The sequence below is a fragment of the Xenia sp. Carnegie-2017 genome, unplaced genomic scaffold (genome assembly GCF_021976095.1).
Source record: "Xenia sp. Carnegie-2017 unplaced genomic scaffold, XeniaSp_v1 HiC_scaffold_6, whole genome shotgun sequence".
Classification (NCBI taxonomy): Eukaryota; Metazoa; Cnidaria; class Anthozoa; order Malacalcyonacea; family Xeniidae; genus Xenia; species Xenia sp. Carnegie-2017.
The window spans coordinates 8,774,371-8,846,459 of NW_025813526.1; the positions used below are offsets into that span (position 1 = coordinate 8,774,371).

The 72,089-nt window shown below is 35.5% G+C and overlaps 4 protein-coding genes and 1 pseudogene across 4 annotated transcripts; all 5 read right to left on the minus strand.

The window, feature by feature from the left end:
* Window positions 1-10,928: 10,928 nt before the first annotated feature.
* Window positions 10,929-12,590, minus strand: LOC124457072 (uncharacterized protein K02A2.6-like). The gene has a single exon (XM_047007363.1). It carries the CDS (start codon window positions 12,588-12,590, stop codon window positions 10,929-10,931), a length of 1,662 nt encoding a protein of 553 aa, XP_046863319.1.
* A 12,709-nt stretch (window positions 12,591-25,299) lies between these two features.
* Window positions 25,300-25,881, minus strand: LOC124457073 (annotated as a pseudogene).
* Window positions 25,882-35,464: 9,583 nt separating this feature from the next.
* Window positions 35,465-40,024, minus strand: LOC124458248. Its single transcript, XM_047008302.1, has 7 exons — window positions 39,516-40,024; window positions 39,285-39,432; window positions 36,588-36,665; window positions 36,480-36,512; window positions 36,328-36,398; window positions 36,179-36,245; window positions 35,465-36,108 (listed from the first exon to the last, which is right to left on the minus strand). The coding sequence occupies exons 1-7, from the start codon at window positions 39,610-39,612 to the stop codon at window positions 36,039-36,041; spliced, it is 564 nt and encodes a 187-aa protein (XP_046864258.1). The 5' UTR covers window positions 39,613-40,024; the 3' UTR covers window positions 35,465-36,038.
* Window positions 40,025-41,761: 1,737 nt separating this feature from the next.
* LOC124457074 lies at window positions 41,762-46,258 on the minus strand. Its single transcript, XM_047007365.1, has 3 exons — window positions 46,123-46,258; window positions 44,802-45,640; window positions 41,762-42,061 (listed from the first exon to the last, which is right to left on the minus strand). The coding sequence occupies exons 1-3, from the start codon at window positions 46,256-46,258 to the stop codon at window positions 41,762-41,764; spliced, it is 1,275 nt and encodes a 424-aa protein (XP_046863321.1).
* Window positions 46,259-48,631: 2,373 nt separating this feature from the next.
* Window positions 48,632-57,301, minus strand: LOC124457552. The gene is made up of 2 exons (XM_047007785.1): window positions 57,219-57,301; window positions 48,632-49,390 (listed from the first exon to the last, which is right to left on the minus strand). Exon 2 carries the CDS (start codon window positions 49,380-49,382, stop codon window positions 48,816-48,818), a length of 567 nt encoding a protein of 188 aa, XP_046863741.1. The 5' UTR covers window positions 49,383-49,390; window positions 57,219-57,301; the 3' UTR covers window positions 48,632-48,815.
* Between the last annotated feature and the right edge of the window lie 14,788 nt (window positions 57,302-72,089).

A 72,089-nucleotide genomic window follows, 5' to 3' on the forward strand; every position in this document is an offset into this window, starting at 1 on the left:
TTTTTAAAAATTTAACTAAAAGATGTTGGATATGATATTAGATTGAATCCGAACTCTTTTTATCAATGAATTTGTCCAAATTTATTAGTAAAACGGGGCAGTATTAGCAATAAAGAGACATATCGATGAAAACATTGTTTGAATTTTCTGCATACAGAAGGACAATTTTGGAGCTTTTCTGAAAATTAGGAGTTTATTAGGACCATTAATATGTTGTTTCAGATATTATTTGGGATAAATAACGTTTAGAAAACTTTCGGTTTCAATTTTTTTTGGGGTGGGGGAAATTTATAATGACCCGACATTAATCTCTTCAAGGATACTGAATTGCCATAACAATAGCCGACAGTGACGTATAGCACTGTTAATGTGAGATTGCCAGGCTTATACTAAAAACTGTTTATGTCAGGAATAACAACGTTGCTGGCAAAATGTGCTTTGTAGACTTGATGAACCCTGACATTGGGCAAAACAGGCAATTATGTAAGTATTGTTTACCATATCATGTATAAATACGATAAAAATATTATTTTTTTTCACAACCGATACCTATTGAAAAATATGACTTGCACTTTCCAAAAAGAATGCTGGAACTTAATTTCCGAGACCCTAGAAATCATTATTTTCCGAGAAAGCATATTCCTAGCCTTACTCTTATGGACAATTCATTGTAGTAAGGCGTTTCTTAGTTGCTAAAACTATCAACGGAATAAAATAATATTACTATAGTTATTTTACGATGGTTACATGGCCAAAAACAAGCATTTGACTTTGATGACTAATAATTAGTCTAAGACGCACCAACAGTCGCAAAACAGGTGGTTGTCAGGCAGTTTTATAAGAATTTTTTGTATATCTAGCATTTTTTAAAAATATGAATAAAAATATGCTGCAATTCAAATAATGCACAAATCCTGTTTTTTAAACCCAGTTCATAGCAAATGTTCCACACTTGTTTAAGAATTTTTAAACAACTTAACCTGAGAACAAGTTACTTGCGGCCTATGGATTATGTGGGTTGTTATAACAACCTTCCCGGGGGTGTTAATATAATGTGCGATGTACAGAGTGCTGGTAGACCGTGATGGAAGTCATGACCTGACATTACAACAGCAGTTGGATTGTAAAACATTAGAAATCCAGAATGCATTTTTACAAAATAAAATTAAGTTTAGCCAAGATCCTGTTGTAGTGAAAACAAGCGCAGCTATCCAATTTGTGATTCAAGAGAAAATCATCAGTGAAGAAGTAAAATGGAAGCAAACGCTTGCTTTTCAAATCACACTTGTTTCTAGTATGACTTGATAACATTAAGATCTACATTTTATGGCATAAGTCTAAAGTCTTTTTCATCCAACAGGTCAATCATTACATTGTTCACAAAATAAAAAATAATGCTGCCAAGTGAGTCAAAATTCTCTAAGTACATTAAAGGATCCAGGTTCCGGGTAGGCTACTATAAATGGAATGGTTGATTAGATTCAATCTGATTTCCACTATGGCAAAGCCACGCACAAGACTATATGCACATGAGAATGTTGACAATGTGATTTATCTCTCGGTGCACATTACAGTATCCACTAGACAAAAATGCTTTTGCATCACTTCGATATTAATAATAGTATAAACATCTAAATTTCGAGTATAGAAATCGCAGTTTGTCCTAAACAAAGAAAAAATCCAAAAAATTTCTTCTCTCCATAAAAGGCCTTATTGTTTTTGCTGGTATTTGCAACAAAATTTTTAAACGCTAAACAATTTTGTTTCCTGTGTCTCAACTTTCCTAATACGGGACTCTGGTGTAAGATACGGGCTGAAAAATGGCTGACCTAACGCTCAGGACTAAAAAATATTCAAATAAACATTGGCATCAAAATGTGACAGCCATATTAGACATATTGATAAAGTAAATTACCGGGTTGGTGTGGGGTGTCAGTTTCTTTTACCCCTAATGACTCTTTCTCCAGATTGGTGACGGTTGTCACTCGTCAGCTTCCAAAAGAAGATACTGATACAGTATGAATGACGTGTCTTCCAGCTCCAGAGTCTCTTCTTGACTGCATTGACAGCCAATGTAAGAGCACAAGTTTAAAATTATGCAGTTTAGAAATGTATAATCATGTAGGAGCGCTGTCCTAGTCAGCACATTTATGCTCTTTTGTTAACAGCAAAAGTGTAAGACGTAAAAGTGACGAAGAAAATTTAGTAGAAAATTCAGACAACGATAGTAGTCAATGTAAAAAATTATAATCATGAAATAATTTTGTGAGATGTATGACATTTTACATTTTTAAGTGTGATTTGTCTTATTTCCCTCGAAAAAACATTGAATAAAAGTTACAAAGGTAAGCCATATAGGGAACTGAAAGTAGTAAGATTACGTTAAGTGCGCATACTTAGACCTCTCTTGCCTCTAGCAGTAAGAGTACAGTTTTGTGCAACACTTGCTGGATTGTACTATGGAAGGGCAATCGTGCCAATTTCATCTATAGCTAATCTCAGTACTTTTTTGAGTTATTTGAAAAGGTTTGCTTCAAATCGTATCTTGGAAAAGTGTGCCGAGCAAATTCTAAATTTTAGCAGAATTTGGTGTTGGAGTTGGCTCGCTTACGTCACAAAAAATCGATCAATTGCTTGCCTCACTTTTTACCTTCTGGTTTTGCTTAGCTGAAAACAATATAGTGGTGAATATAATGATAAGAAATGCCCCTCTTTCTACTGAAAACATTAAAATAACCACCAACAACATATCAATTTAGTATTATTTTTATTTGCTCCAGTGTAAATTAATGTCGGCTTTAGAAAACAAATTGAAAATCAATGCACGCAATACTGTTCCATATATAATAAGTCAGACCCGTACGTACTGTGACATCACAACACCGAGTTAGCACCAGTCTTATTTGCGATGTTTTCAATGTTTTTAGGCCTGTTTTATACGTTGAATTATATATAAGTCAAATGCATTAGAGACAAAAGAAAATGATATAAAATTTTTCGTTATCTTTTGTTTTGAATGTAATCGACTCATGTAAAATGCGATGTATTAAACAGGCCTTACTTATCAAAAGGCAGACTTTAACCAGCAGTATCTTCTAACAAGAGAAGCAATTTCAATTCTATTTTTGAATATTGTACGTGCTGCTCATGTTTATTTGAAAATTATAAAGTTCCATTTCGTGTTGGGGTCACTTTAAAAACGGCAACATTAAACATTGGTATTTTAAATTTTATTCGACTTAAAAACGTTAAACGCTCATCAAACTCAGTACATTCTGAGCTTTTAACTCATATTTTAATGTATTAACATAACATTTCATTTCATAAACTCAATAAACCTTTTTTATATAAAATGTAACTTTAAATATCTGATAAAATTCAAGCGTCATGTTGCAGGTAATTTTTACTGTGCTTGATTCTCCAGCTTCGATAAACCACAAATGGTACAGACTTTTCATTTGGATCAAACGTTATCGGCAAATGTTGACAACTAACACGATTCTTTCTTCTAAAAAAATCCAATAGCACATCTACACCTGATAAAACGTTGCTGTTTGGTTTATCCAGAACTTTCGTCAAACATGTGTAATTTTTTGCACACAATTCCCATTCCGAGAAAAATGAGTTATGCATAAACATGCTAATATCAATTACGTTGACTGAACTTTGTTTAAAAGTCTGCAACTCTTTTGTACTGGCAAGTAGAAGATTTCCATTGCTCAGCGTTTGCGATAAGTCAGCAAGAAGGAATGATAGCTGTGTGTTTGGTTCTATCCAAATGGTTTCCCGGTAGACGGCAATCGTTTTTGATATAACAATTGGTTTGATATAACAAATGATAAGAAAAGCGATACAATTTTACTTTGGGCTTAAGCACCCGTTTTAAATATTCTGTTTCGCAAGAACGCAGATTTAAAGTCCTTATTATAAATTCAAAGTCAATGGAGTTCTTGCTTTGAGCGATCGACAGATCGATAAATTTTAACAGCCAGTGGAATTCGTTGGTGCTTATGGCTGCAACTAGATAAAAATTGTCTCTTCTTATCCTTTCTTGAACGATGTTGTAGTAAAATTCATTCGAAACTGCAGTGCTTTCACATTTCCATTTCAAGTGATAAACGTTTAGCATTAAAACCATTGCAAATACAAGCGCGACCTTTGACATATATAAACATTTACGTCTAAGACAAAACAAACAGGATACTTTAAAAGTAGACATTTCGTGCAAACAACCAAACGTAGGTGCCAACCGTCTCACTTGAATGCGTTTACTTACAAGAGTCTTTGAGGTACTACGCCATTACACAGCACGATAGTGGCAGCATATTTATTTAGCTTAACAAACACTTAGTTATAATTTTTCTTTTCAATTGCTAAAGTTTTAGTTTTGTGCTATGTAAGAATGAGAGGGAGTCAATAGTTTCGAAAAAGTATAGCAATAGCCGATACTTAGCAAATACTTATTGTAATATTGCTAAATAGTTTAAGGACGTAGCACTTGTAATTTTACATAAGAGTCAGCTAGAGTAAAACGATTTATTTGAGGTGTTTATATTACGAATTTTAGCCCCTCTCCACCACCTTTAATTGCGTAAATTAAAGATTTAGACTGTTTGTAGAACTAAAACATGACGATAGACTTAAACAGACAAGTACATGTTCATTAATTTTGCCTCCAAAGTTAGGTATTATTTGCAAGCTTTGTACGACGCCCTACGTTATGAAACATGTAAAGTGATCGTTTAACCACTGATCAGAAATAAATAGGATAACGCTCTAAATGCAAAGTCAAAGCCGGAAGTAAATTATCCCGAATCAAAGTCACAAAGAAGAGATCACACAGAGGTCCCACTCAGAATAACTTCATGTCCTCAAATTTTACTTGAAGTCCGGTTTCGCTGCCATATTGAAAGAAAGGCTCTGGCACACTATAGGAAATAGATTTTTTTTCGCTCGTGTAGATTCTTCACAAGATTCCGACATATTTTCTGTAAAAAAGACACATAATATAAAAATATGAGTCGTAAAATAATTTATTGAAATGACGACATTCACTTTGTCAGCCGTTTCGACGTTCAAATCGCTAGTTGGAAAATAGTATTAAGGCCCATATGTCCACTTCGTGTGCAGCTGGCTGCGGCATATTTAATTAGACTACTGGCTGCCGTTATAAATTTCATCGTTCCTGTTTGTGAAAAAATGCAATTGACTGGCTGCCACAATGGTAATCGCATGCGTAATAAGATATACATGGCATGAAAAATTTCAATATAGTGGCTCATAGAGTGGCTCTACTATACTGTGCCTCAGGGGCAATTTCAATTGGGAAACATTGCATCCAGTGCGGAGAGCGGAGGTGCATCTGTCATGCATTATGGTAAATGTAGTGGATCATAATTGATAATCAATGACAATTTTTGAAAACCCAAATTATTAAGTGCCTATGAAATGAAATTTTTCGAATTTTTTTGCTATTTCGAAAGAATTCTAAGTTCTAAGACTTAAAAAAAACAGAATTCACTTCCTATTCATAAAACTTGTTTAATAACGTCTCAAACATGGAATTCTTACTCCATTTAAAAATTTACCTGAAGAAAAGACTAGTACCAAGTTATGACGCATGCAGTGTGACATCTCACAAATTGCTCGCACAAAATATAACAACATTACTAGGTTATACACCTTGTATTTTGTTTTTAAAACGTACAAAATGTCGGATAGTGAAAGCTTCGAAACCCAAACAGAGTCTAAAGTGCAATTGATCTTGAGGACATGGCTGAACAATCGTCTGTTGTTCAGCCGTGTCAAATTGAGCCATCGGCCGACAGTGAGTACAAGGAGCAAGAAACAGACGAAGATGGCATTTGAAGAGAAAATATATTGCTGTTGCTATTAGTTCGTGAAAGGTGAAATTTTTGTCGCTGTTTTATCATTTATTAAACTGATTTTGCAGTTGTTTGTTCTGGAGACAAAATTTATAAATATGGTCACTGTACTGTTGTAAGATGCCAGGGAATTACAATGCTGCCAGGAAATATTGGCATGCCTTGGAAAGTTTACTTGTCAAGGCAGAGATGCTGATTGCATAACGCAACAATGGGATTACTTTGTGGTTACTCACAGAACTGTTTTAGACACAGCGAGGGCATTCCTGTCATATAAGTCAAAAAAATATATCGCCAAAAAGGTGGCTCACACAAGATGGAAAAAATGAGCAAGCAATAATACTTTATGAATAAATCAGTTTTATGTATGTCTATTATGGTATTTTATTGTCTTTTATAATGTATTGTCCATATTTCATTGTAAAAACCTATAAGCATTTTTTAAAATGTTAACATTTTTTGAAACATAAATGTCTGTTAAGTTATGTTCATTTGTCACTTACGCTCACTGCGCGTGCGTAGTTCGAGCACTGTCAGATTATGTAGATAGTCTCATATGGAGACGTTCACCGTGTCCGTGAAATGCAAAACTCACCTTTATAGGTTTGAGCACTGTAATGATTGTACAACACAATCCATATAAAGTGTAACCGTAGGTCTTGTGACCCAAGTGCAGGAGTCACCATTTTATTATGGTGATAGCCGGGAGGGAGGGCACATTGTATATACACTTTGCATATATGTGTAGTGGTGTTGAGAAAAAATCACAAAATTACAGATTCATCATGATAAGCCTGTTTCGCGATTGCTCACTTTTTTATGGGATTTAATGAATAATATACTTAAATGCATAAATACATATACAAGATGACGGAAGTTAGTGTATTAATCAAGGTGTATAGTTACAAGTTAGATGACAGAAGTTAGCGTATTAATAAGGTGTATGGTTACAAATTACATAGCAGTGTTTTCGATCTATGGCAACAAGAGGAAACAAGTTTGTTGCGTTTATTGAGGGATGATTTGGATGGTTGGTAAAGGATGAAGAATTTTTCTTTGAGGCAAAGGTTGCATCTTTTACTAGTGCTGTTGTATAGTTTGCTGTGTTTGATGATGTTCCATGATGAGTCGTGGTCAAAATTGCTGTCTTTAATGGTCCAAATGTGCTTACTGAACTCGGTCGAGTTTTGTAGTTTTTTGTGGCGGAAAGAGGCAGTGCGATTTCTATGTCTAGTCTTAAATTTGTTTTCAGTAAGTCCAATGTACTTCTCAGTTGTGTTATTGCCTTTGCGTTTCACAGTAGCTTGGTAAACGACGGATGACTGCAGGCAGCTTCCGTTTAGTGGGCAGTTTTCCTTTTGTATGTGTCTTTTTGTTCGCGGTGTTGTCGTTAGTTTTGTCGGATGTTCTCAGAATATATTTTTTATGGTTGTTGGTTATTTGTTCGATGTTGTTCATGCAGCTGTAGCTGAGTTTCATGGTGTTACGGTTTAATATTTTCCTGAGTTTATGGTCTATGTGGAAGTGTTTGTCGATTAGTTAAAGGAATTTGTGGCCAATGTTCGTGTAGACGTTTTTGCTAAATCGAGGGTTGTACCAAAGTATACTTTGTCGAAGTCGTAAGAAAAAAGTAGTTAGAGCACGAAGATTCTGGACAAGACCAGAACGAGCAAGAGCTTGGCGGGACAAATTTGATAGGGAAATTGTCGTAGCAGAGGAATCGAGGGAGAACTTCAGGATGAGCAGAGAATCTTTCAACTCTCTGGCGGAAGATATAAGATCATACATTAAAGGGAAAAACGCTATAATGAGGACATCAGTCGACTTTGTTAAGCAAGTAGCTGTCACAATATTTTATTTGAGCAACGAGGGCTGTATGCGTAAAACAGCTAACACTTTTAGACTTTTACGGCTATTCGTGTTTAACAATCGTCCTGAAAGTGTGTAAAGCAATAACAATTTATCTTGGTCCAAACTATATTAAGCTTCCAAGGACCGAGGAACAAGTAAATTGTCTGGTGAAAAAGTTCCATTGAGCGCTCGTTTCCCTCATTATTTGGGAGCAATTGAGGGAATCCACACAAAACTTAGGCAGCCTAATGCGAACTTAACAGATGACATCAATCGTAAATGTCGTTATAGCCTTAATGTACAAGCTTTTTGCGATTATAATTATTCTTTCTTGGATGTTGTTGTCAAATGGCCCAGTAGTGTACATGATGCTAGAGTATTTTAAACTCTAGTCTAAATTCCTTCATAAAGAGCGGAAAAATTCTTCCATGCAACGTACAATACCTTTTGATTAGGATCCTGTGCCAGTATTTATTCTGGGAGATCTTACATACCCACTTACGCCGTATGTTATGAAGGAAAATTCAAATGGTCAACTGTGAAAATTCAGTGGGTGAACTGTGCAAGAACAATAATTTGGTTTGACCTTTTGCAAGGCTTGCATGGTAACATAATGTTCCTTAGGCCATCTTAAAGCTAGATTTGGAGCTTTAAAGAGAGAAATGGATATAAATATGGATGAGCTGCCATGAGTCATTTATGCATGCTTTGTGCTTCATATTTACTCTGACAAAAACATTAAAAAGATTGGAGAAGAAGATGTTTCCTCCTACATTGATTACGATAGAGAGTTTCAACCAGCTGTTGTTGCTAAAAATTTCACCACTGATTGCAATGAAAGTGAGGAAAAGTAAACAAGAAGGATTTTGACCAAGTATTTTAATCTTTGAGAATCTGACGTGTTTGAAAAATGTAGAACAATTTGCACCAAGATTGACTTTGTTACAACATTGATATATTGATCTTAAGTTTAATTATGTAAGAAAAGTTTTATTTTAACATAACATTAATCTACTTAATTATGGGTTTATTTAATGACATACATTTTTTCAAATTGTTCTATTAATGCTGTCTTTATGAAAAATAAACTCCGCAAATATATTTTCGTTCTTTTTATGAATAATTGGCGAACACACCTCATTGTTCAGGGTATCTTGGATGTAAAGTTTATCATGACAACTTACTCTGGCTTGTGTGTATTGTACATAACTATTTGAATGTGGATGTGGAAAAGGTAAAGAATTATATTCAGGGACATGTTGTATTGGAAATAAAGTAGGCTGCATCATTGACTGCAGCATTTCAAATCCATCAGCCATAGACCCTGTCAGCTGCTCCATGCTGGCAGTTAGTCGTGCCAAGTGTCCTCCTGATCCATTTCATCAATTTTTCTAGCATTCTTTTCTTCATTTCTTCTAGCATCTTTTTCTAGCATCTCTTCTCCTGTTAATCTTATCCGTTCATTTTCTGATGGGATTTTTTTTCTTTTTAATTTTTCTTGTTTGTAGCTTCTCAAATTTGCATCAAGCAAATTTCTTCTTTATTACGTTCAGACTCCTGCACTTCTTTGGAGGTCTCCATATTGTCTGTTTCTTGTGAGATATCGCTCTTAAAGTTTGTTGATGATGCAGGACTCGAAGAAGTTGAAGATGAATTTATTGGGTCGACTGTTATGTCTACAGACTCAAATCCAGCATTTATTGTGGATGTAGTAGGGGATCCTCCACATAGAGCTTCACAAAATTTGAAGTACAAAAGAACTACACTTCAATGTCTACTTTTCTTTCCACTATCGATGGCTGCTCTGTATTTGTACAGTATTGCCTTGAATTTTGCTGGCTATTATTACTTTGGTAATATATTCTTTGTTGTAGGAGAAATCTTTTTCGATATCGTTGGCGTTTTCTGTGGATGGATATTGCCTTTTAAATAAATCAAGTATATCTAAGTACTTCCTCTGACAAGATTCCCAGTCGATGTTCTTAACGGTTTGTTCAAACTTGTACTCTTCCGTAACTTTAAGGAGAAGCTCGACCTCATCATATGTCTAAATATAACATTCGACTTTACCTTTTCCTTTGGTGGAGCCTTTATTTGACTGGCCATTCTAATTTTCATTCAAACTCCCGAAATAAAACAAACAAACTGCACCGCGATGCCAAAAGTAAAGAGATGTTGCTAAATATTGCCAAAATTTGGATGCTGCAAAAGCTTGACGAATCTCTTGTTACAAGTAAATGCGCATGCTCTGTGTTTCATTTTCTCCGTTTTTGCGTATACGTGTTGACAAGCGAAAACGATTCAAATATGTAACGTGTCGACGCAAATCTTTACTGAAACGGAAGGAAAAACTCCGTTTTCAAAAACATTCGTATACGTGTGGACGGGCAAAAGTCTATAACAATAAATTGATAAACGGATAGAACTTTTTGAAGCTTTGAAATTTCACTCAAACCACAATTACCAGGCAAAATATTGGCACTTTTGTGAAACTTCAATGCTAACATTTTTTTCCATATGTCTACCCATTTTAATTTGTTTCAAATTAGGATAAGGGTAGGCCATTCCTTTAGCTATAACTAAAGTTCATGCACAGCAAAGATTATCTCTATTTTTGATGATTACAATAGATTTTTGATCACTCATAATGTCTTTTACTTTTATTTGCGTAATCAGTAGGGATTGATCGTCTAATTTTGCACGGTATATACATTACGAAGCACAGAACTTCCGAACATATCGCAGCAAAACTTTTTCAAGCAGAAATTTCACAGATTTTCTTCCTTTTTTGTATAATTATTTATATTATTTCTTTTTCCACTAGTTGGCACTCTGCTGTATCAGCTTGGTAGCTTTTTTTGCTATTTTAAAACTTAAGATATTTTTCTGATTGCTCGAGTTTGCAAACGTTCAAGTTTTTCTTTTCACTCATGATCAAGTGACTGAAAAGAAACAGCTAGTGGAAACCAACAGGGTGATAGGATTAATCATTGTAATAAGTCTTGTATTTAATGCCGGGCTTAGATAAACACAGGTTCTTATATACATTACACATGCATATTAAATAAGGAATTAACTACGTCATTACAGCATATAAATATAATTAGGCATGCAATGTCACATCTCTTTTTCTTCGGTTTTTTTAAATAATGTCACACTATAAAAAATTTTTTGTTTAACTTATTTTTTTTTCTAATAAGAATATCTATTAGGTTTTTTAATTAGACGTCCATACCGAGTTCTTATATTACTGTTGTTAGTACTTTCATTACGATTTTTATAAGATCTATTGTTCTCAGTATAAGACTTATCTGTATCTTGACTTCTCGATTCTTCATTAATCTTTAATAGATGATTTCTATTCCTTCTATAGTAGGTACCATCAGACGTAACCAAATACGATCTTGGCTCAAGTAACGATTTTTCCACGATTCCTTTCTTTTGGAAGCCTTTTTCTGTTTTTATACGTACCTTATCTCCTTCTTTTAATGGTGGAAGTGTTTTTGCATTGCGATCATAAAACTCTTTTTGTTTCTTGTGATACATTTCCAATTTTTCTTTAACCTTCACAGGGTTTAATGGTTGAAATTCAAGAAACTTCTCTGATATTGGTAGTAATGTCCTAGTTCTTCGTCCCATTAGTCGTTGAGCTGGAGTGCCAACAATTTCATCTCTAGATGTATTTCTATAATTAAGGAGTCCTAAATAAGGATCGGTGTTATCATATTTTGCTTTCTTTACGATTGCTTTTGCTGTCTGCACAGCACGTTCTGACATGCCGTTACTTTTTGGATATCCTGGTGAACTTGTTGTATGTTTAAATCCATACTGTAACGAGAATGCACGAAATTCTTTACTCCTGAATTGTGGACCATTATCTGTTATAAGATCTTCGAAAATTCCATATCTCGCAATTTGAGATTTCATCTTTGTGATAACTGTTTTTGATGTTGTATTTAACAAGTAATTAATTTCAAAGAATCCACTGTAGTAATCTACCATAAGAAGATAGCTTCTACCATTCAATTCAAACAGGTCTGCTCCAACTTTACTCCACGGTCGATGTGGTACAGTATGTGATTGTAGAGGCTCCTTTTGTTGATGACTCTTATGGGCATTGCAGATTTCACACTTTCTAACTTCTGCTTCTATTTCTAAGCTCAACTTTGGCCAATATAAACACTCTTGAGCCCTACGTTTGCATGATTCAGATCCAAAATGTCCTTGATGTATAGCTTTCAACATATCAGTTCTTAATGACTCAGGAATTATTACTCGATCTCCTTTAAACAGTAGGTCATCTTGTACTGAAAGAGTCTCTTTAAAGTCCCAGTAATTTAAAACATCCAAATCAACTTTACTGCGTAGATCTGGCGATCCGTTTTCTAGGTACTGTCGTAGCTTTTTCATGGCTTTATCTTTCTTTGTCTCTTCCTTTAATTGGTTCATTTTCTCTTCACTTACTGGCAAGACAACATTTATCTCAAAATCTTCTAAGTGATCATCTGATTCTTCTTGGATATACGCTCGACTTAATTGATCCGCGAGATAAAGTTCTGCTCCTTTCTTAAACAAGACTTTCAAACTGTACTTTTGAAGTTTCAGCAACATTTTCTGGAGTCTCAATGGAGATTGATGAAGGGGCTTCTTGAAAATCTGCTCTAAGGGCTTATGATCTGTTTCAACATTGACATCTCTGCCATAGATGTAATCATGGAATTTTTCACATCCAAATACAATTGCAAGTAATTCTTTTTCAATTTGTGCATATTTCTTTTGGCATTCAGTTAAAGCTCTCGATGCATAAGCAACTGGTTTGCCATTTTGAAGACAAACTGCTCCTAATTCTGACATACTTGCATCTACGGACAATGTCACATCTTTTCATACATCGTAGAATTGCAATACAGGATGCTCTCCACAGGATTTCTTGATTCTGTCATACACTATTTGATGTTGATCTAATCAGCACCAATCATTTTCCTTCTTTAACATATCTCTGAGGGGACTTGCCATTTCTGAAAGATAAGGAATAAACTTGGCCAAATATTGAACAATTCCAAGAAATCTTTGAAGATCTTTCTTATCCTTAGGAATTGGCATGTTTAATATTTCTTTAATCTTTTCAGGATCGGATTGAAGACCATCTGACGTTATTTTGTGTCCCATGTAATCTACATTTGTTACTTTAACTTTTGTTTTTTCTTTCTTTAATTTGAGATTGATTTCACGAGCTCTATTTAGCACATTGATAATTCTTTCATCATGCTCTTTCTCTGTTGTTCCCCATACTAAGATATCATCCATTATAATTTCACAACCGTCTATTCTGTCAAACAGCTGGTGCATAGCTATTTGGAACACTTCAGGTGCTGAGGATATACCAAATGGGAGACGATTGAATTTGTATCTGCTAAAAGGCGTATTGAATGTTGTAAGATAACTGGAATCTTCATCTAGAGGTATCTGCCAAAATCCAGAGACTGCATCGAATACGGAGAAAATTTTAGCTTCAGGTAGTCTTGATACGACTTCTTCTATTGTTAAGAGAGGGTAATGTTCTCGCTGAATGGCTTCATTAAGATGTCTAGGATCAATACATATTCGTAACTTGTTTGGTTTTTCCACTGTTACCATTGACGAAACCCATTCCGTAGGTTTTTCTACAGGATCGATGACACCCATCTGTTGCATTCATTCTAACTCTTCTTTAATTTTCGTTCTCATAGCTACTGGAACGCGTCAAGGAGGATGAATTGTAGGTTTTACATTTGGATTGACACTGATATGATGTTTAATGGGTAAACATCCTAGTTTGCCATCGAAGAGATCTGCATATTCTTTGAGAATATCGTCGCTAGTTAAAATAGGTTTGACATCTTTAATTCTTTTCACCATACCCAAACGCTCGCAATCAGGTAAACCAAGAATAGGCTTTACATCGTGTGTCGCTATATAGAAAAGAAGATTGTATCGTTTGTCTTTGTAACAACACGTCATCACTGCTTGTCCCAAGGTTTGAACTGAATCTCCACTATACGACATTAGCTTTGTATTTGTTTTGGTAACTTGTTGCTCAGCTTCTGTGACTTTGTCGAACAATTTTTTAGAAAGCACATTATATTTTGCGCCTGTATCCACCTTCACGTTCACCAAATGTCTGCCAAACTTGAGTTCAGAATACCACTCGTCTTTGATTTTTCTACAGCTTCAATATTCATTCGATAGTCGACTTTCGAGCTTGTGCGTTGTTGCGTAGGTGTGATTGCATTAACAGCACCAATAAACAATTCTTCATCACTAACTTCATGAACTGTTCTTTGTGACTTTTGTGTAGACGTTAGACACACCCGAGCAAAGGGGTTTTTCTTATGACATTTGTGGCAAATTTTTTCAAAAGCTGGGCACTGCTTTGGAAGATGTTTTCCTCCACAGTTTCTGCAATTGTTCTTTAATACGAATCTTTGTCCTCGATGTTTATCTTCTTTTGTTGGACTTTCGTTTGTGTAACTTCCTCTTGAGGTTTTCGAATTCTTCCTAGCCTTCAGTTCATCGATATCTTGATAATTAGTAAGATCTTTTACTTGTTGTTCCGACAATTCGTTTGCACTGCATATGTTTAGAGCCTTGTCTAAAGTTAAACTTGTTTTGCGAAGGAGAATCTTTCTTACTGCATCACTGTTAATCCCACACACAATACGATCTTTAATAAGTTCGCTCTCGAGGTCACCAAACTCGCACTTTCAAGCAATGTTTTTCAAATCTGTAACAAAGGAACTAATTTACTCTGACGGACTTTGCTTCCTTGTATGAAATAAATGTCTTTCGAATGTTAAATTCTTAAGCGGCATACAAATTTCTTCAAATTTCTTCACTAGAATTTCCGGATCGTCTTTGTCTTCCTCTTCGTTGTAGGTAAAAGAATTATATCTTTCAACCGCATCTTCGCCAGCTAGATTTAAGAGGATGCATGACTTTTCTTTCTTTGATTTCCGACTATGTCCTGCAGCAACAATGTATATTTCATAGTTCTGTTTGAAGCGACGTCAATTCTCAGCAACGTTGCCTTCAAACGAGAGTCATGTTGGCCTAGAAAATCCTTCTGCCATTCGATAAGAACAAACTTTTCCTAATCGCTACCACCATGTAATAAGTCTTGTATTTAATGCCGGGCTTAGATAAACACAGGTTCTTATATTCATTACACATGCATATTAAATAAGGAATTAACTACGTCATTACAGCATATAAATATAATTAGGCATGCAATGTCACAATCATAACAAGTAATGTTCACGGGTCTTGTATATTATAAGCACACACACATATAGCAGTCCTCTACAAAACGTTTATTGTAAGCAAAATTTTGAAGGTAAGTAAAGCGACAATGCATAAATGCAATGCTATTATTATTATTATTATTGTTATTATTATTATTATTACTAGTTCAGAGTTTACTCGTCATCCTGGAATGGTTTGTTCTTTTCTCGCCTTAATAACAGTGAAAGTTTTGCACTCTTTTTCTTTTTGACTGTTTTCCACTTTTTTCACATTTCTTTTTTTCATTATAACTTCACTATACATTGTAATGTTGCCCAGTGGAAGAGATTGCACTTTTCATGGTTGAGAATTGCATCGCATCAAAAATATGGTCTTTCTGGATTAGTGGTCGATTGAGAGACCCAGAGACTGCACGGATATCCGCATTTGCAAAAATTAACCGGATGGGCTTAAACTCTTTCAGCACTTTCTTATCGTAGATGGCCATGAGAGTTGGATACCTTTCCTCTGGAGAAAACAGCGTATTACTCTGGCCTCTGCATTTTATAAGCTCTTTCAGTTTTTTTTTATACAATTCTTTGCAATCCTGCACTCGGGAAACAAGGGTATTTTTCAATTGCTACTAGATTGCAATTACTATCATGTAATATCATTTATAAACTACTATGATATCATATTATATTTTCATATTTTTATATTTTAACTTTAAAATCCATTTTGCGATGTCATTACTAATGAAGACATTATCTAGAAGCTTGCTTGCATGCGCTAGAAGCTTGCTTACATGCGTAAACATATTTTAGAACCGCAACCGCATTTGTTGTTATTGTGGTTAACTATATCTTGCTGTAACATACCGTATTGCGTATGGGATGTAGGTCACAAAACCAAAATACTTCCCTTTAGATATTATCTATATATGAGTACTTTAGACAACTGGGTACGACCTATGAGGACAACCTACGAGGAGACAAACTTAGGAGGCATAGCCTACCGAAGTTAAGTTGACAAGATACAATCTACTAGACAACTTACTTTGCTTCTGTGCCATAAATATATTTTGGCTTCTCTGCCATAACTATCTTTTGGTTTCTCTGCTATAAATATTTTTGGCTTCTTTGCCATAAATATCTTTTGGCTTCTGTGCCTTTAATCTATTTGGATAACTATTGAGTCATTGTTAGACTCACGATTGCTAAAGAATATATACTTGCGGTTGTACTCAGACAGAGGAGATAAGATTTACTCATACTTTTTGATATTATTATTAAGACACTTATCTACTTTAATATTTATGCGTTGATTAATAATTGTTTGAGAAATTTAACTGGTTCACACTATCTTTTTGCGTGTGGAAATAGAACCAAAATTAATAGTTATTCTTTCGGGACCACGCACGTAACACAATAGACACCATGATGATTATAATGATGGTTTCTCTATGCTTTTGTGCCACAGATTTACCTCGTAAGTAAAACACAGCTCAGCAGAAGTGCAGCAAGATCATTTTCACCACCTTTTTAAAATTGTTTTAGTGAACGTAAATTATAATTTACAAGCACATAGTCTTCTTTGAAAAAGAATAGATTACATTCACAATGTGAAATCTTAAGTTCACGTGTAAAACTAAAGATTGTTCAGATCAGTAATCGCCGTATTAGTTCCATTGTTAGATATCTTCGCTTAGGGTCTTTATCATTTTTTATGCATTACACTTCAATGTAAAGTAAATGGTTTGAGCCTGAGAGTATCGTTACATGTTTGTAAATGTAGATCGTCCAGGTTGGTAAAGTCCTGAGAAGGACTGTTTTTTGTTGTTGTCGACTGACGTTTCGACAACCTTAGCGGTAGTCATCTTCAGAGTCAAATAAGGAGTAAACGTAATGTTAGCTGTATTTGTTATCTGTTTCTTACGTCATTGTATTGTGCGGACAGGAAATGAGTATGGTAAGTATGAAGTAAAATATCAGTCAACAACAACAAAAACAGTCCTTCTCAGGACTTTACCAACCTGGACGATCTGCATTCACAAACATGTAACACTTCAGTGTTGTTGCAACACTTACAATGCCAACACTTGTTGGAAACGATCCTTCCAGACTTATCCACACTGCTTGTATCTTCCGAAAAGCTTTTGTCATTCCATGCATCTTGTCCTTCAGTAAGATGCCACAATTGTTAATGGGCCTTATCCCAAATGCAAATTTTCCCCATATTGAAATTAAAATCATTTTCACAATTAAACGAATACATATATTTTCCTAATATTCTTTTTATCTAATTGAATTTCTTTGTGTTTGTAAAAATATAAAATAAAATCGTTTAGTTTATCTTCATTAAAAGTTTTATCCTCATTATAACATTCTGCAGTAGTACCACTATTTTCCTTTTTCATTTTCATATAGGTAGTTACAAATTGACCAAAAATTTTAACTTTATTTTCTTAATGATAATTTTCATATATTTACTTATTCGATAACCAATTTCAATAGCTTTATTTATCTGAAAATTAGTCCATGTTCCCCTCAGTGCTTTTTTTTCATCATTACGATTGCAATTTTTATTTTTTTCCATAGCCCAATTTTAAGACAATGTAAATATTAATTTATTATTAATGCATAAGGGTAAAAAAAGGAGATATAAAAGTGTACTGCGGAGTAATTTACAGCACTTATATGTTTGTAACCATTCAAACCATTTACTTTATTACAGCACTTAATTAACCCAAAATTACTAGCAACATCAATATTAAACATTTTTCCTTTAAATCTATTTCAGATTGATTAAAAGGATATTCATATTTTTTTGAACATATGTACATAATGATGTTAGCTTAATACATTTCCTTCACTTTATAATGCAAATATGAGAGCGATGTTCTACCACCATATAATGCATTACGTGGATGTAACGGTAACACATTAAAAAATTTCTCTTATCTACTTTTTATTTCATCAACATTTTTGTCTTTTAAATATTCACATTCCCACATTTCAACCACTTTATAAATATTATTAAAAATTGTTTTGTTTGCATTGTTAACAAATACATTTTTACTTTATTTAGTGTATTATAATAATCATTATCAAAACATTTATTACAACCCTGAAAAAAAATTCGTTAAATTGATACACAGTAATGTTTTCTTTACAATATGAATTTATTATTAATGCGTAAGTTTAAAATGGGAAATAAAAGTGTAGTAGGGGGTAATATACAGCATTTAATTCATCCAAATATACTAGTAACATCTACATTTAAATATTCTTTCTCTATACATGTTTCAGTCTGATTTAGAGGATATTCATATTTTTTAAACATAGGGATATAATGACATAAATTCAATATACTTAAGCGTTATATTTTCCTTCACTTCATAATATAAACATAAAGGTGATGTTCTACCACCATATATTGCATCACGTGGATGTAACAGTAACACATTAAAAAATTCCTCTTTCCTATTTCTTATTTCACAAATATTTTTATCTTTCAAATATTCACATTCCCACATTTCGTCTACATTATAATTATTTTCAATGAATTGTTTTGAAAATTGCTTTGTTTGCATTCTTAACAAATATTTTTTTCTTTTTTCAATATAATATAATCATCATTATTAACCCATTTTTTACAACCATTACAAAAACATCATTTAGCAGACGTCATTTATTGATATACATTATTGTTTTCTTTACAATACCCAGCAACAAATCCACCTAAAATTTTTCTTTCTTCTCTAAAGGATAATTTTTATTGTATAGTGTATTCCATTTCATCTAATCCTGATTTACATTTGCTTAACCAAAATATGCTATTAAACTTTGCATGGTACTACCCCTGTATCCAAATGATGGGATTTGTGCAATTTTATCATTTTGTAAGTAATTATGTCTAAATCTTGTTAGTGTTAAACCAACAATTGTTATGCATAATGTATAGTAAAAAGTTAAAATAGTTTTGATGTTTTGGATTAAACTGGTAAATTTTACACACCCAAGTCTTGTTGTATTAAAATCATTACTACATTAAGTTTCAAATTTCATTGACAAAAATAAATAACTATCAATAATTTGTATATTAATGTCTCTTATTTTTAAAGATGAACGTTATTTCTTTTCATAATTGTTTTAGGAATTATAATTTATTGTCAAAAAAGAATATTGATAAAATTATTGTGTCAAATCTAGCTCTACTATGTGAAATTCAATCAGAATTTATTTGTTCAATTATAATCTTAACTTATCGTGATTTTACGTCATCATTATTAAAACCAAAAACAAATGGACGATAACCACAACAATCAATGGGATCAATTGATAAGTCACTACTACAATCCATATCCGGTAAAAATACTTAAAATTTTTGTCAAAGTAATTTTGTCACATTTTCTTCATATTCTCTGAATAACACAATGAATGGTATCATCAAATTTCTTTCATCATTTTGGTTTCAAAATCAAAGAAAAATATTGTTGATACATGCTTATATTTATCAAAGTCTACAGTTTCGATGTGGCATTTATGTTGCTTTTTTAAATATTTTCTACAATGAGCACAATGAATTTTTTAAAATCATGAAAAACAACTATATTTTTTTCAAAAAAAAAAATCTTAGACCACTTTTATTACATGTATTACGAAGAAATATTTGACAAGGAGTGATCTTAATACTGTTCTTATTTATAAACAATAAATTAAACAGATGTTTTTAAAAACAATCTGGGCATGTTAAAATTATGTTGCATTCTGTGCATTAAACAGAAAATTTTGTCCTTTGTTACAGTTCGAATAACATTTTAAAAATTTATGTTAATTTTTACATCTATAAGAGCCCACATACCCCTCAGGTTTAAAGCAAAACAAATCTAACCTTAACTTAGAAGTTTAGGACTTAAGATTAAGTCATACTAGAACCATTTAACCATAAATAACCCCTTACCACTTATGTGAAAGGATTCGTGATTAGACACTCTTGATTCATAATTTATTAATTCCACAGCATACAACAATTATTAATTTCACTTTTTAACTTGTCACACTTACTGTGTAAAATACAATTTCTAATTTTTCTTAGATGCTTAAATACTGGTCGATTTGCTTTACTCCACTCACCACTGCTATGATCATCAGGAATTAATTTATCAATAAGACTTTCGTTTTGTATTTCCGATTTCGACTTTTTCCTAAACAGATTTTCACATTAATTTAGAATAATCATAATAATACATACTGAATTTTTTTTATCAAATTTTTCTTCTTTTCAGCGATGTCTTTTTGCTCACCATTGTATAGTAACCAAAGCTTGTGACAATGTAAAACTTTTTTCAAAGATGTCTCGGTAAAATCAGTCAATGGCCCATTTTCACCTTTAAAATGGATTACACATCCCCGCAAGCTCGCCTTTTTGTTGTTTTGATCATTGTGCATGTTACGTACGTGGTCCCGAAAGAATAACTATTAATTTTGGTTTTATTTCTCCACATAACAAAGATAGTGTGAGCCAGTTATATTTCTCAAACAATTTATTAACCAACGCGCAAATATTAAAGTGGATAAGTGTCTTGATTATAATATCAATAAGTATGAATAAAACTTATCTCCTCTGTCTGAGTACAACCGTGAGTCTTTATTCTTGAGCTTTCGTGAGTCCAACAATAAGTCACAACAGTTTTCCAAATACATTAAAGGCACAAAAGCCAAAAGATAGTTATGGCATAAATGCCAAGATAGTTGTCTGGTGGATTGTAGCTTGTCAAACTACTTCGGTAGTCTATGCCTCCTAAGTTTATCTCCTCGTAGCTTGTGCTCGTAGGTTGTTCTCGTAGGTTGCACTCAGTGGTTTAAACTACTCATATATATATAATATCTAATGGGAAGTATTGTGGTTTTGTGACCTACATCCCATACGCAATACAGTATGTTACAGCACTAAATAGTTAACCACAATAACAATAAATGGGTTTGCGGTTTCAAAATATGTTTACGCATGTAAGCAAGCTTCTAGTGCATGCAAGCAAGCTTCTAGATTATGTCCTAATTAGTAATGACATTGCAAAATGGATTTTAAAGTTAAAATATAAAAATATGGAATGCTTAGTAATATAATATAATATAATAGTAGTTTATAAATGATATTACATGATAGTAGTTGCTATCATGTAACAGTGCACCCGCAATTTTTGCTATATTGTCATCAGTTTCACAAATAAAACAAGATGGCGACAGGTAAAGACGAATACTATGAAACTTTGGAGTACTGAAACTCCAAAGATTGCAACTTCAAGAAATGCAAACAACTTAAATCATATTCAGCCATTAAAAATAAGTAGTTTTCTGTGATTTTTATGTAGTCATGAATTTCAGCATTTAGAAATCATTTTTTAGCACATTTTCTTGATACAGAATACGGCCTATATGGACACTAAATGACAACAACATCGCTCACGATACCTCATGAAACATCATTACACACAGCAAACCGTAAAACAGCGCCAACAAAAGATGCAATCCATGCTGAAAGAAAAAGTCTTTATCACCTACCAACCACAACTATCATCTCTTAACAAACGTAACAAACTTATCTCCTCTTGTTGCCATAGACACAAGGCACTTTTATCCAATTTGTAATCGTACACTCAACATATTATGTAACTCAAAACTAAAGCGGAAATACCAGTGAGCAGAAAAAGAGAGCAGTTTCACAACTGCTGCTTTATACCCGCTTTAGAGCTGCTGACATTTTCACGAAAAATCACGCCTGTGGCTCAAATTTTTCAAGCGCTGACTTGCAGCGAAATCAACTGCAAGAAACCCAATTTATAGAGAGATATCTTGGGATATATCTTATAAAGTGCTCAAATTTCTTGTTAAGTTGGTGAGGTTTCTCTTAATTCTAGCCATCCGTCTTCCCAGCAACAAGAAAGGAGAAGCTATATCATTTAACTGAAGTAGACTAGTGGTTGAACTTCTTGTTTTGCTATCACAGCTTAGCTAGGATGAAATAGCTAGGTATTTTAAGAGGACTTTTGTTATCTGGAATAGGAAAGGTCACAAGGTATCTATAATCACAGTAAGGTCATGAGTTATGCATGAAAAAGAATTTGCTTTCATTTATAAAAAGAGACAAGGTAAACTGGTGATTTCATTTCGTTTTTGTGAATGGAACTCTTCTGGTTTTCCGCAACGCATTGAACAACATTTATTTCATCCCGGTAGCATGATTTCTTTGTTTAAACATAGCTGCTTTGCATTCCTTCGTAAAATGTTGTAATCAGAGAGTAAGACAGCTAAGCAAGAAATTCATTTACATGGAAAGAGATATATTTCTTTAAACCTTCTTGTTTACACGAATTTTAACATTCTTAGCACTACTTTCCACTGTGAATGCAAAACTTTATCTTAATGTTTGGATTTTGGTATGGTATTGCCAGTTTCATTAAATTGGAAAATGATTAGTCAATCATTTAGAGAGGTAATACAAGTTCTCGTTACAATGTATGGGATGTAAAACTTACTAATTATATTTTTAAGAACCAACACAGCTGTACTTACTCTTTGCTTATACATACCAAGGTCCATTTTAGTTATGTTATTAACTAATATATTAAGGAAAACAAAATTTATGCAATTGCATACTTGTAACTTTGCATACATAACTGAAATGAAAATTATGTATTGACATCCATATAATATACAGTATCTATAGACATGCATGTATAAACAATATTTTATGTCTTATGTACTTCTATGTCCGCAAAGTTTTCATGCTCGTGAGACATCAAATATTGCTAAGTATAATGTTTATTATTTTTCAGTTGTTACATTTGATGCCTGATGAATAATAAAACATTATAATTAATACCATACATGACATTTTAATTTATTCATATGTATTGAAATATGTTCAAATGTGATATATATTGTGTATAATTATGTTCTGTTGTATGCATGTGTATGTCTGTATAGTTTTAAATTCCCTCAGACATCAATTTTTATACAAATTTTTCCATTCCTTTCAATTTTATTTGATCCCTGAATAATAATGAAAACTTCTCATACATGCTATACATGGCATTTCGAGCATATTCATATATGTTGGCATGTAATATACGTATTGTCTTTATTGTAAATATTTATTATAACTGCTAAGTTTTCTCTTCTTCAAACCTCAAATCTTTTCTACATAATTTATTACTACTCTTTCACTTACTAATAAATTTGATGCTGTAAGAATACTTGAAACTTTTCATAGATACTATACATGACATTTTTCATTTACAGTTTTGTATGTTACAGTAAACATATTTGTATAAATTTATTATATTGAAAAGTATGGACAAAATTGAAATCACTATATTTTTCAAACTTATAAGTATTATATTGTATAATTTGTATGTATATGTAATATATGTTGTTTAATGTATCTGTATGTCTGTTAAGTTTTAAATCTTCAAATGTCAATTAATTTACTATTTAACTTTTGAGTGCTCTTACATTTCTTATATTTGATGCCTGAAGAAATAAAACTTTTTATTTATATCATACACCTAATGGCATTGTGAAGTCAATCATGTATGTGGACTTATATGTTTATGTCATTTATTATGTTATGTTATAAATACAATAGGTATACATATGGTACATAATATCACATACAAATATAATTCAAACATTGTTAATGTAAATATTCAACCGGTGTTTTTAAATGAAACAAACTAGAATAATCTTGCTTATTATGTAGATTCTTGTAATATAAATAAACAATATAAATAGACCATGCAACACAAATCAATAGCATATTTCATCTTGAAAATAAAATATAATACTATGCCATCAGACATTGCAAAAAAAATAAAGTAAAATTCAATGAACATAACAAAATTTTCAGCAATATTTTAAATGGAAGAAGCCTGTAGATATAAGTTAGCTATTGCATATTAGGGTCATTTGTGCCCATGTACCAGCAAACTAGAAGTTAAGGAAAATTTCAGTCTTATAATAGTGTCTGCTATGAGCTCTGATTGTATGGCTTGTATTCCATGAAATAAGGTAAGAGTTAATGAACCACAGGCCAACACTGTTTCATGTTTCACACCAAACTCACAATCCTTACCAGGCAAACCTTACATAACTGACAAATTTATTCCCACATTTAATGCAATGCATGCCTTAGAAAACAGGTAAACAAACAAATTAAGCTTCAATTGCCGTATTTACTGGTTTAAGCGCTGCGATGCACCTAAAAAATTTTCCAACTTTAAAAGTACTTATGTATCCCTCATGTGTAAATTGTTATAAGAACTCTTAAAAAACAAATAAACAAATTTTAAATACATCCATTTTGAATGGATAATTTTTTAATGAGAAATGGTGAATATTTGTATCCTATTAACCTCCTCAACAATTCTAATGGTTTGTCAATTAAGCACCACATTTGAAAGTAATCAAAATAGCACTTATTCTGGGCAAGCGCTCTTAAAAATGATAATCGTCACTGCGGCATTTAAACTAGTAAACACGGTGTTTGGGTTAACTACCTTAGACTTGAATAATCTTCATTGCTTCAAAACTTTTTTCAATCTTTATAAGGAGCTCGTGTCCAAAAAATCTACAAAATTCATCAAATCCATAATTTGTTAACGCCGCAATAACAGAATTCCAAGCTTTCACTATTTACTCGTTTTGGTATATAAGGTTGCACGGTGGCAGTTTTCGTCTTTGCATTGAAACCTTTTTGGCGTAACCAGATCAACGAAATGAATTCATGTCAAAACACTTGTTCCCAACGGTACAGATGTGCAGTGTTGGCAGCATATTTGGCAATTGAAGCATGCTTTGCCTCCCTTCCTTCCATTGAACTTAAACCCAACCCTAAACCATATTTGGCTTTGAACTCAGCAGTATGCTGTAGAACAAGATTACCAAGTGACTTTATAATTGGATTCACGTTAGAAAAGTATAAGCAATAAGCTCGATAAATGTGAGTTCAGAGTAACTTTAATTTACAAACCTGTTCATCTGTCACAATGAATCGACTAAATAATGAAGCAGCACCTCGCAAGCACAGGTTAAGGTAGGCATGGACATGATTTAGAAGTACTGCTTATTGGCTGTTAGCTCCACTTTCTAAAATATCAATAATCTATACAAAGTTTTGTAAAATAATCTTGAATCCTTACCACTGAAGCGATAGTCAAACTTTTTCCCATTCCCCTGCTTCATTGAACCATCTAATATTCTTCTTTGCCAGCCTTTGTAAATGACACTTTCCTATTAAAATATCAAGGAATTTGTAGTTTAGTAATAAACCATGAAAAAGGCAAGCAGTTCCCCCCGCAATTAGCATCAAACAAAAGATAGTTTTCATTGCTATTTAGAACACTTTTACCGATGTTCAAAAAACTAACAAACCATGAGCAAGCAGTGTCATGTTTTCCAAATGGAGCACCACCACCCCCCAAAGCAGTACAAAACTTGTTAAGTTTATCAAAGGTATGAAATGTGTACTGATAACTACAAAAATAGAATTCAGCTAGAGTTGATGCCAGATGCTCAATATCTCTGAAAAACCATTCACCTTCTCACACTCCTCCATAACATCATGTAACTCTTCCCGAGAGCTGTGCAACTTACCAATATCAATGGACTTAATATATGGCATTAACCTTTGGTAAGGAACAAGTTTAGGAGTGGGAAAATTAGCAACACTTACACGCACTGCTCGATTCTTCTTTGAAACCTGCATATACAAACTACCTTTGTAAACTGACCTGTAATTATCTCTACCAATTATCCCACTACTGTAATATGCTGCAATTAAACGAAGCATATTCTCATTTGAGCCATCAAACTGCACCAATCTTTTTTTATATACCCTTGGTAGCACATTGTTCTTGATCCTTTTCTCTTTTTATTGCTGTAAAAATATCCTTATCTTTGCACTTCTTTTCCAGAGTCTCAACCATACCAATTGCTGCTGGTGTCAATTCTTCTAAGCTCCCTCGATGTATTGCACAAGCTGCCCTCAATGTCTCTTGTGTACACTGCTTTGCTGATGACTCCATGCAGATGGGTTTTTAGTTGGCGATGAAAGCCGTCTATTCAGTGTTTTCCTTCTAATGGTAAAAGCTTCCTTACCTTTCCCTAACTTACTCTGTTGGACTTCATTAATAATCTCCTTTATAATAACACTTACTTCTTCTACTTCACTAACAGGTTTAGCTACCTATACCAATAACAACCATAGTGACTTTTTACAGCTATATGATTTGATAAATTGAAGGATAGACAATTTGTGTGGTCTAAGTTTTGCTGTCAGGTGGAGAAGGGCATACGCAAAGTAAAAATTAATTATAAGTGTCCGCATTTGCAATAAACTACAATAACAATAACTTAAGTGCATACAGGGGGAATTTTGATAATTTTTTACGATGAGTTTTACGTTCTAGGTTAACAGAGATGTTCATGTTTTGTACTGCTTAAGTAAAAAGTGAATATTTAGTAAAACCTTCGGCCTCATATTCGTCGATAACTTGCCTTCTTTACGTTTTACTGGCAGACATATTATTTCCAAGGGAGATTTAACTTTGTTGATATCAGCATAAATACAAGCATAAGCACAAGATTATCAAAGAGCACTTCTCTTTATGAACATACCTTGTCATCTAATCTTTTCAGCTTTTTGGTCATAGCCTGACTTTTTTTAGATATCAGCTCACTCTTAATCCATGTTGTTCGTCACTGTTTCATGTATAGGCCAACATTGAACCGCTTATATTGTGATGCTTTTGGCCACCGCATTTTAGCACTTGTATTGGCAAAATTAAAAAAAACATAAGATTTTTTACAGACAAATATACTTCAATATTGCGGTGGCAATATACACAAATCATAAGAATTATACAAAATAAAGACATTAGTACATACACAAAATACATCACATACATACAAAATAAAAATGCACACACAAAATACATTTTACACACACAAAATAAAAGTTCACACACAAAATATCATCGCGGGCGTTTACAGTGTCGACTTACTTGGAATTGTTCGGAATTGATCGCGAATGTTTTTTTAAAGTTCCAATGGTTCCAACTTCCAGAGTACATAACAAATTTCACTTATTTCACTCTGATCAATTATTTTCAAAGTTGCTTACAATATTGTTCTCCGTATTCTTGTTAAAATTTAGGCTAATATGTTGTCCTGGTTCGGTGGTTCCGGCTCAGTCTCCGAATCAAACACGCACTGCGATAATTGTTTATCAGAGCAAAAGCATAACCTGTTATCGGCGTGTTTATCATTACACGCTTGATAACAGGTTATTTCAAGCGTGGTTATCCGTATGGGCAATCTTCAGACTTTTGAAAACCTCCGATATTCTGATGCTTATACGAAAAGGCATTTGTGACAAAAAGAAACTTCGTCAAGTAATTCTGCACTAAAGTTGGCACTAAACATAAATATGCCAGGAGCGTGCGGCGCAATTAACGGTAGTTACTATTCACTATGTGAGCATTCTCGCCCGTGATTGGTCAACCACCTGCAGATAATTCTCGATATCTGTAGGTCATGACGTCAAAACCTACAGATAATAGTTTCTACAAATATGGAACCAGTAAAAGCCGGTTTTGAAAACAAATCAAACAACAGCGATATTTGGCACAGTTCCTTAAAACGATGTGAAAGCTTTTAAAGGAAAAGGCTGCGGAAAACTTTAAAAAAGCGGCGAAGCTGGCACTGAACACATTTAATATTTACAATATATTTAAGCGACACGAACTGAATAAACCGTCTGACAAAAACGAATTAGCGAAGGCTTAAAAAATGTTTTATATTGATATGTTTTGATAATACCTCTGTGAATAATAAAATAATTGTTGAATTTGTTGTTCGCATGATATCAAGAATTATTCAGACCTTGGTAAATGTTATCCGCCTCAGCTGTGCTTCGACGGATATTAATGTCATCGGTCTGAATAATTCTTGCTCAACCTCATGCAATAATTATGTCATGCTCAACCTCATCCAATAATTACTTATTGTTTCTCTTAATGATTTTTCGCTTGAGTATCGAAAAGCTTGCTTTCCATTCCTTTCCAAATGTCATTTAAAATATTTGCAGTTATAACTGTTAAATACGACCACAAGTACTATTCGATCACATGTTAAAATCACAATTACACATATCACCGTAACAGCGTAAAAGCACTATTGACATTGCGCATTTAATAAAAACGACAATTTTTTAAAATAGACATGTTTCGACATCTCATGATGCCATCTTCAGTATGAGTGGAATAATAGGTGATACAAGGTTATATAAAAGTAATATGATACATAAATTACAACAATAATAACGAAATAAGATAAACTAATGGCGAGCGTCCGAGCGTATTATAAAAAAAACATTGTATTGAATCTAAATACTTAAGCATTGAGGTCAGGGTTAGTTTTGTTGATGTGGAGTGCTTTTTTCATTTTAAGGGAAAATGAGGTGTCGGCAGTGTCGATGATTTTGAAGCGAGAGGGTGAATACTTAGTTTTACATGAGTGAGATTTAAGGTGTCGGTAGATATGAGAGTTTTTGTCTGTTGTGGTATGTTCCCTGATTCTGGTGGATAAATGGCGCAAAGTTTCGAAAATGTGTCGAGAATTATATCCCTCGAAATTGAATTCATATACCACCATTAATTGAATTGAATCAGGGATTGGGTCTTTGAATGAGAAAAGGTTTTGATTTTGAATGATGTAAAAGGTAGTCGAATGTCAGTTTCTGTACAGAAGCTTTTCATAATGTTTGTAAGTCTGCGCTGTGTGTGTCGTGAGTAATGTCAGATGTATGGTAGTTTGAAGTATAGAGTTGTTATTTTGGAATTTTCATTTGTGTTGGTCGTGTCAGGAGTTTTGGTGTCCAGTTTAAGGTTGTTGCTTTGTTTGTTGTCGAGATATCGTTTTATGATTCTATCAACAAAGTGTAGTCGGAAGAGTTTCGTAAAAGAGTGGATTCACATCCACTCGAAATTGTAATTTATGTATCATATTACTTTTATATAAACCCTGTATCACCTATTATCTTACTCATACTGAAGATGGCATCATGAGATGCCGAAACATGTCTATTTTCAAAAAAGTTGTCATTTATATTAAATGTGTATTGGCAATAGTGCTTTTGCGAAATTTTGGAGACAAAAAGACGCGTGACTATGGTCATGGAAAGAAATGATTACTTCGACAAAATGGTCACCCTTGTTAATGACAGACAAACGTACGAAGAACTCAAACAAGACCCAACACCATCACAAATACGCAAACTTAATAGCAAAATCTTCTCCATGAAAAAATGTAACATTATATCTGAACGTATTTACTATCGACTTAGTTGTTCAGTAACACGACCACTCAGACTGTACGGACTACCAAAATTTCACAAAGTACAAATACCCATGCGACCAATTGTATCATTTTGTGGTTCACCTACTTACGAACTCTCAAAGTACTTGACTGACAAACTGCAACCACTTACAAGCAAATCAAAACACAAGCTACAAACCACTCAAACTTTCATTTAAAAATGAGCACTATACAAATACTGGACAACTATGTACTAGTATCGTTTGATTTAAAATCGTTGTTCACCACTTTTTTACCTAATCTGGAATATACTTGTACAAAAACCTTCATTACAAATACCACGGACGTACTGCCATTGCCGACAGAAGACATTATGGAGTCACTGGAGCTCTGCCTCACCTCGATTTACTTCCAGTTCAAAGGTACACGCTACAAACAATTACATGGAAAAGCAATTGGCTCACCCTTTTCTGTTGTAGTTGTTTAAATTGTAATGCAATCTATAGAGGAACAGGCGCTCACGACTTACAAACATGCACTACCTGTTTGGTTGCGCCAAGTGACACAATCACAGCACTACATGCAGACAAGATTGATGGCTTTCCCTCTCACATCAACAAACAGAACAGCCACATAAAATTTACCAGAGATGTCGAAGAAAACGGAACTCTTCCTTTTCTTCATTGATTGGTGAAACAGGACAATCAAAAACTGCGAATAACAGTTTATCGCAAACCAACACATACTGACCGACCACTAAACCAGTCATATTACAACCCTACATCATACATAATAACCACAATCAGAACATTAACAAGACGTGCACAAATCATTTGTGATTCAACGAACGCTTTAGACAACGAAAACAACCATCTCAAACGTGTTTTTGACAAAAACAACTATAACTCTGACTTCTTCAAAGAAAACACTTACGAAGCCAACGACCCAACCGAACAACTCAGCGACTACAGCAATCATACCTTACATCAAAGGTACGTCTGGGACAATCTCGCGTATTTTAAGACAATACAACATACGTGTCGCACATAAATCAATCACAACGTTACGACAAGGTGCAGTTTACAAAATAAACTGCTCTGACTGCTACACCCCCTATATCGGGGAAACTGACAGGAGCTTAAACACAACACTTACTGAACACAAACAAGCTACGAAAAAAGAAGACAAAACTAATCACCTTACCGAACATCACTGACTCACAAAGCACAACATTGACTGGGACTCGGCAAAATGCATCATATACAGCACTGACTAAAGACAAGGGCTTAAATAGAAAGTTTTTATACCAACTTAGAAGAAACCCCCCTGAACAGATCACAGCAATACACCACTTTGGCGGTTTTCATATATGTGGAAACACGTGTTTGCTAAAGAGAAAAACTCGGACAAACATGGCGGAGTAATTTTATAACAATGGTTACGACGAAGAGGTGCGCTGGGGGAAGAAAGACAGTTATATTTGCAGTCTTCATTTTGTGAGAGAAAATGGTCCTACTGTAGATAACTTACTAATTCTGCCTTCTCATTGCAATCTCAAACAACCATCACACAAGAAACTGAACTTTTCATCTGTCTTGTATCCGGGGTAAGCTACAAGTAAAATGGTCTCTTCAGAGACAATAGAAATTATTCTAAGCTCATGGCGTGATGGCACGAGAATACAATACCAGTCATGAGCTAAAAAATGGTTTCAATTTTGTCGTACGAATGGTTGCAATGTCGATCCCCCCCCCATTTTCCCATGGCTCTCACTTTTCTATCAAACTTATAGAAGTCACGACTACCATATACTTTAATCAATACGCCAGAAGAACTCAAAGAACTGTCACCAAGACTTGCCTTCCTCCTGTCACTCTTAAGTGACAGAAGATGCCAAACCATTGATAAATTATTTATTGATCATATGGTAATTGAAGACTTCAAGGTTACTTTTGTTGTAACAGAAAAACTCAAACATTTGAGACATGGTACACACCAACCACCATTAACATTTTTATCCTACTCTGCCGATAGAAGATTATGTGTTGTCACTCATGTTTTGGAGTATTTAAACGTACGGCCCACTATGTGGTGCTAATAAACAACTTCTTATCAGTTTTATAAAGACACACCGACCTGAAACTACTTCACATTGGGTTAAACGTTTTAAGACTGATGCTGGTATTGACGCATCTATTAATACAAGTCAGAGTACAAGGGCGGCTTTAACTTATCATCTTGCTTCAAAAAACTTTGATATAAAAGATATAATGTGTGCTGCAGGATGGTGAAAAGAACAAACTTTTCATCAATTTTATCATTTCAATACACATAGTTTTAATTTTGGGAACTCTGTTTTAGAGACCTTGACCTGATGAGTGTCTGTATAGAGTTTTCTGATTTATTCATGTTATGATGGTTTCCTCGGTGATTTTATGATGGCTTATTTGTTTGTCATTCCAAATATTAGTACAATGTCTTCTCTAAAGTCTCCTACAACCACGTAACGACTATAGCTAATGACGTAATAGAGATGGAGATTAAACGAGATTTATCTTAAGTCGATTTTCCTTAAGATTGATGAGCATTCTATTAGTCATTAGCGAGTAGTGGAGGAGTTGTAGGCCCACCCATATCTACTTCACTCCGGCCATTGTACTAATATTCGTGCTCAAAATACTGGTTAACTCATGCGCAGTGCTCTCTCTCCTACAACTCCTCCACTCCTCGCTAATGACTAATGGAATATAATAAAATTCGACTTAAGATAAGTTTCATTTAATTTCCAATTTTGCCCGGAATTTTGAATTAAATATATCTGGAATGCTAACTCGGATGGGGATATTAACCCAAATTTGAAGCTATTTTTGTTGGTAGACCCAGTCCTTTATAGAAGCTTTTCACTAAAATTGCTTCTATTTTGACTAGATAATTTTGGCACGAAAACCACAATTATATCACCTAAAAGCAATTACTATCAGAAATATGATAATTAAATTTGATATTACCATAGTTAACAAGGCAGAAGATTCAAAAAAATGTGGAAAGACATGACAACATGCATTGACTTCCGGAAAAAGCGCGCGTTTTCTAATGCTTTTTTTGTGTTATTGAAAGTTCTGGGTAAATTCAAAATTTCAAACCTCAAGAAATAATTAAAACAATGTAAAATAATTCAGTTTGGAAAGCTTCGAAAAGATTTAACTTTCTGGGATCGAGAAAGATGAATTTAAAAATTGACGTAAATATTGTTAAAAGAAAAACAAAAAAATCCTCTCTTAGATGACGTCAACAACACTTAATATGAAGTTTTCTTTAGGATTTCTCAAAAAGTGTATTATTTTCAAATAGAAACAGTTACGTTATGAAAAATGAAGATTGTGCCTTACTTTTGTTAAGTCTATAAGCCTAGACGTTTTCATCAAAATAGATTAATTTGCCCAAGAGAAAATAAACAAACAGCTCAGTGTCAAAAAGAAAGTGAATAATCTTCGCACAAAGAGTTTTTAAAAAGCTTTTTACTGATATAAATGCATACAGATCTAGAACATATTTTAAATACGCCACGCCCCTTTCTTATTCTGTCTGTGTAAAGCAAATAATGAGAGAAAAAGAAAATGAAAACAATACTCATCACAGCGGGTCGATAGGCTTGGCAGTTGAAACGAAAACAATAATGAAAAAAACAAGGAAAAAATGTGTGTCCTCAAACAAAATACATCACTGGAGCATTATTTAAACGTAAAAAGCCGTGAATCATACACAAAAAAGTTTTAAAAAATGCTATGAATATTCCAATATGTTTTATATCGCATTCATATTTTTTAACATTCAGTTCCGTCTTGTAGACTTGTATAAGTTTGTTGATCGATCGTCGTCAATTCTTGTTGAATATGTTCTTCCGATAATAGCTTGCTGTAGCATGAACTATTCCTGTCGATGCAATTTTAAAACACAAAATATTAGAAAAAACCAACACCAAATAATTTTTTCATTTTTCTATCGCCAAGAAAGAAAAAACGTCGTCCTCCGAAAAAAACGCGCATTATCTCAGTAGGGCGTTTGACAAATTTTAAATGTATTTTGGCCTCAGCCAATCATGGGAAAAAACTATAAGAGTTAACGTTCTAGATATATTTACTTTAATAGCTCGGACAGAAATGATGTCCCCAAATATTGCCAGTTTTGATGAAATTGCAGCTCAAAAAACTTGTAAACATTACCTAGAGCCAACAGAAAAGATGTTTATTCAGGGACTATACTTCTTGTTGTTCAAAAATAAAAATTCGGGTGATATGCACTTTCCCATTTTTATGCCCGTCTTACCGAGAAGTTTATACAATGTAATGTCAATACCCTAATTATCATATTTGTGTATCCTTAATACACCACTTTGGCGGTTTTCAAAAATGTGGAAACACGTGTTTGCTAAAGAGAAAAACTCGGACAAACATGGCGGAGTAATTTTATAACAATGGTCACGACGAAGAGGTGCCCTTGGGGAACCTGCAAAAGCGATTCGCGGTATCCTGATTGTTTAAAACGAGACGCAAGTAGAAGCAAAGTATTTTTTTTACATTTTCCTGGGGAGAAATACCATAGCAACAAACGAGAGCGCTGGATTCGTGCGTGTCATCGAGGTGACAGATTTGTGTGTACGAAAGACAGTTATATTTGTAGTCTTCATTTTGTGGGAGAAAATGGTCCTACTGTAGATAACCCAGACCCTATTTCAGCGATACAAAGTATTGAGAATGTAAGTGTTGACTGCTTTTTTGTCATAAATGTGTGACTATTACGAAAGCTTGCTGAACATTTTATAAGCTTATACATTCATTTTAAATTCATATAGAGAAAAAAACTAACAGGAAAACGAAAAAAACCAATGACGAGGGTATATAATCCGCCACCAAAACGAGCGTCAATCTCCAAAAAAAGATGCTGCAGAGGCTCTTCTTTGCTTGAGCGAAAGGGAACACGCTAAAAGAGACGCAGCTGATGGCCTCCTATCCTTATGTGAAAATAGTACAGCATCCCGTGATATCCAAAATGACGAAGACGAACTTCTTCTTGTTTTAAAGAAAAAAGATGCTGCTGTTCAAACCAAGCTAACTAATGAACATCTTAAAACTTATGCGACTGATTCATTGGTTACCACCAGCATTATACAGAAATGCATGTTTTTAGAAAATGTGGTTAATGATTCAGCCCATTATACAGGTATAAAATTTCATTTTTTACTATGATTATTATAACGGGATATAATTGCTTATGTTGGAAGCTAGTGGAAATAATAAAGGACTTTATGAGCTACTCTGAGTTAATTTATCTGTAGGCCTATCAGGTGAAATGTTGAAAATACTTTTTGAGTTTGTGAAAGCAAAGGCTTCCAGGCTTATCAAATGGAAAGGGAAGAAAACAGCAAAATATAAACAAGAAAAAAAGAGCAGTGCTAGGGTACAGTAATACATAATCATACATATTGCTCAAGTAAATACTCAAGTAATTAGTTGTGTAATGCAGTCAATAGCTACCTATGTGTAATGAATGATAAGCACTTAATCATTTTTATAGATCCACAAAACTTCTACATGGGCTAAACTTTCAGTTTATGAGCAATTTATATTCACATTGGTCAGGATCAAAAGATTCCCTACTCTCAAGATGTTATGTGATTTATTTTGAGTGTCAGAAACTGTTGGTAGCAGCATATTCTTGACATGGGTGAAATTTCTTTAGAAGGCATTAAAGTTATTTATTCCATTTACAACTTTGAAAGACATGGAAGGAATAACCCGGCCTAAAGCTTACGAATCTAATCCATGTCTTCGTGCAATAATTGATTGCACGGAATTCTATATACAAAAACCTTCTCTTCCTTCAAGTCAACGTCGGACACATAGTATCTAAAAAGGTAGAAACACCTTCAAACTATTTATTTCCATGTCACCGCTTCTATATATCAACTATATCTCTACATTGTTCAGTGGTTGCATAAGCGACAAGGAAATCATCAAGAGATGTGAATAGTTTGGAAGAGTTAGCTGCAGGGGATAAAGTCATGGCTGACAAAGGATTTAATATCCAGGATTTACTTGCCCTTCAACATGTCCGTTTAATTTCACCTCCAATTATGCATAAAGGTAATGTTGGCACTGGTGCAACAATAATGACAAGGAGAGTGGCTACAAAGAGGATTCACATTGAAAGAATTATTCAACGAATGAACTCATTTAGTATATTACAAGGTGTAATCCCAATAACAATGAAACCATATATTGATTCTGTTGTGTCTATCTGTGCAGCATTGGTTAATTTGCAACCACAGATTATTGCATCACCTTAAAAACATTGTATGTAGAAGTTTTAAAAAATATACAATGAAATATTCCTTTGTGTAAGAGATAAATTTAGATCAATGTAGAGTAAACAATCTGTGCAAAGTTCTGTGCCATTTATTTCTTTCCATTGTGGCATTCTTGTTACTGAACCATTTATGTTCAATGACAATGAAATCATTGGGACATTTCTCATTTTTTTCAATATCTTAAAAAATGTTGTGAGATTGAAAAAGTAAGCACTCTTCCCTATGTTATTGCATTGAGTACATCTTTCCTATTATTAAGCTCTAACTTGAAGAAACATGTAGTTTCCATAATTACCTTCAAAAAGTAATTAATAAAAACTGATACAAAAACAGCACAGAGGTTTGAAGAAATTTCCTGCTGTGGGACCTACCAAATAATGCATATAGCAAGATTTATTTGCACAATATGTTTTATTGGTGGCATGATAAGATCTCACTTTAAACATATGAATTGAACGATGCTTTCTTTTGATGCTGTGCTTTTGAAAGGTGTAGTCCAAATATCTTCAGAATAAAAAAGTAAAAATTGTAATCCAACAGTAACATAGCAATGAGAGTAGGCATAGTGCAATGGAAAAACAATTACTGTGAAATATATTCAAATGTAGATTTCTTGTCTTTTTATCCCAAGTTAAAGAGTCCGGAACAAGGATATGCCTAAATATGAAATTGGTTAATATTGTAACCGTACATTCTTTAAAGGAACACATGCAATATAGCAAATGTTGCTTTTCCTACCATGGTGAAATGATGGCCAAAAACCAGTGTAGGCTAAAATAATGGAATAAAATTCTTTTTACAATTTTTTGTAAAAGATACGGAATTTGTTGTCTAAAGCATTTTTACCTTCTGTTGATTGGCACAAACACATAATCTTCTTCAAGTAACTTTGCACTGAAAATTGTTCTGCAGCTTGGATTCTTTCTAGTCTACAAACATTAAATACATTGTATAAAAGTAGAATATTTGAAAGATAAGTGCAATATCATTGTCAGTTACTGAAACATGCTTGATATTCTTACTTTTAGTTCTTGATCTCCTACAAGAACAGAATAGAATAAAGTGTCTACTATGGGGTATTCACCAGGGACGGATCTGAGATTTTTCAAACATCAGTCATAAAACGTCGGAGGCGCTCCGCACCTGGAGGGGTCTGAGGCATTCTCCCCTCAGAAATTTCGTGTTTCGGAGCCGTGAAAATGCCATTTTCAGCGTTTTTTAGAGCAATACAAAATGTATTTTGTGGGCATCTTTTGTTGCGTAAAAACAACACATTTTGCTTACGTTTTTTTCAAATAAAAATGAGGTCAACAATACTTGAATGTTTTGCCAAACATATGGCTCATTAGCATGTCTAGGAACGTAAAATTTCTTTTACAATTATGCTATTCAAAAATAGATATAGTCTTTAAAAATTTCTACCAAGTTGTCAGGCATAGACCCTCCTAGAGACCCCCATTCAAACCTCTATGTAATGAGTTAAGTTAGAAATTTGGTACTACAAGTTCATATATATAGAAAAGCTCAGACTTCAAACCATGCAAGTTTATTGTAACCCTTTACCCATCTCCACATCAGTGCCAGCAAATTAACCTTTTCAGAAAAAACTCAAAATTTTTTTTCTGCCAAAGTTTAAGCAAAAATTATCAGAGTGAAAATTTGCAGTTAAAGACAGCTTAATGCCAAAAATGTTTATTAGGCATTTCACTAGACTATTAGCTTCTGTAAGTATACGCAAGGTGTGCTATATAGAAATGACTAGTAGCATTGTATTTGCAAATACAAACAGAATGTAACCAACATGTCTTTAATTATATAATTACATGAATGTTAAAATTGGTTCATGTGTCATGCTTACTGGTTATGATAAACATCGTTTTATATGATCAAAGCTCGTTTAAATATAAATCTGAAATAATTTAGTTTAGAAATTATAATGATCATCAGAAAAATGACCTAGTGATCATGAAAAATACTTTACACTTTTGCCAAACTTCAAGGTTTATCTGCATACATAGAAAGACATTTTTACTTTATAGAAAATGCTTTTCATACATCAATAGCCCTTTGGAATTTATGGCAAACAATCTGGTATGAGGCGTAGATTAACACACCTTTACATCTCTACATGAGGTGTTCAGTTAGAAAAGGGGACAATATGTGACATGGGACAACATTTCATGTATGTGAAATACTAAGGTTTAATACCATTTCAGTCAAATTGTCAAAATAAAAAGCTTCATGGATCAGAAGACTCAAAATCACAGGTTATAGTAAACAGCTTCTCATGTAATCAATGTTAGTTTTCTCAAATCTCAAACAATATGTAGTATAACTGTCCAATGATTAAATGATCAATGATCATAAACTGAAAAGCCCCAAAAATTTGTTTATGAAAAAGTAAATAATAGTATGGTGCTTATGGCTACAGATTTTTTGTCCATTGAAATATATTTGCAACAATGTAGGATTTCACTGCCCTATAACGGCCACGATTCCCCAAGCACTAAAGAAATCATAGCTAAAAGTCCTTCGGCAACAACAATTTTAGAAGCATCAATGTGCTTACCATACGCCATATTGACATAAATCGCATCACACACTCCCATAATTTGACTTATCTATATAACATTCATGCATTTCACTTGCCCTTTATTTACGATTTTGGATGTAAATTTCTGCTGATAAAACTTAAAACAATGTTGGCTTTCTTTTGAACATCAATGACTGAAATGTCGCTCGCGAGATCGTCTTTGCCAAGCATTTACAATTTATCCATAAATTTTTCACCTTCTTGAATAAATTCACTGTTTGGACTGCAGCATTCATGTCAATACATGAATTTGTATGAATTTGTAAAAGATTTCCATAAATTCCATCTAATTGTAGTTTAGTTTCTATCACGCTTATAAAAATTTCTATGAAACGATCAAACATTCAATTCAGACAGTGAGCTTGACAATGTTAGTTCAGTTGGCTGTCAGTCGACATCCGTCAAACCAATCATAATAAAACAAAATTTAAATGAGCCAATTGTAAGATAGCAATCGGACTCCCTTATACGTCAAGCCACCCCTTTTATCAATCGAGACCATTCCAGACTGTCCACTGGTCTGGCCATTAACCAATAAAATAAGCGTTTTTGGCGTTCATAGACTCCTTTATCCGTCGAACCAGTCAAGCCACCCGGCTTATCAGCTGGTTATTCCAGATCACCAACTGATCTGGTTACCAACGAGATATTCATTGGGTTAGTCAAAGTATTCAATAATAAATAAAGCTGGATTTTTATCACGAAGTAAATGCGATAATAAAGTAAGAATAATTAATGAATTTTTAATTAATATGAATAGGTAATTTTTGAATTTCAAACATCAGTCGCGTGACGGATTTGACATACTCTAGATCCGCCCCTGGTATTCACAGCAGTGATCACTAGAAATGAAATTATACAGCTCACTAGCATTAGTAAATTTACTTTGGTAGTGTAATTAACCTATTTGCTATTTTAAAATCAATCAATATTGCAATGAAAGAATATACCTCATTAATATAGACAAGATTTTGTCTGTAATAAGTCCCTTTGGTTGTAGACTGTCTATGTCTTCTTGTTGCACATCAAAGCCAAATAAGACAACAGACTTCATCGGCGGATCACTGTTTTCTGTCTCTAAGATGCTTACCGTATCATCTAAGCAAATTAAGAAAAAAATTGAGGAGCATAACAAAACATCCTGGCTCTTAATAAACCACTTGATACTTGATATGTGATACCTGTTTTGCATAAAAAAGCAGCCTCTTTTTCATCTTTGTTCACCGGATTTTTTTTATGACCATACTTTATTTTTGTGGAGCCTATCATAAGCAACATTACTGCAAACTAGCTTCAAGTAAATTTGCTAAGGTAACACTCAAATTAAATGCTTACCATGTGTACATTTGGAAGATACCTTGTTCAAAATGCAGAATTTTTTGAACATGTGTGGCACAACCTTGGTAAGCCAAAATTGTTAAAGCTTCAAAGAAATCTTTTGAAAGAACACTGGAGCATATGTCACTTGGTGGCAGAAAATTCCTCTCGTTGTCCAGACTACCAAATCACACTTTTTCCGTCCAGCAACATGCACGAACACTTGAATTTGGTAAAAGTAACTGGACTTTTCTTGAGGAAAAAATTTTCCATTTTCCCATCTACCACCAATCTCAGGCTGCAGGAATGCCTCTTTGGGATCACAATATTTGTGGGTCTATGGACATTTATATTCCACTACAATACTATCGCATTTAGGCATACACTTACAACTTGTAATGTTGTCAGGACTAGCACAAAAAAAGGTGTATCTTTTGAAATCACGAAGCCTTTTTAAATTAAACTAAATTGTTCATGTTTATTTGCTTGAACACTATAGTAAGCTTTTCTAGACTTTGTCAATGTTTTAGTCCCCAATCGAGTGGATTTTTAGGATCATCAACCCAATGTTTTCTCAATGTTGCGACATCTTTTTGTTCTGTTAGCAATTTTACGAGAGAAGAAACATTCGTCTCATGTTTCTCAATGGAAATCTGCCTTGTGTAAATATTCTTAGCTTTTGAGGCAGTTATAAATCGTCTTTTATGGGTGTACCATTCACTACATTGAAATTGCTTTTTAGTGACTGAAGCAATATCCTCAATCTCCTTCTTTGGGAAGTGGAGACTTTCTAAGAAGCCATCTACATTTGCTTGGTGATTGCTGTGCAGGTGTTGTATTATCTTTTTTTCCATTATTACATGCTTGGATGATTCTTTATTCTTTTCCAGAATTTCATCCATGCCATACATTTCTTTCTTCAAAATGGATAGTATAGGTGGTTTCTTCTTTATTTCATCCAATGATTTTACTAGACGAACAAGTTGTTCATGTGAACAGGGTCCACTATCTGTAAGTGGACGTGGGTCATAGTCAATGTATTGGTTGTACTCTTAATCTCTTTTTCTTTTCCTTCCTTGATCTTTAAGTCCCACTTTTTTTATTTGAAGATCTTCTAGCTTGCACGGTGCTGTATCAGGCCTTGATCTTCGAATCCATTTACACTCCTTACCTGTAACAATATCCTCTCCTCTAGAATTAAGCAGATCATCAAGAGAATACAAAGCAGACGATACATGCCTACATCCACCATCTCTATTACCAAGACAACAGCATTACGCATCAAGCACACTGCCACGATTAGACTCGTATCCTTCCAATATAAACCATAAATCGTAAACGTCTTTACCATCTTTAGTCATTGCTTTCATTTTAAGCTTAGCATTGCCTATATAAACATGGACCCCAGAATCTTGCCTGTATGCTGTTAGCAAAGACTCAACCTATCCATCGTAAGACAAACGATAGTTCTCGAACAACTTATAGGCTGCAAGACCCTGCTTGTCGTATTCCGATGAATGATATATAATATGATTACATATATCAAACAAGCCGAACGGGGTGAATTTTTAAAATCATTTGAAACATTAATCGTAAATGGATCCGGCAGCTCAACGTCATGGATGGTCAAACGACAACTTAAATTTACTTGCTGCTCGGCTTTACTGACTTTCGGCATCAATGGAATTTTCATTTTTTCCACTGCACATGCAATGGCTACTAGTCCCGGCTTCAGATAACTACTTACGGTTATGCCTCTACTCCAGTAGCGTGCGGTTACCGAATTTAATAGGCAAGCGCTGGGGTCGAGGTTCGCGGCTTGGGCGAAGCTATCTAGAGGGTCTGGTGGCATTTTCCGCGATTTCTGGGACTACTTTGTGAAAAAATGTATCTGTCATGACTGAAACAGTATAGAAAAAATCTAAAAAATTCAAAAACTTTTATGGAGTATATATCACAATTACGGTTTAAAAGTATTACATGTGGTATTGTGATATAAAGTCGTTTTAAATAAATGGCTACGCGTGCATTTCTATTGTAGTGAAGAAGTAACAGAACGAAATAGTCCAAAATCCTACAACAAATTTACTTAAATGTAAATTCCATCCGTCTATCCTTTGCGCAAAACCCCTTTATAACCCTCCTCATAGAATTGTGGCTTCCCCTGCAAACATACAAACATCTCCTTCTCGATTAAAATTGTAGCCAATGCAGAAAGTCGCTCTTGCCCTTGTGCACTGCGAAGATACGTTTTGATACGCTTGAGAGACGAAAATGATCTTTCTGCAGAGGAGGACGTACTTGGCATAGTAAGAATGAGCTGACACAATCGGTACACCTCTGGAAAATAGGCTTTCAAGTCAAGTTCGATTATTTTTGATATCATATCAAAAACAGGTTTCGATTTGAGCTAGGCAGATGCATATACAACGATTAGTTCACTTTTTAGTGCTTGAAGATTAAAGAATGTTCCATATGAATCTTGCAACCATCGCAGCTCTCGTTCGGGAAAATTCCGGCTGTACAATTCGTGCTTTGAATGATCCAACAAAGAAACGAATGCTCTGCTGTTAAGACTTTCGAATCTAGAGTCAATCTGCACGACAATGGTATCGACTACACAGAAAAACATTTGACGGAAGGACGCCTTTACATCCTCTTCACTTTGCCCGCGTTTCAGTGCTACTTTGACGATACTTGACGTAAAATTCCAATAATCTACGAATTTTGTTCGTTGTTCTTGAATCTTATCTTTCGTCTCGCGAACTTTCGTGACACAGAAGACAATATGCAAGGGCGGATCTAGGATTTTCAAACATCAGTCATGAAACGTCGGAGGCGCTCCGCACCTGGGGGGGTCTGAGGCTATCTCACTAAAGAAATTTTGAATTTCAGAGCCTTAAAAATGCCATTTTCAGCGTTTTAGAGCATTACAAAATGTATTTTGTGGGCATCGTTTTTGCGTAAAAACAACACATTTTGGTTACGTTTTTTTTTCAAAAAAAATAATGAAGTGAACAATACTTGAATGTTTTGCCAAATATTTAGGCTCATTATTATGCCAAATATATGGCTCATTAGCATGTCTAGGAACGTAAAAGTTATTTTACAATAATGCTATATTCAAAAACAGATATATCCTTTAAAAATTTCTACCAAGTTCTCAGGCATAGACCCCCCTAGAGACCCCCATTCAAACCTCTATGTAATGAGTTAAGTTAGAAATTTGGGACTACAAGTGACAGTTCATAGATATAGAAAAGCTCAGACTTCAAACCATGCAAGTTTATTGTAACCCTTTACCCATCTCCACATCAGTATTAGCAAATTCACCTTTTGAGAAAAAACTCAAAATTTTTTTCTTCCAAAGATTAAGCAAAAATTATCAGAGTGAAAATTTGCAGTTAAGGACCATAAATTTTTATTAGGCATTTCACTTGACTATTATCTTCTTCAAGGTGTGCTATATAGCAATCACTAGTAGCATTGTATTATCAAATACAAACAGAATGTAACCAACATGTCTTTAATTATATAATTACATGAATGTTAAAATTGGTTTATGTGTCATGCTTACTGGTTATGATAAATATCTTTTCATATGATCAAAGCTCGTTTAAATGTAAATCTGAAATAATTTAGTTTAGAAATTATAATGATCATCTGAAAAATTACCTAGTGATCATGAAAAATACTTTGCTGTTTGGCCAAATTTCAAGGTTTATCTGCATACATAGGAAGACATTTTTACTTCATAGAAAAGGCTTTTCATACATCAATAGTCCTTTGGAATTTATGGCAAACAATCTGGTATGAGCCGTAGATTAACACACCTTTACATCTCTACATGAGGTGTTTAGTTAGAAAAGGGGACAATATGTGACATGAGACAACATCTCATGTATGTGAAATACTAAGGTTTAATACCATTTCAGTCAAATTGTCAAAATAAAAAGCTTCATGGATCAGAAGACTCAAAATCACAGGTTATAGTAAACAGCTTCTTATGTAATCAATGTTAGTTTTCTCAAATCTTAAACAATATGTAGTATAACTGTTCAATGATTGAATGATCAATGATCATAAACTGAAAAGCCCCAAACATTTGTTTATGATAAAGTAAATAATAGTATGGCGCCTTCTGGCTACAGATTTTTTGTCCATTGAAATATATTTGCAGGAATGTAGGATTTCGCTGCCATATAACGGTCACGATTCCCCAAGCACTAAAGAAATCATAGCTAAAAGTTCTTCGGCAACAACAATTTTAGAAGCATCAATCTGCTTACCATACGCCATATTAACAGAAATCGCATCACACACTCGCATAAATTGACTTTGATATGTTACATTCATGCATACACTTCAGTTGTCCTTTACTTACGATTTTGGATGTAAATTTCTGCTGATAAAACTCAAAACAATGTTGGCTTGCTTTTGAACATCAATGACTGAAATGTCGCTCGCGAGATCGTCTTTGCCAAGCATTTACAATTTATCCATAAATTTTTCGCCCTCTTGAAAAAATTCCCAGTTTGGAAAGCAGCATTCATGTCAATATATGAATTTGTAAAAGATTTCCATAAATTCCATCTGATTGTAGTTTAGTTTCTATCATGCTTGAGAAAATTATTATGAAACGATCAAACATTCAATTCAGACAGTGAGCTTGACTATGTTAGTTCAGTTGGCTATCTAACATAGTCAAGCTCACTGTCTGAATTGAATGTTTGATCGTTTCATCAAGACAAAACAGCAAGGTTAAACGAACCAATTACACGATAGCAAGTGGACTCTCTTATAGGTCCGGCCACCCCGCTTATCGGTCGAGATTATTCCAGTTCGTCCACTGATCTGGCTATTGACCAATGAAATAAGCGTTTTTGGCGTTCAAAGACTCCTTTATCCGTCGAACCAGTCAAGCCACCCCGCTTATCAGTCGGTTATTCCAGGTCAATTAAAATTCAACTGATCTGGTTACCAAGGCGATATTCATTGGATTAGTCATTAGTTTTCAATAATAAATAAAGCTGGATTTTTATCACGAAGTAAATGCGGTAATAAAGTAAGAATAATTAATGAATTTTTAACTAATATGAATAGGTAATTTTTGAGTTTCAAACATCAGTCGCGCGACGGATTTGACATACTCTAGATCCGCCCCTGACAATATCGAACTGCTTACTCTGAATGATATTATACAAAACATCCGTAAGACCAAATATTTCTGAAAATATTTTAAGGCAGAACACAAACTGGAAAGCTGCAAGAACTTGTCGGTAGCCCCTCGCTTCGTTAAACGTCGTACCGTCAAACTCGTCATCATTTTCGATGATGTATTCGAAAACTTCGAGCAGCTTTGCTCTTGTCTCCAGTACAGCATGGATTAACCTGCTCTGATAGTGCCATCGAACAGCTGTTCCAGTGGGAATGCGTCTGCCGACAACTGTGTCCAACAGGTATGTTCTATTGGACGAGGCGTTAAAAAAGGATGAAAGACCAGTGACGGTTTTAAAAAATATACGACACTCTTTAGTTGACGAGACAGCTTGAACAATGACCAAATTTAATGCGTGTCCGCAACAGTGGATAAAAAGAGCATGTGGATAGTCTTCTCTTACTCGTGTTTGCAAACCAGACAGTTCTCCTGACATCACACTCGCACCGTCATACGTTTGGGCAATCAGTTTTTCGCCGCATCCGTACTCGTTCAGGGTTTTACCGACTTCTTGTTTCAGTCTAGCCGCAGTTCTATCCTTACTTACATCGGTAAATCCAAGAAAGTGCTCCACAGCTTTACCATTTGGGTGGACATAGCGAACTATAGTTGTTAGCTGCGATAAGGTCTTAACGTCGGAGGTTTCATCTAGGGAAATAGCGACAAATGGGCTCCTCATCACTTCATCTTTTATTGCTTTCAACATAACGTCCTTGACAGCAACAATCAAATCGTTCTGGATACGATTAGAAAGTCCAGAAAACACGGTTGCTGTTTGAAGATGCTGTTCAAGCGTGGGTCATATGCATTTAGCAGTTTTATCAATTCGACGTAATTGCCCCTGTTGGCAGACTCCTCCAGCTCCACCCGACCTCTGAAAGAAAGTTCCTGTTTGCCAAGAAAGCAAACAACATCAATGAAATGGCGAAGTACTTCTCTATTCTTGTGCACCATCAAGTTGTGAGCTGAGATGTGTTGACGGGCCTGTTCGTCTAGCTGCATGTCGATGCGTGTACGCCCAAAACTGGCATTCATTAAGCAACTGGACAAGTGTGTCTTCGTTTTCTCGTGTCTGTTGACGGCATTACACAGGTTGGCCAAATCATCGTATCCCTTCTTGCACCAGACTGTCTTGTCTGTTGAGTTGAACAAAAGACACGGCCAGCAAAATAACTTATTCAATTTTGAGGAGCCAGCCAGCCATTTGTACTTGTCTTAATTTGACGTCTGAAAACTTCGAATAAAGACTTTACCACTTCGCTTGGATGTTGTATGTAGTCCTTGCAACTCAGGAGTGGGACGGCCACCTTCGACGATCTCTCGTTTCTCGGAAAAAGGTCTCAATCTAAATGAGCGGGATAACAGTGATTCCACAATGCATTCAGTCATGTTGTACAGGTGTCGTGAAAATGCCGAATGTAGAAGTAGATCATAAAAGGATGAGAATTCCTATGCTATATATTTTATAGGAACATCAATCTTATTTATACCTTACATCAGTTGCATGATATCTACCGGATACAAATATCAAAACTACTACGCAAAAGGAAGCTCTTGTCGATATCATAATCTTGTATTGTAGTGACGTACATAACGTGCGTATATTATTCATCTAGATTTATGTATTAGCAATAGAGGAAGTAGCCAATCCTACACTTACTCAAACGCGCTACTTAAACTTACGCACTTAATTTTATAATTACGTAAAACTACTCAAATTTCAAGTACATTATCCGCTGTGTAATAACTGCACCTTGTTTATCCAAATATATAAAAAGCCTGTAAATAAATTCTAACGTATAGAATACTCACGACTGTTGTAAATAACTTCTTCGCTAGTGAATAAAATAATCACAAAATTTAATAGCGTTCTAGTAGATTGAAATCACGTTCAGAGCTCATACGAAAGACTTATATAACGCAAAAGTATAACATGCTACAGATAATATCTTCTTCATACATAAATTAGAAATCTACTACTACTTTGAATTAGAAATCAGTACATAACCTTTCGCTCTCAGTCATCTTTTAATATACGATAACATTCACGGCGTGAATAATTCGGATGTCCAATGTGTTGAATATACGAATATTATTCGTGCGCTGATATGTGTTTAAAATTGCGAGCGTACAAGACTGTTGACAAATCGCTATCAAGCGGCGCCCTTAGAAGCGCCGCTTGCCTTTTCTCAATATTCCTCGAATAAGAAGCCTCCAAATCTAGATTAACGCATGCGCAAATGCTCAAATTGAGCTCCGAAGGCAAGCGTGCTTGCCTTGGTTAATAAGTAAGAAATTTTTAAGGTGTATTTAATCCACTTGACTCATCTTATAAGTGTAGCAAAGTAAAACCGAAAACCACGACAGTAAATCGCGTATAAATAGCAAGCATTTCAACTGTAAAGACAATTTAGACAAAAGATTACATTGACATTGTTTAGAACAGAAAAATTTAAACTGATTTTGCTCAGAGATTGATCCAAAAAATTTTTGTTCGGTAAAATGCTTAGGCAAGCGGCGCTTGCCTACGCTTGCATGACCGCACGCCACTGCTCTACTCTGCAGGTAACTTTTTAATTCCGGCAGTTTCATAGCTTTGAATTTCTCTTCACGTAACCTTTCTTCCATTCGAGAGCTTATATTTTGAAATAAAGAAATGTTAAAATTTATTTTGCAAGAGAGCGAAACATATTTCTATTTCATATAGCAAATTAGTCATGGTTATGACTTCCGCCATGTTTGTCCGGGTTTTTTACTTAGAGAGCACGTGTTTTTATTCAAATAAAACCGCCAAAGTGGTGTATTACCGGCACCTTACAAACGACTTATTCACAATACAAACAAACTATCAAATAAAATTATTAGACTTAACACTAATTCACAATGATAATACACAATTGACACCCACGCATTTCCTGTACACACAATACAATGAAGTAAGAACAAGATAACAAATACGGCTAACCTAAAGTTTACTCCTCATTTGACTATGAAGATGACTACCGCTCAGGTTGTCGAAGCGTCAGTGAACAACAATAAATACAGTCCTTCTCACGACTATACCAACCTGGACGATCTACGTCTACAAACGTGCTATTATAATAATTCTTAATTATTATAATTAATGTATTATTATGATTATTGCAATTATTTTAATTAGTTTAGGTCATTCTAACATAATAAGGTGTTATGCAAACATAGTCAAGATACTTCAATTTTATCGCATAGCACTATATATACTGTTTTGTACCCTTGTAAAATTCCTATTTACTTTGCTCTGAAAATCGCATAAAATATGCTGAAACATGTTTGCATTTAAAAAAAATTATCGCGTACTTTAAATGTCTTATGACAATTGTGCTGCAATGAAATCATTAAAAGTTTAATTTCATTAAACATTTGCCGAAACAGAATAAAAAACTTAATGGATGAATCACACCAAGCTGCCGCTTTAGTAGCACGTCTAAAACTACAACTTTCCGTGGTTACTAAGCTACTTGCGTAGTTATGCCAGGTAGTCACTTTGGAAATTCCACATGTTAAACTTTTGATTTATCGGTTTAAGTTCCTAAACTTGTATCATACTACATGTCGCAAGCCTTATCGGAATTTACAGATTTTACCGTGCAAAGGGTAAAAGAAATTAGCAGACTGAAGCATTACTGTACTTTATATGACTTATCGAATATAAAAAATTGGAAACACAAACCATAAAGTAGATGCATGGAGTAAATTTGCCAACCGAAAACTTGTAATAGGCAATGACAACTTTGATGTATTTTAATTGGCAATGTTCTCTTTTGTTCACAAAGTAGTTTTTACGGAGTATATATTCATGTTTTAGAAGCAATCATAAAGGAATAAAAAATAAGTTTAATGGATGTTTATGTCCGTATAACAAACATAAAATGTTCACCATATGCCATTCTACAGTCGCAACAGTCGCTCAAGCGTGTGTTTCTTGTCTGGCTGCTTCAATTTGTTCAGTTCGTTGTTCACGTTTTTTGTCTGGCTGCTTCTTTTGTTTGGTTACGCTTTCTTTACCGTTGCTCCGGCCCAAATATTCATTTGCAACTCTCCAAGTTGGATTGTTTTTGCAAGGTTTAGGTTCAGAAAACCACAATTCTTCATTTCTCCATGCCATATAATTTACGTTTGGTTTAAATTTACAAATGTATGCAACCTTGGGAATTGCATATTGTTTAAGTTTAACTTCTTTTTCATATATACTCCAATACAGCCTCATTTTATCAGGGTAACTCTGATGAAGACCAAGAACTGAATGACAAATTTCGCTCCTCTTTTTTACGTCCTTATCTGACTTGAAATTTAAAGATGAAGACCGTCGATGAATTAGTCTGCTATTATCTGAAAACGTTGTCAGGTTTGAAATATCTTTTAACCAATAGCCGATGGACTGACTTTCCCAAAACAGACATTTTAAAGTATTCTTGCGTTTTAAAAACGATTTAACAATATCGGAAGACATAAGAAGAAACGACTCGTCCAGCATAGTTTTATCTAAAAAATTTAAAAAAAAACATGGTAAGCAACAATAATTAGTCATGTATATATACAACCAAGTCTGCAAATGTACAATTATATAAACAATGGACAATAAAACTTTTATAGATAGGTATAATCAAGAATGTTTTTATTTGACTTTAAATACATAAATGTATTGCTATTTTTATTGTTAGTTAACAATACTTGTACGTTATTTTTGTCCATTTTGCTCAATATCAGAGCTCATCAGCATGCCTAGGAAATTTGCAGAAAAATATGCTTTGAGGGCTTCTGACATAAATGGCATGGTTCATTACAAACTTAGCCTAAACAAATTCTTTACGCTTCGTCAGCTTTTATATGAATTTCATTTTATAATGGTCTAGTCATACCTTTATGCTGATTAATATGCAAACGATTTTATGTTAATTTATCAAATGAAGTTGTCAACAAAACAAAAGCAAAAAAAAGGTTTGTAGATGTCGATCGTACAGGTAAGTAAAGTCCTGAGAACGATTGTTTGTGTTTATATTGACTACAGTCAAGAGTTTAAAAAAAGGCATCAAAAACTTTCACTCCCTACTAGAAAGCTATTCTAAAAGGCAAAAGAAATTCTTCTTTTGCCTTTTATAAAAAGATCTATAATCTTTTCTATATCTGGATTAATGTCCAGATGAATATACAATAAAGCAAACTATTTAACCTGTCAGCAGTCATAGTACTTCTTGTATAGTTCTTTAATATTCGCAAAGCAGAGAAAGACCTCTCACACTCTCAAGAGGTGACTGGAATAGTACCTAAGATCTTTAACAATACTTTTATGTTCTCAAAACCTAGGAAATTTACTTGTGAGGTATACCATATGGATGAGCCTTAGTTGTCATGGTTGTCTCAGTAGGACCAGAAGGTGTAAACCATAACTTTGTTTGTATACTGGGCTTTTAGCTTGTGACAAGTGACTAATTCCCTTTCTTTTAGTTCCCTTCCAATAAGTATCAAAGGCACATATTGATTGTGTTTGAATGCAGTTGCTTGAGGAGCTAAGCCTTCAAAGCAAAACAAAACTCGCAAGTAATTAATAGTGGAAGCACAAGCCCTAGATAGAATTTAAGGTTCAATTCTTTGGTTAAATAAGAAATTCTCCTTGTAAGCACTAGAGTATATGTCAGGATAATAAGGAAAAAAAGTTACAGGATGTAACTGAAGAGAGTGCCAACAAACAAACAAACCCAGTCCATGCCATATCTTAAGCATTTAACACAGCTTCTGCCCTGACAAGTTCAGCAACAGAACAACCACTTCCAGCATTATCAATAGCATTAAAAGAGACTGACATGGCCACCATGCTTGAGATAGAATCAAAGTGTTTGTTATTCTGACTAGCAAAAATATTTGAAAAACATGGATGTTTTGTGTAATAATCAGCATATAAAAATAATTCTTTAGAGGTCATCAGCCTCAAAATAGTCAACACCGAGTTGTAACTAACAAGCAGAATTGACAATGAACTATGGAGGTAGTTGCCATTTGTAGCAGATCTGAAATAATGCTATGTAAATTTCAAGTATCATGCTTCAGTTCATTTTTGTATATCTTATCATAAGTATACTATTGAACACTAGAAGAAATAAGTCAATAGAAATGTTTTAAATATGATCAAAATTTGAAAATTTTTTTTGTTTTGAATCACATATATAAACCACAAATGACAAATCCATCGGGCATCACATCAAGTCAATTTATATTTGCTTATACATTCTTGTGTAAGCATGCATGCATAACATGTCATAAGTTTCATAACCTTAAGCAACCAAATTTGCGTTCTTTGTCTTGGCAATCTGCACTATGTAAAATTCGGCATTGATATTTCGGAAAATATCAACACCGAGACGATCCAACAAACTATTGTTGGTAACAAGGCTTTGACTATCAGGCAATCGAAAATCTCTCCGTTGGGTTGAGCCATAAAAGTCTGATCTTTCCTCGTAAAAGCATCTTCGACTCAATCAGTGAAAGATGCCATGCTTTTCATTAATATTGTTGGTCTTGAAGCTCAAGATTAAACCTCGGCTATCAACAATCGCAATCTGTGCTTAATTTCACTCAACACCGCATGAACATTTTAGCAAAAAACGGCGGCTCGTTGGTCTACACAATGGCAATAAACCAATCAAGAGAAAGATTTTAGTCTCTAAATGCAGCATAATTTTAGGCGTGCTGACTCTGTGCGGATTAGCTATAGGTATTTCTCCCGCATTTTGTCTGGCCATTTGTAATCATCATCATAATGATCAACATTTGCCGTCTGTAATGCCGTAGACAGTACTGCCAGTGACGTGCCCAGACAAAGTGATCTCATCTTTCCATCTCTGAGAAGTTATCTCATCCAACCATCTTTGAGAGGTTGACAGCATTGCCAAAATATTAAAGGTAACACATGGCGATTAATGGCCGTAGTAAGTTAGATACCTAATCTCTCAAGAGCATCTTCTGAGTTATGTGCTGGATGGACTTGTTCCTTAAACTGCTGGAGAACAGTGCGGTTAGACCAGGTGCTGTCTTTTCTGGAAGATTAGTTGGTCCCAGGGTTTCTCTGCCATCCTCCATCCATCTTGTTCCGTTTTGTTAATTTGCTGTCCTAAACTATCCTTGTCTGGTTCCGTGTGGAGCTTCGTTGATGGACTGCATAACATCTTGCAGTAACCGAATACTTTTGCATCTGAGGTCACCACCACTCGTCTCGACACTGTCTTTCCACTTGATCCATGTGATTTCAGAAAAGCGTGAGCATGAAGTCTGCCAGCTTTTCCTCACAATAATAAATTCTTGCATACGTCTTGACAACATTCTCTTTCCACTTAACCTAGAAGTTGAGCCTTAAGCCCTGTGGCAATACTGGGAGCTGTAGTTGCAGACCTGCACACAGGCTGTCAAGTCTAATGGTCGCTTTCGTGATGACTAAAGCAGCAGTGAGCTCGGTGTCTACCTGGGTGTCTTAGCAGCCTTCTTTAGGAATGCACTGCTCACCTCACATGAGGAAGGGACAAGAAGAAATGTCCTATAAAAAGCACGCCTTAACCTTTTAACCTTCATCCAATTCCACACCTGCGGTCGAAACAAAGGAAAGAAAAAATTTAAGTTGACACTGTTCACCTTAGGCACATGGAATAATGGTACACTACTTGACGACCCTTCATCAGACAGACCAGAGAGGAGAACTGCCTTAATTGCCAGAGAACTTGCAACATATAACATTGACATTGCAGCACTGAGTGAAACTCGTTTCGCTAATAAGGGGCAGCTGCATGGATATGGAGGTGGCTACACTTTCTTCTGGAGTGGCCGTTCTGCCGATGAGCGCCGGGAGTCTAGGGTAGGTTTTGCCATCAAGAACCATCTTGTCCAAAAGCTGGCTAATCTCCCTTAAGGTACAAGCGATCGTTTCATGTCAATGCAGATTCATCTGCATGATTTTAAATGGGCCACACTCATCATTGCCTATGCACCTACAATGATAAATCCTAAAGATAAGAGAGACAGATTCTACGAACATCTGGATACTAAGCTTTCATACGTGTGCAGTATTGATAAGTTGATCCTACTTGGGGATTTAAATGCAAGGGTAGGCCGTGATTTTGCTGCCTAGGATGAAGTCATTGGAATGAGTGGGGTAGGCAAGTGCAACAGCAATGGCCTGCACTTTCTGGAGTTATGTTCCTCGTATGGTCTCCTTGTAACCAACACAATATTCTGGCTGCCCAACAAGAACAAAACATCATGGATACACCCCCGGTGTAAACACTGGCATCTCATCGACTACATCATTATCAGGAAGAAAGACAGGCAGGATGTCAGAATTACCAAGACCATGTGTGGAGCAGAGTGCTGGACCGACCACAGACTTATCATTTATAAAATGAACATCCGCATCTAACCAAAGAGACGTCCACAAGGTTGCATTACCAAAAAGAGGATAAATGTTGCCAAGCTGAAAAACCATCATACACGTGAAGCTCTATCCACAGACCTAGAATCCCAAATTGCCAACTTCAATCCTGGAGGTAACGTTGAAGATGACTTGGAGTCCTTTAAAGACACGGTTTACTCAACTGCAGTGCAAGTATTGAGCTACCCTACCAAACATCAACAAGATTGGTTTGATGAGAATAATGAGGAGATTCAGGCCCTACTTGATGAAAAGAACAGATTTCATCGTACGTACCAAGATGATCCAACTTCTATCTACAAGAAGAATGCCTTTGCTAGTGCACGGAGAACAGTTCAGAGTAAGTTGAGTGTGATGAGAGATTTCTGGCTCAGTGCTAAGGCTGATGAAATCTAAGCTTATGCCGACAGAATCGATACAAAGCGGTTCTATGAAGCTCTCAACACCATATATGGACCTCGATCGTTAGGAAATTCCACTCTCTTGAGCTTCAAAAAGATCTTGTATAGGTGGGCTGAATATTTTGAAGCTGTAGTCAACCGTCCTTCTTCAATCAACGACGAGGCAATAGACAGGTTGCCACAGGTAAACATCAACACGACCATGGATGTTCCACCTGCTGAATCAGAAGTCAGGGAGGCAACAAGCAAGCTTTCTAGTGGCAAAGCCCCTGGTGCAGATGCTATTCCATGCGAGATATATAACGTTGGTGGTCCCACATTTATCTAGAAGCTCACTGACCTCTTCCAATCCCTCTGGGTTGAAAGATCCATCAACCAGGAATTAAAAGATGCCTCGATTATTCACCTATACAAGACGAAGGGTAATCATCAGTCCTGTGATAATCATCGTGGCACCTCACAATTATCAATAGCTGGGAAAGTTTTCGCCCGAGTGTTACTAAACTGGCTAATAGATTACCTTGAAGAAGGGCTGCTACCTGAATTACATTGTGGTTTTCGTAAAGGGAGTGGAACTGTTGATATGATTTTCGCAGCACGACAGCTCCAGGAAAAGTGTCAAGAGCAGAACCAATACCTGTACACCACCTTTGTCGATTTGACAAAAGCTTTTGACACAGTCTCCCATCAGGGCCTGTGGATAATTCTGTCCATGTTTGGCTGTCCAGAGAAATTCGTCTTGATAGTTCGTCATTTCCACTATGGCATGATGGCCAGAGTAACAGTTCATGGTGAATACTCCGAACCCTTCCCAGTAACAAATGGTGTCAAACAGGGCTGCGTACTGGCTCTAAACTTTGCTCAGCATGGTTTTCACTACCATGCTAACTGATGCTTATCACGATGTTGTAGATGGTAACAGCATTAAATGTGGAATGGATGTGAGCGTATTCAACCTACGTAGACTGCAAGCTATTACCAAGGTTAAGGAGACCATTCTTCGTGACTTACTGTTTGCTGATGACTGTGCCCTGAACGCGTCTTCAGAATCGGAGTTGCAGATCAGAATGAATAAGTTTTCCGCAACCTGTGACAACTTTGGTAAAACCATCAGCACCAAGAAGACATAGGCCATGCATCAGCCTACTTCTCATACACACTACACGGAGCCTACCATACTGGTAAATGGACAACGTCTGCAGACAATTGACAAATTCATATACTTAGGGAGCACTCTTCCAGAGCTGTGACTATTGATGCAGAGGTGAACAACCGGATCGCCAAAGCCAGCTCCGCTTTTGGCAGGTTGCGCACAAACGTTTGGGAGTGTAGAGGGATAACCACTGCAATGAAACGGAAGGGTTACTCTGCCATAGTATTATCAACTCTCCTGTTTGCGTGTGAATCCTTGACTGTTTACCAGAGGCATGCGAGACAGCTGAATCTTTTCCACACAACCTGCCTCCGTCAGATATTGAGAATAAAGTGGCAAGACAAGGTTACAGACACAAATGTCCTCTCCCGATCCAATCAGACATCCATCTACATCTTGCTGATGAGAGCACAGATCCGATGGGTAGGCCACATTGCTCGAATAAGAGATGAACGAATACCTAAGCAACTGCTTTATGGTGAGCACTCCAACGGCAATAGATCAGTCGGAGGCCAGAAGAAGCGGTTCAAGGGCACATTAAAGACCTCACTGAAGACCTTTAACATAAACACCGCAACATCGGACAAACTTGCATGGAACCGATCAACCTGGCGCGATCTCGTCTTCAAGGGCTGTCAAGCGTCAGAAGAAAGGCGGACTATGGAAGCCAAACAGAAACGTGAGCTGCGGAAATCAAGAACAGCCAGTGCTTCAACATCAGATGCATCTCTGGTTTGCCCTTCGTGTTCGAGGACATTTCCTGCCAAGATTGGGCTCATTAGCCATCTTAGAACTTACCGTACATAGCCTTTTAGTACTTAAGTTAACTTGTCAAGGTCATCATCGCTTGCGATAGACGAGCAACATTTCTTCAGCCATTGAATTATAAGTATTTTTAGGCACTCGAGCTCTTAGTCCAGGTTTTGGAAACAATACCTTTGCTCAATGAATGCCCGATGTTGCACAAATTTCTCATAGTTCTTTATCTAACCCATACAATAGTTTATTTTTCTAATGCTTTCGTTGTGAGGACACAAAACTTTTTACTTAATTTTAGGATAAAGAATTCATTATCCTTATCCACACATCGAATCAAACCACAAATTGATTTTAGAGTAAGAGCATTTGAAGTAAAAGCATTTAAAATTTGATTGATGTTTTTCCGCTGCTGCGCAGAATTAAGCTACGTCGCGTGACCAATGTGACGTAGTTTCAATCCGCCTCTGGTTTGGTTTACCAGTGTGTCCGTTCCCACACGGTTAGCACCAAAGAAAAACTTAGCTAAATGACGTCAGCAAATTTTTTTAGGTTTCAACATTTAGATTAAATAGAGGAAATACTTTGACGAATGACGTAATATTTGTTATTTTTAATGAGTACTATATAAATATTGCTCTGTAAAACAATTAATCGGTTCGTTCAATAAGTAGCATGGGCTATACGAGTAAAGAGAGATGCAAATAAAAATAAGCAGACAATCGCTGATGCGAGTGGTCAAACGAAAATAGCATCACTTTTTCATTCTCAAAAAAATTCGTGGAAAATCGAAAAACGATAACGAAACATTAGAAAGAGAAAATGCCAGCCCATAAATCAGCAGTAATGATTGTTACCCAGTTAGTGAAATATCAACAGCAAATACTGATACATGGATAAGTTATAAGGGACTTCAACGATGGCGAAAGCTTTGAGAAAAAGAATTAGAGGAAGATTTTTCCTATCCGAATGGCTCGAACCATCGCGGAAGCCAGCAGCCTGCTGTGAAACGTGTACAGAATAAAGGCAACCACACAATAATTCACCATTTATTTTACTCAATCTGTCACTGGTTTCTGTCACTGCTTTCTGTAACTGGAAGAAAAGCATAGAGCGTCTAACACTGCTAAAGCGATAGAAAATGAAGAAGATATGAAGAAGACGAATTCTGCGAGGAAGGTAGATAGTGGTGACCCAATTGGTGTGCTTGAAATTTGTCTGTAGTATGTGTCTTGGAAGGTGAATTCAGTGGCAAACAAAGGCAACCCATGGCAACGCATGGCATTTCACGCCATCTAATCACATTAATTAACCCGCTAATCCAATTAGACGCTACACCTACTACAGACAAATTTCAGGCCCACTAATGGGATCACCACTATCCACCTTTCTCGCAGAAGCCGTCATGCAACACGTCGAAACACAATGAGTCAAAAACAACACAAAAATCAGACTATGGAAAAGATATGTCGACGACGTCTTTGCCATAGTCAAGAAAGAGAAAACAGAACAAATCCTACACATCTTTAACAATACCACAAAGAACATCACCTTTGCTAAAGATGAAGAGCACGACAAACAACTTACCTTCTTTGACATCATACTAATCAGAACAGATGATGGTACACTAAACACACAAGTATACCGCAAAACCACCCACACAGACCAAATACTCGATTTCAACAGCAATCATCCAACACAACACAAAATAAGCTGCATTTGAACACTTTTTAACCGGATAAACACTCATTGTAACGCCAAAGAAGCCAAAAAAACAGAATGCAACTGCTTATACTCCACGTTTATTAAAAACAATTACCCTGGAAACTTCATAAACAAAACTATCTACAAAATACAAAACAAAACACAAACCGAAGAAACAGTAAAAACCATCACACATTACCATACATATACGGAACATCAGAAATGATTGCCAGACTTTTTCGACCATTTGATATTAACGTCGACCACAAACCTACACAAAAACTCGAATCATGTTTCACCAAATATAAAGACAAAACAACAATTCATGATACAACTGACGCGATCTATATGATACAATGTATAGACTGTTCAAAGCATTTCATAGGACAAACATCAAAGAAATTCGAAACAAGACTCACAAAACACAAAAACGCCATAAAACGACGAGATCCGAACTCACTACCGGCGAGACATACCCACGGAAACAACCACACATTCGATTGGACAGAAACTAAAGTACTCGGACGCGCACCGACTAAACACGCACGTGAATTTAAAGAAGCTTGGTTTAGTGAAAACAATGACACAGTAAGCACACATATCGACATACCCATCATATACACACATGTAAAGAGAAAGGACAAAAAAACTACAAACAACACCAAAACTACCACACTACACTCTAATAATATTAACACCGATCATATTCACAATACACTGAAACCCATGGCAACGCATTTCACCCCATCCAATGACATTAATCCACTTGCTAATCCAATTAGACGCTCTAAGCACCTACAAGCAAAAAGCACGTGTAAATGTATAATATACTCATTCTAATGAAAGCTCGAAGCAAAAGTCGAAAGCTCAATAAAAAGTCATTTAAAATCCGGAAATACTTTTACCTTTTATGTATGTGTCAACATTAATAATTAATAACAAGAGAATCTCTAAAGGCGAAGTAGTAGGCCGTATTCTGTATCAAAAGAGTGTGCTAAAAAATGATTTCTAAATGCCGAAATTCATGACTACATAAATGTCACATAAAACTACTTATTTTTACTGACTGAATATGATTTAAGTTGTTTGCATCTCTTAAAATTGCACTCTTTGGTGTTTCAATACTCCAAAGTTTCATTATATTCGTTTAAAGTTTTACCTGTCGCCATCTTGTTTTATTTGTGAAACTGCTGACAATATACCAAAAATTGCGGGTACACTGTTACATGATAGCAACTACTATCATGTAATATCATTTATAAAGTATTATTATATTATATTATATTACTAAGCATTCCATACTTTTATATTTTAACTTTAAAATCCATTTTGCAATGTCATTACCAATTAGGACATAATCTAAAAGCTTGCTTGCATGCACTAGAAGCTTGCTTACATGCGTAAACATATTTTGAAACCGCAAACCCATTTATTGTTATTGTGGTTAACTATTTAGTGCTGTAACATACTGTATTGCGTATGGGATGTAGGTCACAAAACCACAATACTTCCCATTAGATATTATATATATATAAGTAGTTTACACCACTGAGTACAACCTACGAGAACAACCTATGAGCACAAGCTACGAGGAGATAAATTTAGGAGGCATAGCCTACCGAAGTAGGTTGACAAGCTACAATCTACCAGACAACTATCTTGGCTTTTGTGCCATAACTATCTTTTGGCTTTTGTGCCTTTAATCTATTTGGAAATCTATTGTGAGTTATTGTTGGATTCACGAACGCTCAAGGAGAAACACTCAAGGTTGTACTCAGACAGAGGAGATAAGTTTTACTGTTATTGATATTATTATTAAGACACTTATCTACTTTGATATTTACGCGTTGATTAATAAATTGTTTGATAAATATATGTGGTTAACACTATCTTTGTTGCGTGTGGAAATAGAACCACACGCAACAAAGTTATTAAGAGTTGTTCTCTCGTGACCACGCACGAAACTTGCACAATGATCAAAACAACAAAAAGGCGAGCTTGCGGGGATGTGTAATCCATTTTAATGGTGAAAATGGGCCATTGACTGATTTTACAGAGATATCTTTGAAAAAAGCTTTACATTGTCACGAGCTTTGGTTACTATACAATGGTGAGCATAGAGACATCGCTGAAAAGAGCAAAAAATTTCATGAAAACAATTCAGTCCATGAAAAGTCCTTTGGCTGAGTACCGTGGAGAGTTAAAGTACCATAGAAAATGCTATGCAAAGTTCACCAATGTCGGCCTCATTAGACGGGCTGAAAAAAGAATGAGCAAAAAGTTTGAAGCTTCAGCAGCCACTGCCAATGAAAACTATATACAAGAAAATAAGTCGAAAGATGTAAATGAGCCTCACAGGAAACTGTTACGATCATCCTCGTTTTGCATGACAGTTCTAAAGCTCCGATCAGAACTAAAGCAGTTTTTCCATCAATATGCATAATATGCAAGCAAGAAAAGTCCTTCGTCACTCAATCGGTAAATAATGTAACAAATAAACCAATATTTTACAGGTATTCCAATATCTGTTTAGTAACAGCGTAATGTTCTGTACTTAATCTACCTACAATATGATTTTACTTTTGTAGTCTTACTGATGGTGAGGTTGTGCAATTACAACTTTTCTTTTAGGAAACTAGAAAACGAGTTGATTCCAAATATTACTCTGAAATAGGCAATTACTCGTGTCCAGGCGTAGGAAATTTTCTGAGGTTGCTTAACTTCCGTGTTCGAGGTGGCGATGTTACTCTAGATGGTCACTTAAAAAAAACATCCTAAGAATGCTTCTTATGTTTCCAAAACCACTCAAAATGAGTTAATCAGATGCTGTGGACAATACATAACTGAACAACTTGTCTCTGAGGTAAAGAAAAGTAAGTATTATGCGATCATTACTGATGAGACCTGCGACATTTCTCATAAAGAACAAATGTCACTTGTGCTTTGTTTTATTGATTCTGAGATCAATATCAGAGAAGATTTCTTTCGTTTCGTTCATTGAAGGGAAGGCTTAGCTGGGAAGAATCTTGCCTCTGTCATTTTAAAATGCATAAACGAGGATCTTTTCTTGGACATAAATGATTGTCGTGGACAAGGTTACGATGGTGCTGGCACTGTTTCTGGCTACATAAACGGTCTTGTTGCACATATCAAACGCTTAAACAAAAAAGCTACACTCATTGCTATAGCCATAGACTTAATTTAAGTATTTCTTAATCTTGCTCTGTTAAGTCTGTTAGAAATCTATTGGAAAGAGTAAAGGAGGTCGCAAATTTTTTCATTTTTTCTGATACAAGGCTGCTTCTGCTAGAAACCAATCTCACCAAATATTGCTCACACTCTTAAAAAAAAGGTTGAAAAGGGCTTTCAAAACTAGGAGGGTGGAGCTCATTCAAAGTCTTGACACGTTTGAGGAGCTATTTTTGCTAATCGTTTTCACACTTGAGGAGATATACTACAATCATGAACGCAACAGCAATGTGGAGACATCCAGCAAAGAAGGCCCTCTCTTTCACTTTCTAGCTATATTTGAGTTCATTTTTTTGCCTCGTGATAACAAGATGCTTTTTCGACCTTACTTTTCCTGTTACCCAACTACTCCAATATTCTAGTAACGATAATGCAGATGGTTTGTGTTTGATTACTTCTTTAAAAAACTTTGGTCGTACAATACGTAATGATATCGATAACTATCATACTAGATGGTATAAAACTGATTTAGACTAAGCAGCGAAGGTCAATGTTGAAGAAGGTAAACCTCGTACTTGTCATCATCAGATAACTCGCAATAACATCCCTGCTGACTGCACTTTAGATAACTGTAAGAGGTCTATCACGATTGCTGTAGTCGATCATTTAAATTTGGAGTTTAATCAAAACCAAAAGTTCGAAAAGTGATAATTGTGGATGGACCCTTCAACGTTATTGTGTGAATATGTGAACACGCTATCAATGTTTTAAAAGGAACTGTCGCAGTTTCTGTCGGTCAAAAGCGACTGTTGTCAAGGTACAAGAAACACCAGAGAGCGCTAACTAACAAAAAAATCTGACGGGCAAAGAAGAAAAAACTTTTGAATGAGAAGGGAGGAAATTCACTGACTGCTTTACTGCCGCCTGTTATAAGTATATTGGGAAGTTTGTTCACAAAATGAAGCATGTTAAACGTACCATTCTTGTTCCTGAGGATGTATTTAACCGATACGAAAAACAGAAAAAACTTGAAACTAGTCCGATTATGATGAATATGATGAATAAAGATTTGCAACTCTCACATATTATTCAACAAGACAAGAGTGACGATCAAAGACAAAAATTTTTTGACGCAAACTTTGAACAATTCCTTAAATTTAAGCAACAGAAAGATAATCAGATACCCATGGTACGCGTGGAAGACACTGTTGATGGGAATAAAAAAAACTCAATCAGACATTAGCTGACTCTATCATTGTACAAAGTGTGCCAAAAACTATGCGTGAGCGGGTGAAAGCAATAGTGCAGCGTCTTAGAATGCATCGAGTATAATATCTTGGGACGGTTTTGGACAAGTCAAACTTGAGGGAGTCACCATTCCGCAATCAAGCATAACACATCTAATTAGCGATGCTGTGAGAGGAAAGAAAAAATTTAGATCCTCAAGGGTCTAAAGAGTTGTTTCGGATTTTATCAAAAACAAACATTCGTCGAGATTTGGTTAGAAATGATATGAGATGGAGGGAGGCTCAAACGGAAACTTCACCACGTGAAGAAAGCAAACAGTTTATCCTAGCTCATCAAAAACGAAATTGACATCGACCAAAGCTTCCTTTACACACAAGAAAACTCATTTGCGTTGGTTAAGCTATCAATATGTCTTGTAAAGGATTTTTTCTTTAAATAAAAATCGCAGCTGTTATCATTTTCCTGATTGTTGTCTATTAGAATATGTAAATACAAAACGCAAGCGATTAAGTTACACAAAGAACTTTTTTATTGATAATTAAACACTTCAATCTTTTAGAAATAAGTTTGTACTTGACTGATTTTCATCGTTAGGGATTACACTAGTTTCTATTTGAAAATGTTTGTTTACAAAATTCGATATACCTTCTTAACGTTTTCAACAGTATTACCATGAAATATGCTCACAATTCTACTTATACTATGTCCTCGCACTCTTTGGCTTAGGTAAAAGGTACAATACTGTCCACATACATCGGTCTAAGTACTTGGTACTTTGCGTGCATTAAAAACCCAATCATAATGTTTCAAATCGGGTCTAAAGAATTAATGATAAATCTCAGGCGACTAACCATAGCTGTCGAAGAATTCGGCTTTACGTTAAGACGGAAAGTAAAATGCAGCCCAATGACTTCCATGTTTTCTGCTGATATTGATGTTTTCTATAAGCCCATTCGGATAGCTTTTGATTACTTTAGGTACACGATTGGCTGCAAAAACACCAAGAAATTTTTGCTTGTAACAAGATCCGATCTCGAAGCAGGCGATATTTGGGAGGTGTCCATTTAACCAATGTAGTCATAGACAACAGTTCTTTCTGAGTCGATTAAGATTATATTTTCAAACTGTCCATAGCAGACAAGACCAACAGCATAAGTTGGTGCTGTTGAGAATTGTATGTCAATGGCATGATTTCCTTTTTGCACTGTATTAAAATGTTCTTCGTACTACACATATCAGGCGTCAAATCAAAAAAGTACAAAGCAAAACACTTTAGAAACTTGTCACGAGCAAGTCCATTTCCGGCGTTAAAAATATTTTTCCAGTGCCAGCAAATTGTGATAGAATTGCTTCTATGTATCTTGGATTGTTACCAAACGACAGTTTAAAAGGCTTTTGCAGTCCACACGCCTTACAGGGTAAACGGCTTGGCTTTTTTTCTTGCAACTTCGAGAGACATAGCTCTACTAGAATTCACTTTAAATTTGTAAACTCATAGATAAACATCCACCAGTTTCACTTTAAAGGCTGCATCGTCCTGGTATGCCATTAGGGCAAACTCGTCACTGGTACGGTTCACTACCACTTTCAAATCAGCATAGCTAAGCAGGATGCGTTCACCGAAGAAAACATTAAAAAATATAGGGTCTATCATTTCGACAATTGCACTTCCCACAGTGAACTTACTTCGTGCTTTCAAGCCTTTGTTTGGACTAGCGTTCTCTGGGTTAGCAACCTCCATTTTTGAAGCTTCTTCCTTTAAAAACAACGCAGCTATCAGCTGGGATTGTTAAGCTGATGAACCATAATTCAAAAGTGCATCGATATTTGCACGATAAGCATAAGTTCCTGTCGGTTGGGTTACTAGCTTCTCTTTCAAAAACACATTAACTTGCTTAACAAATTATGCAAGAAATTGTTTACCGGCCCCACTTTAGCGCGATCGTTGAGATTTCCACCGTCAGCTTTCGTTACTTTTGCTCTGACCATCAATATTCTGTTAGACAAGTCAACATAGTCTTCTGTACTTGGCGCTAAAAAAAGTAATGGGGCCGCTTTCAGATACACTACATACCGGTGGAGGGTCTATCCATCTCCCCTTTTCCAAACTGGTTTGTGTTGGGGATACGAAAAATATATCAAGTTCACTTTGTCTATATTCTGCTGATTTTAGATGAGCGAACTCCATATTTAACCGAAAATATCTTCTGCTTCTTTAGCTGCTTTATGTCTCTTGGCTGAATGGTAAATCACATGAGAAAACGATTCTTTTTAGATGTTTTTTTGGCCTGTTTCTTCAGGGGTATTCCTCTTCCTGTTTGAGCAAACTTTTGTATATGATTTACAGCTTTTTTCCCCTGTTTCATTGGCTGCTTGATTAACAAGAGATTTGCAGCTTTTTAAAAGTTTTTCCTAAGACAACATCACCAAAGTGTTTGCACCTGTATCGAGGGCAATTTTACCTAGAGCTTTTCCGCCAGTTTTTGCCAAAGGTATTGCAGCTCTAGCGAATTTACGAAATAAACCACCAAGACCATAACCCATCTGCTCATAACCTTTTTGCCAGGACGCTCCCCTAAAGACAGGTTACGAACCGTATCCTTTTTGTTGATTGAGATAATATTGAACATAACGGTTTGGTCTACTCAATATTTTTTCTTATGTAAAATAAGATGAAGCTTGTTTTCTGAAATGAAGTGTCACTATCGACTTCCCTCGTTCAAATGCAATGTGATTTTCTAATTCGTCCTTAAAAGAATTTCGATGTCCTCAAAAGATTTGTTTGCACGGGCAAGTATTGGATATTAGTGAATGTTCTCGAAACAATGTCTCCATATTTTCCTTTAATAGCAACTACCTTTAGTACTTTTACATTGACGTCTCCAACAACTTGGGGTTGTACAATGTTGCAATAGACATACATCACGACGGATCTGTGCAAATCAGAAGCATAAGGGCTTTCGGTTGTTTCTGAAACATCTACTTCTTTTCCTCTAAAGCCGAGTAAGATTGATATTTGATGATTAAATAATACTTTGTAACCTTGTTTTACATGGACTTTAACCTTTTCTGGGGTCAAAGCTCAAATGAATATTGTCGTTTATTTAGTTGTCAAGAGTCTCATTAATTGCTTTTACAAGGTCGAAGGCTTTTTCATAACAGCCATAGTCGACAAATACCGAAATAGGTAGACCTGATTTGTAAGTTACATATATATGTGTATCAAAACCTTTTTTCAACTTGTACCATAAATGAGGATATGTAATTGAATACAATCCTACTTCCCAAATACCAATTAAATTCACAACGTGAGGTAATTTTACACAATAACCTGAAACTTTATTATCTGGAAATAGAGGCAGAGATGCATTACTACGTAATTTCAGAAAAAGTGTGATCCGCTCATCATTAATATAAATTGTAAAATGAAAGAGATCAAGCACAAAGCTACGTTTTATACATGTATTTCTAAAGCAAGTACCAAAGAATTAAACTTAATTGGGTAACCTGACCACTTTACAAGATATTGTAAATTGCTCCCTCTGCCCCGTTTCTTAAATATTTTTTCAATGTCGTAAAAATCATCTTTCTTGATGACTATTTGAAGTTCTTTTTCATAAAACGTTCCTTTAAGTTCTTCCCCATCATAATCGTTCAACCTGTATATAGGAGATTACGTGGTTGAATTACAGTGAAAATTTCCAGAAAAAATTTCAGGCAACATGTCGACGAATCTCATCGTTTTATTTGCGGTAATACAACACCATATTTTTGCTTTCAGTGTACGTATCAAACTTTAAACGATCGATACCTTTGTCTCGTTAAATGTGTTGAGCAATGTAATGTTTTCTTTTGTCATGAGTTTCTTAAAGTCTCGATTGAAAAAGCCCCGTTTGAATGTGAATAGCCTTGCGTCGTGATGATAATATCTTCTAAAAAGCGTTCTTTAATGTACGGCCTGATTTTTTTTTCAATGGAAAATCTCAAGCATACTTTGAAAAAAATCGATACAGATAAGAAGATACCGATAACCTTCGTTATATCTTTGTAGAGATTGTAAGTCTGCTAAATCCAACTGCCATTGGGCATTAATACCGCTCACCAGAACGCGATTTCTTTCAAACATTCTTCGAGTTGGCTTATGCATTGTATATGCATCTTGTTGGCTCAACCATTCTTTAACTTTTTTTACGACTATTATCAAATATTCCTTCGCTTTTCACATCATTGTACAAACGTTCAACACCCCCATAGCTTCCGGAACGTATGGGGTCAAAGTACACAATGGCTAGGTACTTGTCGGTATCACTCGTGGTAATGTTCTCAAGATAATAATTTTGCAAATAGCTGTCAATTACTTTTAATTACTCATAATTGAGGGTTCAATGTTATCGTTTACAGGTGACACTTCCTTTACTGTGTTATCTGTTACAGCCTTAACTGCTACAGGTCCATAATTTTTGACCGTTTTGCTTGTGTATCCTGTTTGCAAATGACCCTCAAGATTGAGATCGTTGCGTCCGAAACCTATACCCAAGCGAAACATTTTCTGACGATTATTATTTTTGTCGCTTTTTACATTTCTATTTACACGTTTGCTGCTACAGATTCCCATTTTCACAATGTCGTGGTCATAAAACAACTTAAGTCAAAATGCAATAACATTGAAATTTGTATTTTATTTTTTTGTCAAAGCAATTACATAGTTGATTTGTATTTCAGTTTACAACTACAATCAGCATAGTCAAAGAGATGTTGAGAAAAAGGAGGACGGTTTTTCTCCGTGTGCATTAACACTAGTTCTATCCAAGTAACACTAAACAGATTGTCAAAATATGTCTCATAGTCAGGGGCTGAGTCAAGGGTACCTCGACAAAAATACTAAGTGCAAATTTTTTCCAGAGATGTGTTCAAGGACCATATGAAAGTATTTTAGGACATATTGCCACTTCTCAAACCCTGGGCAAGTGCAAAATATAACCTACTAGCAAAATGGGAAAAATCGGAAAAACCGTGTATTCCTTGGTACCAAAATTTCAATACTTGATAGTCAAAAATACTTCTTATATCATTTTTTAGCATAAGAATATCTAGTATCTTATCAAGCTGCGAAGTAAAGATCAAATCTTTGAATGGATGAAAGACAACGCAAAATTCTTCCTTTTCATATTGCTTAAACTGACCAGCAATATTTTTTATCCACAAACATCTGTTTGTTCTCAATGAAAAAAGTTGCACGATGAATCCTTTATAACCACAAACGACGTAACGTTGTCCGTTAAAAAGAAAAGAGAACTCTTCCCGGGGCTCTCGCCGACGTCTCCGAGTTTGGTTGCGTTGCCGCTTGTACCACTAGGTGGCAGTATCCCCCTATTCTGGTTCGGGAATATTAACCCGATTCCCTTTCGATAGGCGGTCCACAAATGGGACGCTTTGTAACGGAATTTCCCTATCTCTTAGGATCGACTAACCCATGTCCAACTGCTGTTCATATGGAACCTTACTCCACTTCAGTCTTCAAAGTTCTCATTTGAATATTTGCTACTACCACCAAGATCTGCACCAGTGGCCGTTTCACCCTGGCTTGCGCCAAAGGCTGCGTCACGACCACTGCACTCTCCTACTCGTCAAAACATCGTACTTGCTTTGACGGCCGAGTATAGGTGCGACGCTTGAGCGCCATCCATTTTGAGGGCTAGTTCATTCGGCAGGTGAGTTGTTACACACTCCTTAGCGGATTCCGACTTCCATGGCCACCGTCCTGCTGTCAATATCAACTAACACCTTTTGTGGGATCTTATGAGCGTCGACTTTGGCACCTTAACTCAGCGTTTAGTTCATCCCGCATCGCTTGTTCTGCTTACTAAAAATGGCCCACTAAGAGCTCGCATTCGAATGTCCAACTTCAGTTAAGCAAGTTGGACTTCTTACCAATTTAAAGTTTGAGAATAGGTTAAGGTCATTTCGACCCTAAGACCTCTAATCATTCGCTTTACCTGATAAAACTGCACAAAGAGCTCCAGCTATCCTGAGGGAAACTTCGGAGGGAACCAGCTACTAGATGGTTCGATTAGTCTTTCGCCACTATGCCCAAATTCGACGATCGATTTGCACGTCAGAATCGCTACGAGCTTCTACCAGTGCTTCCGCTAGCTTCACCCTATTCAGGCATAGTTCACCATCTTTCGGGTCCCAACAGATACGCTCTTACTCAAACCTCTCTGAGAGCAGAATAGGTCGGTCGATGAGGCAGTCTCGATGAGACTTCTCACCTCAACTGTCTAAGACAGTCTTTACTTTCATTGTGCCCACAGGTTTCAATCACCCGGAGACTTGCGCACATGTTAGACTCCTTGGTCCGTGTTTCAAGACGGGTTGGATAGAGCCGTATGATCGTCAGCATCCTTAACGTGTAATGTGCAAACACCAACACGCGACCGACCGCAGTTTGAGTGCACAGGCGAGCCGTCCACCACAGTCACATGTCGGACCGAGAAGTTGGGTTGCCAGCAAAGCACACGAGTAGATATCATGCAGCTTTGTCACACTTTTGTCACGGAGCTCTTACCCGTGCCAGTTAGTTTCCAGTCCCCTGAAGTTGATCGGTGCGCGCGCATGTCAACCGGAAATATGGTTTAATAAACATGGCATGGCATTGGATGGCGTGAAAATCGGAAATACGACAAAGCTGGAAGTTGCATGCTATTGACAAAGTAACATTAGATCCGCCTTATGTTTTATTGGTACAAAACCGGATCTATGTCATTGTGTATTCATTCTTCAAACTATATAGTCGAACTATCGTCTTAAAAAATGTTATTTGCGTTGTTTATTGTTGCATTGCTTTTGGACGTTTTGAAAAAAAACAAAAAATATGGCACACATGTTTAATCAGATATATGCAGACACTGTTGAGTTTGAAGAAGTTAGTCACAGCGATCTTATCAATTTGATTTTCGTCGATTTTATAAGTAAAAAAGATTCAAGAGCTACGAAGAGCTGAAAAGGATGAAAGTAAAGCAGACCCTTGGACGGAGTATCAAAACGTTTTAGAAATGATGGCTGAGGAAGATCGGTGGTTCAATTTTGCAGCTCGTGCAGTCGAAACAATCAATCGCGAACATGTCTGGAATGGAATATGTGAAGCCTTTAAGTTTCTAAAGTACAGTGGACCTTCGAACTCTCACAAGACATATTTTGACAAACTGTTTAGTGTTACTTGGGTAGAACTAATATTAATGTACACGGAGACAAAACGTCCTCCTTTTTATCAACATCTCTTTGACTATGCTGATTGTAGTTGTAAACTGAAATACAGATCAACTATGTAATTGCTTTAACAAAAAAATAAAATATAAATTTCAATGTTATTGCATTTTGTCTTCAGTTGTTTTATTACCATGTCATTGTGAAAATGGGGATCGGTAGCAGCAAACGTGAAAATAGAAATGCAAAAAGGGATAAAAATCATAATCGTCAGAAAATGTTTCGCTTGGGTATAAGTTTCGGACGCAACGATCTCAATCTTGAGGGTCATTTGCAAGCAGGATACACAAGTAAAACTGTTAAAAATTATGGACCCGCCGCAATTAAACTTCCAACAGATAATGCGATAGAAGAAACACTGCCTGTAACTGAAAACATTGAACCCATCGATAATGAGTAGTTAAAAGAAATTGACATCTAATTGCAAAATTATTATCACGAGAACATTGTCATGAGTAACGTTGACCGGTACTTAGCCGGTGTATACTTCAATCCAAAACGCCCAGGAAGCTACGGAGGTGTTGAACGTTTGTACCGCGATGTAAAGGCAGAAGGAATATATGACATTAGTCGTGAAAGAATTAAAGAATGGCTCATGCAACAAGACGCATACTCTTTGCATAAACCTATTCGAAGAAAGTTTGAAAGAAATCGTGTCGTAGTGAGTGGTATTGACGACCAGTGGCAATTGGATCTTGCAGACATGCAATCTTTGCAAAAGTATAATGATGGTTATCGCTATCTTCTTATCTGTATTGATGTTTTTTCCAAATATGCATGGGCTGTTCCATTAAAAAAGAAAACAGGATCGTCGCTGGTAGAAGCTTTTAAAAAGATTTTGTCATCAGGACGTAAACCAACACACATTCAAACGGATCAAGGCTCGGAGTTTTTTAATCGAGACTTTAAGAAACTTTTGACAGAAGAAAACGTTACCTTGTTTAATACATTTAACGAGACGAAGGCATCCATCGTTGAACGTTTGATACGTACACTGAAAACTAAAATGTGGCGCTACTTCACAGCAAACAAAACAATGAGATACATTGACATGCTTCCTGATCTACTGTATTCTTATAATCATAGCATGCATCGCAGCATTAAGGAAAAACCGATCAACGTTACAAGTGAAAATGAAGATAGAATTCGGCAAAATTTATATGGTGATAGCAAATTAAATAAACCTACGCATGTAAAATATAAGTTTGATATAGGTGACCAAGTACGAATAAGTAAAATAAAACGAAGGTTTGAGAAGGGGTATTTACCGAATTTTTCAAAAGAAATTTTCACTGTAAGTCAAAAAATACCGCGCAATCCTCCTGTATACAGACTGAAAGATCATGAAGGGACGAACTTGAAGGAACATTTTATGAAAAAGAACTTCAAAAAGTCATCAAGAAAGACGATGTTTATGAGATTGAAAAATACTTAAGAAACGTGGTAGAGGGGCAATGTACAATATTTTGTAAAGTGGTCTGGCTACCCTAACAAATTTAATTCATGGGTACCAGCATCGGAAATACATATATAAAACGTAACCGTTTTCATGATTTTTCATTTCACATTATACCTTAAAGATGAGCGACACACTTCTATCTGACATTACCTAGTAATGCATCTCTCTCTGTATTTCCTGAGAATAAGATTTCAGGTTATCGCGTAAAACTACCTCACGTTGTGAATTTAAATGGTAATTGGGAAGTAGGATTGTATTCAATTACATATCCTCATACATGGTACACGTTGAAAAAAGGTTTGGATACACATATATATGTAACTCACAAAACAGGTCTACCTACTCCGGTATTTGTCGACTATGGCCTGTATGAAAAAGCCTTCGACCTAGTAAAATCAGTTAATGAGACTCTTGACAAAGAAGTAAAAGACAATATCAAATTGAGCTTTGACCCCCGAACAGAAAAAATTAAAGTGCATGTAAGACAGGGTTACAAAATATCATTTAATCAACGAATGTCGGTCTTACTCGGTTTTGGCGGAAAAGACGTAGAGATTTTAAAAACAACCGAAAGCCCTTATGCTTCTGATTTGCACGGATCCGTCATGATGTATGTATATTGCAACATTGTACAACCGCAAGTTGTTGGAGACGTCAATGTAAAATTACTAAAGGCAGTTACCATTCAAGGAAAATATGGAGACAATGTTTCAAGAACATTCACTAATATCCAATACATACCTGTGCAAACAAAATCTTTTGAGGACATCGAAATTCTCTTAAGGGACGAGTTAGGAAACCCCATCGCATTTGAACGAGGGAAGTCGATAGTGACACTTCATTTCAGAAAGCAAGCTTCGTCTTATTTTACATAAGAAATATGACTCTAACAAATCGTTATGTTCAATATTATCTCAACCAACAACGAGGATACGGTTCATCACCAGTGTTGAACACCTTGGCAAAGAGGATATGGGCAAGTGGGTTATGGTCTTGGTGGCTTATTTCGCAGTTTAGCTAGGGCTGTAATACCTCTGGCAAAAAGCGGTGCAAAAGCTCTGGGTAAAATTGCTCTTAACACAGGAGCAAACGTTTTAGGCGATGTTATCTCGGGGAAAAGTGTGAAAGAGTCTGCAAAATCGCGAGTAAATCAGGCTGCTAAAGATGTGGGGAAAATGGCTGTAAACAGAATGCAGCAGTTCGCTCAAACAGGAAGAGGAAAGTCTTCAAAGAAACGGTCAAGAAAACCAGCTAAAAAGAGAAAGGCGACGACTTCCATTGCCATTCACAGTTCAGCCAAGAGACGTAAAGCAGCTAAAGAAGCAGAGGACATTTTCGGCTAAATATGGATTTCGTTCATCCAAAATCTGCAGAATGTACAAAACCGAACTTGATTTATTTTCTGTCCCACCAACACAAGTCAGTTTAGAAAAGGGCATTGGATTGATCATCAACCTGTGTCCAGCGTATCTGAAAATGGACCAATTACATTTTTAGCGCCCGGCACTGAAGATTATGTTGACATGTCTAAGACAATATTGGTAGCTAGAGCGAAAGTAACAAAAGCCGATGGTGGGGATATCGATGATGAC

What these genes read in the sequence shown, in the direction of transcription:
- LOC124457552 (XM_047007785.1), bottom strand. Translation starts at nt 49,382, where the DNA reads ATGCTGGACGAGTCGTTTCTTCTTATGTCTTCCGATATTGTTAAATCG.
- LOC124457072 (XM_047007363.1), bottom strand. Translation starts at nt 12,590, where the DNA reads ATGTCAGAATTAGGAGCAGTTTGTCTTCAAAATGGCAAACCAGTTGCT.
- LOC124458248 (XM_047008302.1), bottom strand. Translation starts at nt 39,612, where the DNA reads ATGTTGCTTATGATAGGCTCCACAAAAATAAAGTATGGTCATAAAAAA. An exon ending in TTTGTGCCAATCAACAGAAG is followed by an intron (nt 36,513 to 36,587) that starts GTAAAAATGCTT and finishes CCATTATTTTAG; the next exon opens with CCTACACTGGTTTTTGGCCA. An exon ending in TTGGCCATCATTTCACCATG is followed by an intron (nt 36,399 to 36,479) that starts GTAGGAAAAGCA and finishes TTTCATATTTAG; the next exon opens with GCATATCCTTGTTCCGGACT.
- LOC124457074 (XM_047007365.1), bottom strand. Translation starts at nt 46,258, where the DNA reads ATGACTGAATGCATTGTGGAATCACTGTTATCCCGCTCATTTAGATTG. An exon ending in TACAACATCCAAGCGAAGTG is followed by an intron (nt 45,641 to 46,122) that starts GTAAAGTCTTTA and finishes ATCTTCAAACAG; the next exon opens with CAACCGTGTTTTCTGGACTT. An exon ending in TTGTCAGGGGCGGATCTAGA is followed by an intron (nt 42,062 to 44,801) that starts GTATGTCAAATC and finishes GCATCTGCCTAG; the next exon opens with CTCAAATCGAAACCTGTTTT.